Consider the following 72,089-nt stretch of genomic DNA (forward strand, 5'->3'; position numbering starts at 1 on the left):
TGTAAGCTTGAAGGTTGAGGGGGTTATAGGATTCTGCTCCTACACCTCTGTGAGTTCAGTCTCCTTTTTAACTACTAAACAAAAAAAAACACTCTATTTCCATGTACAGTGGTGGGTGCTTCTTTTGATTTTGTGGGTGCTTCCCTTCCCAAACTCCCCCCCCTCCCTTTCCTCTACTCTTCTCCTCCACCCTCCTCCCTTTCCACCATAAATCATAATTTGTCCCTCAGGCAGGACCGTACCTGGTTTAGCCACGTCCCTCCAGGGACGTGGCGGAGCTTGAGCTTCTTGGGACCGTCCTGTCCCTCCGTGGGATAATCTCTGGCGTTCTGTGTATCTTCTTCCCCAAGGTAGGGGTCGGTGGTTCTCTGGTCTTCCCCGCTGGCTTCTCTTTCAGCACTCTCCGCTGTTATTCCTTCGGCGTCCTCTTCCTTCTCTACGTGTCCCGTGCACAGTCCGTTTTCACTTTTTAGCTTTTCAGGAACCCGGATATCCGGGTTCCCGGCTGCGACGGCGTCTTCCTCCAGAGCACATCGCTCTCTCTGTCCGTCCTTTCTGTCTATTGTTTCGGGAACCCAGATATCCGAGTTTCCGTCTACGGCGTAGCATGTAGCCGGGAGATCCGATACCCGGCTACAGACCCCTTCGACCAGTCTCTCCAACTCAGCAGTGGGGAAGGCAGGAGCCCTTTCCCCAGTGACACAAGCCATGGTAGGTTCCAGACACAGGTCACAGCAGCACTTGCAGTGTAGGTCATCTCCTGTTGAAGGTCAGGTAGCAAGTGAGTGAACAGATAGAAAATGGCAGTCACGTCCACGGCGGTGCATACTGTCACTGCCGGCGTACATCACCATTGGCCACTATAACCCATAGGGCCCAATGGTATGCAATGAGGTGTTCGACAGCCAATCTCGACCGCCTCCCGCAGTGGCGCACAACGGCAGCAGAATTACCTCATTTCCACATGTCATCCATACAGGACAGGCGGATGCCATTTCAGGGGGGCAGGCCATGGCACCTAACTTCGTCACAGTACACATAGGCACCATTTGGGCCTATACAACAATATAATGTTACAGTCACAACATGCAATGCAGTGTAGTGTTTGGAAATATGGAATACTGACCAGTAGCTCACCGTTTGCCCCCTAGATTGCAACCACTGCAGATGAATAGGAGATGGAGACATCCCCTGTGTACAGGCCCCTGGTGGACATGGCAACAATGGAGGACAGGCACATTGGTGGTCATTACAACCCTGGCGGTCGGTGTTAAAGCGGCGGTAAAACCGCCAACAGGCCGGCGTAAAAATAAATTGAATTACGACTGTGGCGGAAACCGCCAACATAGCCAGCCACTTTAAAACTCCGACTGCCATGGCGGTACCAACAAACACCACGGCGGTAACCGCCAACAGACAGGCGGAGGACAATGTACCACCCACACTATTACAACCCACCAATCCGCCATCTTTTCCGGGGCGGATTCCCGGCGAACAAAAACACGGCGGAAACCCGATTCTGAAGGGAAAACGCTCACCTCTACACACCCCATGAGGAACCAGGACTCCATGGAACCGGAGTTCCAAATTCTGCCAGCCTTTATCTTCCTGCTCCTCTATCAGGAGCACGAATAGCGGCGGCGAAGACAACGGTGAGTACTGCACCTACGACACAGGGGAGAGGGAGGAAAAAAACAGTGACATACACATGCAACACACAAAACCCCCACCCTCACCCACTACAAAACACACACACACACACACAAGTACATGTTGATAAATCACAGTTACACCCCCCAAGCCCCCCTGGAAGAATGCAAGGACAAAAGGAAATTATTCGAATAATTATGATATATATGATATAAATATGTCCTTGGCAGCGGTTCTTGTGGCAGAAGTGTCCTGGGCAGTGGTTTAGCTGCTGGCGGTCTTGTTCTGCCCTGCGGGGCTGCTTGCGGCGGTGTCCTGGGCAGTGGTTCAGCTGCTGGTGGTCCTGTCTGTGGCAGCGGGGCTGCTGCTGGCGGTCGCTTCCTGGGCAGAGGGGCTGCTGCTGGCGGTTGCTTCCTGGGCAGTGTGGCTGCTGGCGGTCCTGTCTGTGGCAGCGGGGCAGCTGCTGGCGGTCGCTTCCTGGGCAGCAGGGCTGCTGCTGGTGGTCGCTTCCTGGGCAGCTGGGCTGCTGCTGGCAGTCGTTTCCTGGGCAGTGTGGCTACTGGTGGTCCTGTTTGTGGCAGCGGGGCTGCTGCTGGCGGTCGCTTCCTGGGCAGCTGGGCTGCTGCTGGTGGTCGCTTCCTGGGCAGTGTGGCTGCTGGCCGTCCTGTCTGTAGCAGCGGGGCTGCTGCTGGTGGTCGCTTCCTGGGTAGCGGGGCTGGTGGCGGTCTTGTCCGCCGTGCTGATCTTCTCAGACTTGCCGGTCTTACTGTGCCCCTTTCCCCCTTGGATGGTGTTGCAGCTGTCTACACACTCCCAACTGTACCCCTGCGAGCGGCTTTGGTGGCTGGTTTCTTTCCCCTCTCCCGCCGGGCACTGTCCAACTTTTTATCCTTGACAGGTGGGGGACTTTCCGTGCTCTGGCTCCTTGCCAAACTGCCTGCCATGCTGCTTGGTGCACTCCATAATCCGGTGACTACTGGCACCACTGGTCCCACCGATGTTGTGGCTGAGGTGCTAGGTTGGGACCTGGAGAGTCGGTTCCTAGGAGACTGACGGTGTGGGGGAGGTGATGGAAAGAGGTCAAGGCTGGCCAGGAAAAGTTTCTTAGGAACACTGGGACGGGTAGCTGGAGGGGGTTTGGGAGTGGAGGAAGAGGTAGTGGTTGTAGGCGGTGTACTTTTGGTGACTTTGGGTGAAGGTGCATGGGCTGGAGGCTGTCGTTAGATGGATGGCTGTTGGGTGGGTGTGTGGCTGCGTTTGTGTACCTTGGGAGGTGGCCTCACAGACACACTGGGAGAGGACACAGGGGATGGGATGTGTGAATGGTAGTGGGGTTGGTGAGTGCACGTGAGCGGGGTGTGGTGGTGGGTGTGCTGGTGATGGACGTAGTGTCTGAGGATGTAGTGCATGCAGGTGTGAGTGGAGATGAGACAGGAAGAGAGGAGGGAGACGAGGAGGAGGGGGACACAGTGGCGGCAGTGGATGTTGGTGTGTCTGCATGTGTGTGATGCTTGCGTGAGTGCCTGTGGGATGTGTGGTGCTTATGCTTGCCAGAGCTTCCCTTGTGTGTTGAGGTGTGTGCATGCTGGTTTGATGGTGTGCTTGGGATAGGCTGAGGTACAGGGGTGTGGGTCTGGGTGGAGGAAGTTGGAGGGGGGAGGCTAGAGACAGGGACAATGGCTGCCATCAGTGCTGAGGCCAGAGTCTGAAAAGCTCGCTGAAGGGCTGCCTGACCAGAGTGAATGTCCTCCAGGAATGCATTGGTTTGTTGCAACTGCCTCTCTATACCCTGGATGGCATTCAAAATGGTAGACTGCCCAACAGTGAGGGACCTGAGGAGGTCAATGGCCTCCTAACTGAGGGCAGCATGGGTGACAGGGGCAGGGTCTGAGGTGCCTGGGGCGAACGTAATGCCCACCCTCCTGGGTGAGTGGGCACTGGGCAAAGGCTGAGGGGCTGCTGGGAGGGCAGTGCTGGTAGGGGGGGTGGCGGCTGTTCCTGTAGATGCGGGGGCACAGATGGGGCCGCCACCACAAGGGAGCTCCCATCAGAGGAGGAGTCTGTCTCGCTGGTGTCAGCTCCTGTCCCCGTCATGGAGCTCCCCTCGCCCTCCGTCCCACTGGTGAATTCCGAGTCCGGAGTGTCACCCTCCATGGGCATGTGGGATGCAGCTCCCTCCTGCTCCAGTGCCACTGCTCTTCCGCCTGATGATACTAATGCACACAAGTACAGGGAGACCACAAAAAGTGGGGGGGGGAGACAGAAGAAAAACATGTTCAGTGCATGCAATACCGCTACCGTTGGCAGACATGACAGACACAGAAGCCCCCTGCACTACGCCGCGCACTTGGGCTCCACTATTCAATCCCTGGGACATGGCTTACAAGGCTATGGCCGATTTCTGCACACATGGATGTCACAGAAGCCTGACTAGGTGTAGTTGGCACTGTACACGGGTGGGGTGGGGTGCCACAGGGCCTGCCTGAAGAAGGGAACTTAACTAGCAAACTCGCCCTGGCCTAGGGGAACCCACAGCCAACCTCCTCCACCCAGACACGTAAAATGCGCGCTGAATCAGCAGAATGAGAATGTACTCACCCCCTTGTGTCTGTTGTGATGCCCTCAAGCCCCCATTCAAGTCCGGATAAGCCACCGCCAGGATCCTGAACATCAGAGGGGTCATGGTGCAACGGGCACCCCTCCCACATTGGGAGGCCATCCCCAGTTGGGCCTCCTCTGTCTTCTTGCTCCAGCGGCAAATGTCCTCCCATCGTTTCCGGCAGTGGGTGCTCCGTCTGTGGTAGACCCCAGGGTCTGGACTTCCTTGGCGATGGCACGCCAGATGTCCTTCTTCTGGTGGGCGCTGACCTACAGGAATTGTACAAGGGAAAAGAGAAGTAATTACCAGCTGCACCGTCATTGTCATTGGCCTGCATCCCTACCCATGCCATAACACACATGCACTCACCGTCGTTTCATGCATGCCTCATTCTCACCCCCCCATCTTTCATCCACCCCACTCTACACAGGCATTGCCCATACAGCTTGCTCACAGAGTACTTACCTGTTTGTCTGGAGGACCGTAGAGTAGCGTGTACTGGGGGAGGACCCCATCCACGAGTTTCTCCAACTCCTCCGTGCTGAAGGCAGGGGCCCTTTCCCCAGAGACACAAGCCATTGGGGGTTATTCTAACTTTGGAGGAGGTGTTAATCCGTCCCAAAAGTGACGGAAAAGTGACGGATTTACCACCAGCCGTATTACGGGTCCATTATATCCTATGGAACTCGTAATACGGCTGGTGGTATATCCGTCACTTTACTGTCACTTTTGGGACGGATTAACACTCCTCAAAAGTTAGAATAACCCCCATTGTCTCTTCCGGACTGAGGTCACAGCAGCACTTGCAGTGTAGGTCTTCTCCTGTCGAAGATCAGGTATCGAGTGATTGAACAGATAGAAAATGGCAGTCACGTCCGCGGCGGTGCGTACCGTCGCCGCCGACGTACATCGTCATTGGCTCCTGGGACCCATAGGGTCCAATGTTAACCAATGCAGAATTGCACTGCGGTCTTCGACCGCCTACCGCGACGGTGTAGACTGCCAGCGCAGTTACCTCATATCCCCCTGTACCCCTTTACAGGTCAGGCAGCTGCCATTTCAGGGGCCCACATGGCATTATTTTTGACTGCGTCACACATACCTAGGCCTTGCCTAACCACTCATACAGGCAAATTTCAATTAATGAATATTTTCAGAGTAAGCTGTGTTTACGTACCTCAGAGTTGGTTGACTCTCTGCTCGCTGTTCTCCTCCATAGGCACCGTCCGCTGGGGCATGTGAGGAGATGGCGGCATCCTCCGCTGTACAGACCACTGGTGGACCTATCGACAATGGAGGAAAGACATGTGATCATCACATCACCTTGTCACCCTGTCCATCCTTAAACTGCCCCAGCTCCACTTCCTATGCCCCTTTAGACAATGCACCTGTGAGACTAATAGACTGGACTGTGCCATGGACATTCCTCCACCATCACCACTCACCATTTTACAACCCCCTCCAATATTGAGCACGTAAATAAACACCCTTAAAGCACAAAACAATCAGGAGTCTGTCTGTGATTTCGAAATAGTGTATTAGCAATTACAGTGGCAAAATACTCTTTGAAATGTAATGTCAACATACCTATGTCACACAGCTCTAGTCCATGAGGAAACAAAGCAGATGTCACACTGTGGGACCCACATCTGTGAAATCGTAAGGGAAAGTGACAACTCAGTGACCATACACTGGGTGAAAATGACAGACAGATGAGAGGTAGTGGATTAAAATCAGATGTAGCAGGCAGTGTTGTCTTCTTACCTATGTCTCACTGGAAGTATTGCAGGATCATCGTGTTCCTGTTGTCGATGTCCTCTTCTTCTGCTTCCTCGTCTTCACTGTCCACAGGGTCCACAGCTGCCACAACACCTCCATCTGGACCATCCTCCTACAGAAAACGCACCTGCTGTCGCAAAGCCAAGTTGTGAAGCATACAGCAGGCCACGATGATCTGGCACACCTTCTTTGGTGAGTAGAATAGGGAACCACCTGTCATATGGAGGCACCGGAACCTGGCCTTCAGGAGGCCGAAGGTCTGCTCTATAATCCTCCTAGTTCGCCCATGGGCCTCATTGTAGCGTTCCTCTGCCCTTGTCCTGGGATTCCTCACTGGGGTCAGTAGCCATGACAGGTTGGGGGTAACCAGAGTCACCTGCAAATGGCGAGGGACAACTGTTAGACACACACTGACTCATAGGGACATCCACAGACCCAGACAACCATTCCCACTGATTTGGGTCCAGGTGCTCACCTAATAGCCACACCCGGTGCCTCTGGAGTTGCCCCATGCACTGAGCCAGGGAATTTGGCATTAACATGGGAGATGTACAGGTCTGCCAAACACACCATCTGCACATTCATCGAATGGTAACTCTTCCGGTTTCTGTACACCTGTTCACTCCTGCGGGGGGGTACCAAGGCCACATGTGCCCCATCAATGGCACCTATGATGTTGGGGATATGTCCCAGGGTATAGAAGTCACCTTTCACTGTAGGCAAATCCTCCACCTGAGGGAAAACGATGTAGCTGTGCATGTGTTTAAGCAGGGCAGACAACACTCTGGACAACATGTTTGAGAATATAGGCTGGGACATCCCTGATGCAATGGCCACTGTTGTTTGAAAAGACCGCTTGCCAGGAAATGGAGTACTGACAGGACCTGCACTAGAGGGAGGATTCCTGTGGGATGGCGGATTGCTGACATAAGGCCTGGCTCCAACTGGGCACCCAGTTCATGGCTTGTTGCACGATCAAGTCTGTAGGTGACTATTACGTGTCTCTCTTCCATTGTCGATAGTTCCACCAGCGGTCTGTACACAGGAGGATGCCACCATCTCACCACCTGCCCCAGCGGGTATGCCCTATGGAGGAGAACAGCGAGCAGAGAGTCAGCCAACACTGAGGTATTACTAAATGTCATTAGCAAACATTTGTAAATCCGCAGTGTGCCTGTTACTGTGTGTATGCAAGGCCTAGATAAATGTGACGCAGTTAATATTAATGCCATTTGGCCCCCTGAAATGGCGGCTGCCTGACCTGTAAGGTGGGACAAGGGGATATGAGGTAACTACGCTGGCGTTGTACACTGTCGCGGTAGGCGGTCGAAGACCGCAGCGCAATCCTGCATTGGTTAACCTTGGACCCTATGGGTCCTAGGAGCCAATGACCATGTACGCTGGCGGTGACGGTATGCACCGCCGTGGACGTGACTGCCATTTTCTGTCTGTTCACTCACTTGATACCTGACCTTCGACAGGAGAGTACCTACAGTGCAAGTGCTGCTGTGACCTCAGTCTGGAAGCGGCGATGGCTCATGTGTCTGGGGAAAGGGCCCCTGCCTTCACTTCGGAGGAGTTGGAGAAGTTAGTGGATGGGGTCCTCCCCCAGTACATGCTACTCTACGGTCCTCCAGACAAATAGGCGAGTACACTGTGAGCATGCTGCATGAGCAATGCCTGTTTGGAGTGGTGTGGATGGAAGATACATGGTGGGGGGACTGAGGCCTGCATGTGCGGACGGTGAGTGTATGTGCATCAGGGCAAGGTTGGGAATGTGGGCTAATGACTGTGACGGTCCGGACGGTTAACGTTTTTCCTTTTCCCCTGTACTATTCATCTAGGTCAGCGCCCACCAGAATAAGGATATTTGGCGTGCCATCGCCAAGGACGTCCGGACCCTGGGGGTCCACCACAGATGGAGCACCCACTGCCGGTAAAGATGGTAGGACATTCGCCGCTGGAGCAAGAAGACGGCGGAGGCCCAGCTGGGGATGGCCTCCCAATGTGGGAGGGGTGCCCGTCGCACCATGACCCCCCTGATGTTCCAGATCCTGGCGGTGGCGTATCCGGAGTTGGATGGGCGCTTGAGGGTATCACAACAGTCACAAGGGGGTGAGTACTGTCACATCCATCTGACTCTGCGCGCATTATGAGGTGTCTGGGTGGGGGAGGTGGGCAGTGGGTTACCCTAGGCCATGGCGAGCTTTGTAGGCAAGGACCCTTTGTGAGGCAGGCTATGTGGCACCCCAACCCCACCAGTGGTAAGAGCCATCTACACCTAGTCAGGCTCCTGTGACTTCCAAGTGTGCAGCAATCGGGCATAGGCCTTGTACTCCATGGGCATGTGATTAATCTAGGAACTCTAAGTGCATGGTGTAGTGCAGAGGGCTGCTGTGTCTGTAGTGTCCGCCAACGGTAGTGGTATTGCATGCACTGAACATGTATTTCTTCTGTCTTTCCCCCACCCTTTTTGTGGTCTCCCTGTTCTTGTGTGCAATAGCATCATCAGGCGGAGGAGCAGTGGCACCGGAGCAGGAGGGAGCTGCATACCACTTGGCCCTGGAGGGCGAGACGACGGAGTCTGAAGCCACCAGTGGGACGGAGGGCGAGGGGAGCTCCACGGCGGGGACAGGAGGTGACATTAGCGACAGCATCTTCTCCTCTGATGGAAGCTCCCTTGAGGTGTCGGGCCCCTCTGTGCCCCCCGCATCTACAGCTACAGCTGCCACCCCCCCTACCAGCACCGCCCTGCCAGCAGCCCCTCAGCGTGTGTCCCGTGGCCGCTCACCCAGGAGGGTGGGCATCTCCTTCGCCCCAGGCACCTCAGGCCCTGCCCCAGTCAGCCCTGTTGCCATGAGTGAGGAGGCTATTGACCTCCTGAGATCCCTCACTGTTGGGCAATCTACCATTTTGAATGCCATCCAGGGTTTTGAGAGGCATTTGCAACAAACAAATGCCTACCTGGAGGGCATTCATTCTGGGCAGGCGGCCCAACAGAGAGCATATCAAGCTCTGGTCTCAGCACTGATGGTGGCCATTGTCCCTGTCTCCAGCCTCCCCCCTCCAACTTTTTCCACCCAGACCCAATCCCCTGTACCTCAGCCTATCCCAAGCACACCATCAGACCACATGCACACACCTCATCACACAAGGGTGGCTCAGGCAAACATAAGCACCACACATCCCACAGGCACTCACACCAACATCATTCCCATGCAGACATACCAACATCCACTGCCTCCACTGTGTCCCCCTCTTCCACGTCTCCCTCCTCCCTCCCAGTCTCGTCTCCACTCACACCTGCATGCAGTACATCCTCAGCCACTACCTCCATCACCAGCATGCCCATACACACACCGCTCACGTGCAATCACCACCCCACTACCATTCACATATCCCCTGTGTCCTCTCCCAGTTTGTCTGTGAGCCCTCCTTCCAAAGTACACAAACGCAGGCACACACTCAACCAACAGCCGTCTACCTCACAACAGCCTCCAGCCCATGCACCTTCACCCAAATTCAGCAATCGTACACCTCCTACAACCACTACCTCTTCCTCCACTCCCAAGCCCACTCCATCTACCCGTCCGAGTGTGTCTAAAAAAAATTTCCTGGCTAACATTGACCTCTTCCCTACACCTCCCCCCCGTCCGTCCCCTAGGGCCAGGCTTTCCAGGTCCCAACCCAGCACCTCAGCCACCACATCACCGGGCACAGTGGTCCCAGCAACAGAGGGCTTTTGGAGTGCCAAGCATCAGGGCAGCCAGTGTGCCACGGAGCGAGGGCAAGGACATTCCGCCACCTGCAAAAGTAAAAAAGTTGCCCACATCCCAGAGGGAGAAGGCGAAAACACCTGCCACCAAGGGCTCAGGAAAAACAAAAGGGGATAGTGGCAAGATAGCAGTGCCACCATCCAAGGTGGGGAAGGGCCAGAAAATCAAAGGCAGGTCAGAAGAGGGCATGGTGGCACCGACTATGGGACCAGCGTCACACCTTCTGTCCACGTCGACGCCAACCAGTACCGCGGAGAAGACTGCCACCTGCAGGCCACCTGCACCGCCACATGCACCTCCACATGCACCGCCACCAGCACTGCAGTCACTGGGCCCGCCAGCAGCACTGCCGCCACAGTGTCCACCACAAGCACTGCCACCACAGAGCCCGCTGCCAGCACCAATGCCACAGAGGCCGCCGCAAGCACCGCTGCCACAGAGTCCACCGCCAGCACCGATGAGGCCGCCGCAAGCACCGATGCCACAGAGGCCACCGCAAGCACCACTGCCACAGAGGCCAGCACCAATGCCACAGAGGCCGCCGCAAGCACCGCCACTACTGACATCGCCGCAAGCACCGCCAGCGGCCCCGTGACATCCTGAGCCAGTGGCACCACCGCAGACATGGCTGCCATCCCCAGTGGTCAGTCGACCGAGCCTGGTGGTCAGTTCCAGGATCCTGGGCAGCTTCCATGATGCAACACCTTCAGTGGAGAAAGGCATCCACTACCTCAGTCCTTGGCAGGATGAAGCACTCTGGGCACAAAGCCCCCTCCAGAACCAGTGGAGAAAGGCATCCACTACCTCAGTCCTTGGCAGGATGAAGCGCTCTGGGCACAAAGCCCCCTCCAGAACCAGTGGAGAAAGGCATCCCTACCTCAGTCCTTGGCAGGATGAAGCACTCTGGGCACAAAGCCCCCTCCAGAACCAGTGGAGAAAGGCATCCACCCGAGTGACTGTGGCTTTGCACTCCCCAGGATAAAGCAGTGGGCAAACCACCCACTGGAGAGACTTGAGAGACTGTGGCTTTGCACTCCCCAGGATGCAGCAGTGGGCAACCCACCCACTGGAGAGACTTGAAAGACTGTGGCTTTGCACTCCCCAGGATTCAGCAGTGGGCATCCCACCCACTGGAGAGACTTGTGAGACTGTGGCTTTGCACTCCCCAGGATAAAGCAGTGGGCAAACCACCCACTGGAGAGACTTGAAAGACTGTGGCTTTGCACTCCCCAGGATGCAGCAGTGGGCAACCCACCCACTGGAGAGAATTGAGAGACTGTGGCTTTGCACTCCCCAGGATAAAGCAGTGGGCAAACCACCCACTGGAAAGACTTGAGAGACTGTGGCTTTGCACTCCCCAGAATGCAGCAGTGGGCAAACCACCCACTGGAGAGACATGAGAGACTGTGGCTTTGCACTCCCCAGGATAAAGCAGTGGGCAAACCACCCACTGGAGAGACTTGAGAGACTGTGGCTTTGCACTCCCCAGGATGTAGCATTGGGCAACCCACCCACTGGAGAGACTTGAGAGACTGTGGCTTTGCACTCCCCAGGATAAAGCAGTGGGCATGGAGCCCCCTTGTGGAGCAGTGGCGTCGTGCACTCATCCAGCTGAGGTGACCCACCTTCCCTTCCCCCTGAGGTGCCTGTTTCATTTCAATCTGATGCCCCTGCAGTGTTTTCTCCGTTTGAAGTCTGGTATCGAGTGTGGGCCTCGCCCATGCATTTTGGGCCCAGTGGTCCATGGACAATTATTGGTGCACTATCCGGACTTGTGTAGTTGGTGTACATAATTGTATATACTGTATTTTGAGTTTTGACTACTGTTTTTTTCATGATTACAATCGTTCAACTCATTTCCTTTTGTCCTTGAAAGGGGGGGTGGGGTGTGTAACTGTAATGTTGCAGCATGTATTTGTGTGTATGTGGTTGTGGGTGAGGGTGGGGGTGGGGGTGTTGCTTGTTGCGTGTGTGTGTGTGTCACTCTCTTTTCCCTCCCCCTCCCCTCTGTTGTAGGTGCAGTACTCACCGTGGTTGTCGCCGCCGTCTTTGTTGCTCCTAATAGAGGAGCAGGAATACCATCGCAGGGAGTATTTGGAGTTCTGGCTCCATGGCGTCCTGGTTCCTCGTGGGGTGTGGAGAGGTGAGTGTTTTCCCTTCCAAGTCCTGTTTCTGCCGTGCTTTTGTTTATGTTGGTTCCGCCCCAGAAAAGGTGGCGGATTGGCCTCTCATAATAGTGTGGGCGGTACATTGTCTTCCGCCTGTCTGTTGGCGGTGACCGCCACGCTGTTTGTATGTACCGCCGTGGCGGTCGGAGTGTTAAAGTGGCTGTCTATGTTGGCGGTTTCCGCCACGGTGGTGATTCCATTTTGTTTCCCGCCGGCCTGTTGGCGGTATTACCGTCGCTTTAACACCGACCACCAGGGTTGTAATGAGGGCCTATGTCTTCTGCACTTGATATCATTCAGAATTTCATGTCCTTCTCATAATATGGGCAAAGTCAGCTGTGTTCCGTCATGCAGCTTTGTTTGACGTTACAGATTTTGAAAAATGGCCGCGTCCTATGGAAATACATCAACAGTAGTGATTTGTTCGCAGCTTTTAATTTGTCCAGGGAGCAAAAGACAATTTCTAAAAAGGAAGCGAGTTACACCTTGCTCAGCATAGAAAAATTAGATGCCTTTCACAGTAGCAGAAAGTCCTTCAACAGCATGGCTCGTACATGGCATCATAATCTTGCCAATTTCCACCTTTTGTTTCACAACATGTTTGAAACATTTTGCTATGGGCAGATATGAGTGGCTAGGAGATAGCTACCTAAAAGAAGAGTGGGAGTTGCCTTTTGAGTTCAAATGTCTGAATGGCGAAAGAGTTCTTTCTGAGCGGAAGAAGCGAATGTGAGACTACTGTTAGTCATTCAATGATCTGCAAACAGGTGTCACTTCATGGCTTTTGCAAAGTGAGGGTAGCGATCTTGGTATGCTTTCTGAAGGATACTCCAGTCCCTTTGATTCGTCCAGCATTTCAGATTCTTTTAAATGGAAGTTATGTGGTCCTGAACAATCAGAGCTGCTGCAGAATGAGACCATGAATTGCCTACGCAATTTCGGTTTCTCAAATTGTGACTTGTTGTGGACATGTTTTATTCCCTTCACTCAAGAGATAAGAGTAGCAGAAATGTGGGCTCACATTGATACTACTAATGTAAATTATGACAAGTAGAGCAGACAAAAGGTGCTACTGTTTCAAAAACAAGTGGCGTTGACATCGGTCAGAGAGACTTATGCTCTCCAGATAGCGAGATCATCAGCAGAGATACAATCCCTATTAAACACCAACTTCCCCAAGCACTTTAGAGAGCTGGTCTTTGGAATTTTCAACGCTTTGAGCACTACGGGGACTGTTAATTTCTTCAAGACTCCTGGGTCTGGATTTGTTTCCATCTTCCAGACTGTCTTCAGAGTCATTCCATTGCTATCCATTCACTCTTTTCAATTGTGTTTAGAGGCTTTCCTGTGACTTTGGCACTAATTGGAGGGGAACTGCTGCTGCTATTACTAATGGGCAGTGATTGAGCCTTCTCAGCTAAGCGGAGTGATGGAGTTACTACCACTAACCCAACTGTGCCGTGATCGCATGGTACAGTTCTTTCATGCTCAATTGCTGGAGGAATAGGAACTTGATTGGTCACAGTCATTCTGACCAGCCCTAAGGTGAGTCCAACCTTTCTTTCATTGCAATTGGTGCCTCTTTCAGTATCTGCCATCTGCCAGTGCCAGAACTGGTGTTCCCTATGAGGGTTCTAGACTGAGTCTGATTGGTGAGGTTATCTATAAGCCACCTCTTGTGAACTATTTGGCTCCACCAGGAACTAGGGATGACGCTGCCTTCATGGGTGATCCTGCGCTTGAGGCTTCTATGTACTTCTGCTCCATGGATCCATCTTTCAGTCCTGTCATCGATTTGACATATGACAATGTGGAGTCATTCCTGGATGAGCTCCCATTCAATCACTTCGGAGACATTCTTCAAGATCACAACTATTGGTAATAATTTGACCATGGGCTTTATACTAAAGTTTAAAAGTTCATGCCAAATTGCCTTATTATTTCAATTCGCATTTGGCCTGCTGTGCATGAGATTTTATCTTTTTGGGTGTTTTTTGCTTAGTTTTAATTAAATTTTATTGTGATTTTAGACCAGAGCATTTTAGTTTGGACTCATGCACCCTCTAAAGCATATTTGCATCCTTGTTCCAGCAATGGGAAGGGTGTAGTGAATCCATATTAGCTTTTATTTTGACTCTGGAGGTTAGCTTAGCCCTGTGTCCTTGACACCTACTGACTTTTAACCTACTTAGCATGCTCTGCTTTAGTCCATCTATTTTGTTATTTTCTTTAAGATGGCTGCTATTGTTTATAGTTAGAGAAATGTTTTGATTTGCATTATCAGTGCCACCCTGTGAAGGCATCACTATCAGCGTCATAATCAAATAATGTACGTAGGTATTCACATGATATCCCTTTCTCACTCTGTGTCAGGAACATAATTTACGCTTGTTGGGTATTGTTTACATAATTGCAGCCACAAGTCTGCCTCCTTATAAATTGTTTGGGAACATGACTGCATAAGGGGTCCTACATGATGAGTATAAGTACATCCCACACAGAGAAGGTTATCAGAGAGATTCCTACCAGATGTCATCTACGCCATCTATGCTGCACATCACCTTGCTGCAGAAATCAGCCTTCGTTTCACTACGGAGTCTGACCTAGAGACCTCATTCCAAGGTAACAAGGGTTGGAGGGTGCTTCTCCTGGGGATGGTACTGAAAGGTTATGTTTATCACACCTAACTCTCATTAGATTAGAGATTAGGTTCTCTATGCAACTGATTTTACATTTCATGTTATTTGCAAGATGGTAGGGGTCTTTGTATTCACAACTCTCATCTTCACAATTATGCTTCTTTATTGTTCCTTATCCTAATCATTGCAGCTCATGCATTTTGCCGTAGATTGCAGTCTTTTCAATAAACCTATTGAAAACTCTTCTGTATCTCCTTCATTGCCTGTGTGTGACTGAAACTTATGGGTGAGGTACTGCTTGTGAGCCAGGAGGGTTGGGCGACAGTTGCGACTTGTTGTACAAGTGGCTTAGTCGACTACAACAACTGTGCTGTCATCCCTAAACCAGCAGTCTCCATTAGAAGCAATACTCCAACTATGACAATTTAATTAAAGAAATTGTGGATGCTGTGTGTGTGAGTCTGTGAGTGTCCGTAGCAGAGTTATGGATGTCTCCATGCTCATCTGCTTCCTCCTCCTCCATTGAGTATTTCTGCGGTTGATCGCCCTCCCAGGTGACATTCATGCACACACAGATGTTTTGCAGTATGGCACACACTACTATAATTTTGCAGACCAGGAGGAGGGCTGATAGAGCAATCTACCCCAAGAAACATCCAACCAGTGGAAGCTGCCCTTGAGCAGGCCAAGGGTCCACTCCATCACATTATGTGTCATTATATGTACCTGGTTATATGCCTTTTCTGGCAATGTCAGGTGTTTGGAATACAGGGTCGACACCCAGTGCTGTATCCCATTGCCTTGATCAGGTAAAACTGAAAAAAAGAGACAGTGTTAATGTTTAGGATAACTGCTTTGGGTTCATTCTTGCCCATGTGTGTTATGTGTAGTGGTATTGTCGTGCACTCCAATATGTGATCACATGATGTGTCACTCATATCGGTGTACTGTCATTTACAGGGACTCCTCAATCAAACTATGTGATGTCAAATGCAGTGCAGGAGCAGATACATCATACACAGTTACATCCTGACTCTCCTGTTAATGCAGCAGAATTTGGTGGTGGTTATATGCTGCTGTTCTAGTCCACTCAATGTTTTTAATTGTTTTATACAAACATTATTGCCCTTTCAGTAAAGTACATATTAGCATATTGTTTCAGTAAATGCAGATATATTGGACACAACACAAAGGGGGACATTATGACCCTGGCGGTAGGTGGTAAGGTGTCGGTAGTACCGCCATCAGGCTGGGGGTACATACCGCCACATTATGACATTGGCGGGTTGGCTGCAGCCAACCCGCCAATTTACCATTCATACTTGCATGGCAGTAGCAGCTGCCAGGCCGGAGATAACAATCTCTAGCCCAGCGGCCGCTATAGTACCACCGACGGCATTTTGAGCCAGCCTACTGCCATGGTTTTAGTGGCGTTAGCAACACAATGAAAAAAATGGTGGTAGACTCTACCAGTGACAAGGAATTCCTTCCCTATCACTGGAAGGAGGCTCACCCACCCCCCAAACACTCCCAAGATGCCCCCCACCCCTCCTCCATCCACGCTCCCCGCTTTTAATCCCCAACCCCCTCATACACGCAAACACTAGCAGACACACACCACGCATACACCCACTCACTCACACTGGCATACTCACATTCATTCCCACATACATCCATTCACACTGACATGCAGTCATGCATTCACATTTCCATTCTTACACGCATTCACACACACGCATACACCCTCGCAAACAACATTATACACAGAGATGCATTCACGCACACACTCACACATTCATGCACACAACCCACCCCACACACACACACAACACCCCCGACCCCACTCCCCTGTCGGAAGCCCAATTTACCTGTATCTAGGTGGTCTTCTGTCAGGGAACGGGACAGGGTGCTGCTACCACCAGCAGAACACTGCCAGGCCGTATCATATGTCATGATGTGGCTGGCGGCAGTCTACTGGCGTGGCTGTGCTGGTGGTAGCAGTGCCACCTTACCACCATCCGCCAGTATGACCATGGCCGGATTTCTGCCCTTCTTTTGGTAGAAGTCTGGCTGTGGTCATAATCTGGTGAGCGGATGGTAGGTGTCACATCAAAGCATCATTTAAATATTGTGTGCACAAAACCCATTCAGTCAAAACCTTCCCCCCATCAAATCGTATACATCTCCCGGTGTATGGTAGGTAGTGTTATTGTCAGAGGGAGCAGGTGTAGTATGTGTTTGTTGAGTGTGGGGTGTATATCAGGAGGTGGGGGCCTTCAGGGGGATCTCTACTATTCTCATACACTCGGGTGGTGTGCTGACTCTCCTTCTTCTGAGGCAGTTCCTAGCACCTTAAATCTTTCAAATCAAATCAAAATCAAATCATTAGCATTTATAAAGCGCGCTACTCACCCGTGCGGGTCTCAAGGCGCTAGGGACAAAGGGGGTGGTTATCGCTGCTCGAACAGCCAGGTCTTTAGGAGTCTCTGGAAAGCGGAGTGGTCCTGGGTGGTCCTGAGGCTGGTGGGGAGGGAGTTCCAGGTCTTGGCCGCCAGGAAGGAGAAAGATCTCCCACCCGCCGTGGAGCGTCGGATGCGAGGGACGGCGGCGAGTGCGAGGCCAGAGGAGCGGAGGGGGCGGGTGGGGACGTAGAAGTTGAGGCGTCTGTTGAGGTATTCCGGTCCCTTGTCGTGGAGGGCTTTGTGTGCGTGGGTGAGAAGTCGGAAGGTGATCCTTTTGCTGACTGGGAGCCAATGCAGGTGTCTCAGGTGTGCGGAGATGTGGCTGTTGCGGGGTACGTCGAGGATGAGGCGGGCTGAGGCGTTTTGAATGCGTTGCAGGCGATTTTGGAGTTTGGCGGTGGTCCCAGCGTAGAGGGTGTTGCCGTAGTCCAGGCGGCTCATGACGAGGGCGTGGGTCACGGTTTTTCTGGTGTCGGCGGGGATCCAGCGGAAGATCTTGCGGAGCATGCGGAGGGTGAGGAAGCAGGCGGAGGACACGGCGTTGACTTGCTTGGTCATGGTGAGAAGGGGGTCCAAGATGAAGCCGAGGTTGCGGGCGTGGTCTGCGGGGGTCGGTGCGGTGCCGAGGGCCGTGGGCCACCAGGAGTCGTCCCAGGCGGACGGGGTGTTGCCGAGGATGAGGACTTCAGTTTTTTCAGAGTTCAGCTTTAGGCGGCTGAGCCTCATGCAATCTGCGACGTCCTTCATACCCTCTTGTAGGTTGGTCTTGGCGCTGGCGGGGTCCTTGGTGAGGGAGAGTATAAGTTGGGTGTCGTCGGCGTAGGAGGTGATGATGATGTCGTGCTTGCGTACGATGTTAGCGAGGGGGCTCATGTAGACATTGAAGAGTGTCGGGCTGAGTGATGAGCCTTGAGGTACGCCGCAGATGATCTCAGTGGGTTCTGAGCGAAACGGAGGGAGGTAGACTCTTTGGGAGCGGTTTACGAGGAAGGAGGCGATCCAGTCCAGGGCCTGGTCTTGGATCCCGGTGGAGCGGAGGCGGGTGATTAGGGTGCGGTGACAGACGGTGTCAAAGGCAGCCGAGAGGTCGAGAAGAATGAGGGCGACTGTTTCACCGTTGTCCATCAGGGTTCTGATGTCATCTGTGACTGAGATGAGGGCGGTTTCAGTGCTGTGGTTGGTTCGGAATCCGGTCTGTGAGGGGTCGAGCAGGTTGTTGTCTTCCAGGAAGGTGGTCAGTTGTTTGTTGACGGTCTTCTCTATTACTTTGGCTGGGAAAGGCAGAAGGGAGATGGGGCGGAAGTTTTTCAGGTCGCTCGGGTCAGCCGTAGGTTTCTTTAGTAGGGCGTTGACTTCGGCGTGTTTCCAGCATTCGGGGAAGGTAGCAGAAGAAAAAGAAGAGTTGATGACGGTCTGGAGGTGCGGGGCGATGATGTTGTCGGCTTTGTTAAAGATGAAGTGCGGGCAGGGGTCCGAAGGGGTGCCGGAGTGGATAGAGTTCATGATGGATTTGGTTTCTTCCGTGCTGATGTGGGTCCAGTTGTTGAGGGTGATGGTCGGGGATGTGGGTTCGGTAGTGTTAGGTTGGGTCTGGTGTCCGAAGCTGTCGTGGAGGTCGCTGATCTTGCGATGGAAGAAAGTGGCGAGGGATTCGCATAGATCCTGTGAGGGCGTGACGGCGTTGGCGTTGGCGCTGGGGTTGGAGAACTCCTTGACGATGCTGAAGGGTTCTCTGCTGTTGTGGCTGTTTTTGTCCAGTCTGTCGGTGAAAAAATTCCTTTTGGCAGTGCGGATCAGGTGGTGGTGTTTGCGGGTAGCGTTCTTGAGGGCGGTCATGTTGTCAGCGGTGCGGTCCTTGCGCCAGGCTTTCTCAAGTGCGCGACAAGTTTTCTTTGATTCTTTGAGGGTGTCAGAGAACCAGAGGGGTTTCTTGGTGTTGTTCTGTCGCTGCGAGCGTTTGAGGGGAGCAAGGTTGTCTGCGCAGTTGGAGATCCAGTTTGTGAGGTTGAGGGCTGCGACGTTGGGGTCGGTGGTGAGGGTGGGTTGGTTGGCGGCGAGTGCGGCAAAGAGTTGCTCTTCAGGGATCTTGTTCCACTGTCGGCGAGGGATGGGTTGAGTGCGGAGGTGGCGGGTCTCACGTCGGAATGTGAAGTGGACGCAGCTGTGGTCGGTCCAATGAAGGGCGGAGGCGTGGCTGAAGAAGACGTGTTTGCTGGCGGAGAAGATAGGGTCGAGTGTGTGTCCGGAGATGTGGGTGGCAGTGTTCACCAGTTGTTTGAGGCCGAGGTTGGCGAGGTTGTCGAGAAGGGTGGTGGTGTTGGGGTCGTTGTTTTGTTCCAGATGGAAGTTGAGGTCGCCTAGGAGGATGTAGTCCGGTGAGGCGAGGGCGTGCGGGGAGATGAAGTCGGCGATGGTGTCGCTGAAAGGGGCGCGAGGTCCGGGAGGACGGTAGACGAGGGATCCTCTGAGGGTGGTCCTCGGGTCGGTGCGAATCTGAAAATGCAGGTGTTCAGCGGCAAGAGGGGAGTCTTCAGTGGAGGTGGTGACGCTGATGGAGTCTTTGAATAGGATGGCGATACCTCCTCCTACTTGGTTGGTGCGGTCTTTCCTGGAGATCTTGTAGCCTTCGGGGATGGCGGTGGCGATGTCTGGAGCAGAGGAGGCGTTCATCCAGGTCTCCGTGATGAAGGCGACGTCCGGTGCTGTGGAGTCTAGGAGGTCCCAGAGTTCAACGGCGTGTTTGTGAACGGAGCGAGCGTTGAGTAGGATGCACTTGAGGTGGTTGATGGCGCGTGGGTTTGTGGTCGTAGTTGTTGCGTGGTGGAAGATGCGTTTGCAGGAGTTGCAGGCGAAGGGTCCATGGGTGCGTTTGGGGTGAGCTTGGAAGCAGGTGTTGGAGCGTCCTGGGTTGAGGGCATGGAGGGTGGTGGGGTCATAGCGGATCATCGGGGCTTGGGAGCGCTGGGGACCAGGGGTCATGGCGCTGGGCGCGGGCCAGGCGCGGACGGGCGCAGACGGGCTTGCCTCTGGCGCGCCTCTGGCGCGCCCACTGCGCGGTCGCGCAGCGGCCGCCATATGAGGTAGGAGGGGGGGGAGGGGTCAGATGGGGGCGAATGGGAGCTTGGGGGCGGGGGCGTGCAGGAGGTCGCGGCGGGAAAGCGCAAGGGAGGGGGGGGACAGGTAGAGTGAGAAGAGCTGGGGGAGGGGGGCTTAAGGGTGGAGGGGGGAGAGTGTTAGGAGGTTTAGGAGATTAGGGAGAAAGATAGGTGTAGGGTTGTGAAGATAGGGGAGGGGGGGTTGTAGAGGTGGGTGAGGGTGAGAGGTAGAGTGAGGGGATAGGAAGATAGGTAATAGAGGGGGTGGTGGGAGGGGGGAGAGATAGAGAAATAGGTAGAGAGAAAAGGTAGATAGAGAAATCGATAGATAGGGAAAAAGATAGAGAGATAGGAAGATAGGAGGAGGTGGAGAGTGAGGGAGTTGGATAGTGGGATAGAGAGATGGAGAGATAGGTAGATAGGAGGAGTGAGGGAGGTAGAAAGTGAACGGGTTAGATAGGGGAGATAGAGGGGGGGATGCGAGTGGGGGAGGGGGATGAGGCAGGAGCAGGAGGGCAGGCGCGGGGAGAAGAGGACGGAGGAGGCAGAAGAGCCGAAGGCAGAAGACAAGAAGACAAGAAGAAAAGAAGAACAGAAGAAAAGAAGAACAGAAGAGCAGAAGACCGGAAGGACTGAAGACCGAAAGAGCAGAAGACCGGAAGAGCAGAAGACACACAGAAGAACACAGAAGAAGTGCAGAAGAACAGAGAAGAATACAGAAGAACACAGAGGAAGACAGAAGAAGACAGAGGAAGACAGAAGAACAGAGAAGAATACAGAAGAACACAGAGGGAGACAGAAGAACACAGAGGAAGACAGAAAAACACAGAGGAAGACAGAAGAAGACAGAGGAAGACAGAAGACAGAGGAACACAGAAGAACACAGAAGAACACGGAGGGAGATACAAAAAACGAAGAAACAGAGTGCAGAATACCACAGCAGAAGATGAGGAAGAAGAGAAGAGGAGAGAAGACGGAGAGAATAGGAGTACAGAAGAAGAATACAGACGAGGAGCGAGGAGGAAGAACAGAGAAGAAGGAAAGAGGAAAAGAAGCAGGAGCAGGAGAGAGGGTGAGTAGCGCGGGGCAGAACGAGGGGCTGGGAGGTGGGGGGTACTTACTGTGGGGTGGGTCTCAGGAACTCAGGAACCTGGAGGAGCTGCAGCGGCAGGGGGAGCGACCTACCCTTGAGTCAAGGGTCGCTACCACTGTCGCGCAGCGGCCGCCATATGAGGTAGGAGGTGGGGGAGGGGTCAGCTTGGGGCGAATGGGAGCTGGGGGGCGGGGGCGTGCAGGAGGTCGCGGCGGGAAAGCGCGGGGGAGGGGGGGGACAGGTAGAGTGAGAAGAGCTGGGGGAGGGGGGTTTAAGGGTGGAGGGGGGAGAGTGTTAGGAGGTTTAGGAGATTAGGGAGAAAGATAGGTGTAGGGTTGTGAAGATAGGGGAGGGGGGGTTGTAGAGGTGGGTGAGGGTGAGAGGCAGAGTGAGGGGATAGGAAAATAGGTAATAGAGGGGGTGGCGGGAGGGGGGGAGAGATAGAGAAATAGGTAGAGAGAAAAGGTAGATAGAGAAATCGATAGATAGGGAAAAAGATAGAGAGATAGGAAGATAGGAGGAGGTGGAGAGTGAGGGAGTTGGATAGTGGGATAGAGAGATGGAGAGATAGGTAGATAGGAGGAGTGAGGGAGGTAGAAAGTGAACGGGTTAGATAGGGGAGATAGGGGGGGGGATGCGAGTGGGGGAGGGGGATGAGGCAGGAGCAGGAGGGCAGGCGCGGGGAGAAGAGGACGGAGGAGGCAGAAGAGCCGAAGGCAGAAGACAAGAAGACAAGAAGAAAAGAAGAACAGAAGAAAAGAAGAACAGAAGAGCAGAAGACCGGAAGGACTGAAGACCGGAAGAGCAGAAGACCGGAAGAGCAGAAGACACACAGAAGAACACAGAAGAAGTGCAGAAGAACAGAGAAGAATACAGAAGAACACAGAGGAAGACAGAAGAAGACAGAGGAAGACAGAAGAACAGAGAAGAATACAGAAGAACACAGAGGGAGACAGAAGAATACAGAGGAAGACAGAAAAACACAGAGGAAGACAGAAGAAGACAGAGGAAGACAGAAGACAGAGGAACACAGAAGAACACAGAAGAACACGGAGGGAGATACAAAAAAAACCCTCATACACGCGGTAGGTGGTAAGGTGTCGGTAGTACCGTCATCAGGCTGGGGGTACATACCGCCACATTATGACATTGGCGGGTTGGCTGCAGCCAACCCGCCAATTTACCATTCATACTTGCATGGCAGTAGCAGCTGCCAGGCCGGAGATAACAATCTCTAGCCCAGCTGCCGCTATAGTACCACCGACAGCATTTTGAGCCAGCCTACTGCCATGGTTTTAGTGGCGTTAGCAACACAATGAAAAAAATGGTGGTAGACTCTACCAGTGACAGGGAATTCCTTCCCTATCACTGGAAGGAGGCTCACCCACCCCCCAAACACTCCCAAGATGCCCCCCACCCCTCCTCCATCCACGCTCCCCGCTTTTAATCCCCAACCCCCTCATACACGCAAACACTAGCAGTCACACACCACGCATACACCCACTCACTCACACTGGCATACTCACATTCATTCCCACATACATCCATTCACACTGACATGCAGTCATGCATTCACATTTCCATTCTTACACACATTCACACACACGCATACACCCTCGCAAACAACATTATACACAGAGATGCATTCACGCACACACTCACACATTCATGCACACAACCCCCCCCACACACACACACAACACCCCCGACCCCACTCCCCTGTCGGAAGCCCAATTTACCTGTATCTAGGTGGTCTTCTGTCAGGGAACGGGACAGGGCGCTGCTACCACCAGCAGAACACTGCCAGGCCATATCATATGTCATGATGTGGCTGGCGGCAGTCTACTGGCGTGGCTGTGCTGGTGGTAGCAGTGCCACCTTACCACCATCCACCAGTATGACCATGGCCGGATTTCTGCCCTTCTTTTGGTAGAAGTCTGGCTGTGGTCATAATCTGGTGAGCGGATGGTAGGTGTCACATCAAAGCATCATTTAAATATTGTGTGCACAAAACCCATTCAGTCAAATCCTTCCCCCCATCAAATCGTATACATCTCCTGGTGTATGGTAGGTAGTGTTATTGTCAGAGGGAGCAGGTGTAGTATGTGTTTGTTGAGTGTGGGGTGTATATCAGGAGGAGGGGGCCTTCAGGGGGATCTCTACTATTCTCATACACTCGGGTGCTGACTCTCCTTCTTCTGAGGCAGTTCCTAGCACCTTAAATCTTTCCAGTATGGCATCCCATTTGAGTGAGATTGCCTTTTTGGCTAATCCTTTGTATTCCTTCAATGGATAGCCGTGCTTCTGGCCTGTCCCTGGCGTTCTTCTTCCACTTTCCAATATTCGACCTTAGGGGCCCTCGGGGAGTTCCAGTGTTGTGTTGTGACTCATTTTGCCAACAAAAAGGCTAGATTAGCAGGTATTACTATGGTGCCCCGCGGTTCAGGATGCAGACCCGGCAGATATTGCACAGGTGTATTCCTCTGCCAAAGGCCAGGGATGGTTGTCATCATTGTTGCTATACCCAACTTGTATGAGCCTATTGCAAGCAGGACCATTGCATATGTATGAGATCTGGGATGTCTTGAGGAGGCGGTGGGAAAGGTGACACTAAGCCTGTGGGATACTAAATATGCCCTAAGTCACATTATGAATTGTGTGAGCTTAAACCTCGTGTTGCAAAATACTTTTCTGTGGTATTCTAGGATGTGGGCCCAGTCCTTCTCCAAGGATTCACAGATCAAATACATTTCCCATTTAAGTTTGAGGGGGACAAGGGAGATCCCAAGAAGCAGTAAAGCCAACATACAAGGTGTCAACCATGTTGCATGGTGTGTAAGGTTTGACATAATATGTGTGTGTGGGTGGGTTAAGCCCATCAGGGGACCAATGTTGATGGACATAACGAAGTAAACAAGCATGAGTAACAAATAAGGTCTCAGGAAGGCCATGGATATGAATAAAATCAGTGTGAGACATAAGCTTTCCTTCATGGAACAGTGAGCTGATCATCTGTTCCTCATTCTGTTCCCAGACGATCAACTACCATGCTGTCAGGGTACCTGGAGGAGTGGTAAGATTAAGAAGTGGGATGTTCAGTGTATACATCAGAACAGGAGCATTATATCCATCGTTAGTCTCCAGTAGCCAAGGATCACTTGCAAAAGAAGCAATGTGTCCGGTGGCTGTGTTACACCAGGGCAAATTTTGTAGTTGGCCCTGGCTCACATGTGCTGTAGCAAATCCAATCTCTATCAGATTGAGTCTGGCCAACCAACAGGCTAGCCACTGCAGTAGTCCCGCAAGACAATAAGCTTTGAAGTCAAGATCCCCCATTCCTCCAGCATCTGAGGGATGCTTCAATTTGACAACACCAATACTGCCACCAACTGGTCCCCATGTAAGACCCACCATCGTTTTCATTAGCTTGAACACTTACACAGGTACCTCCACTAGGAGATCAATGAAATAGTATAACCATTGTAACATTGCCATTTTTGCCAGGTAGAGATGGCAAGCTGCAAACAAGGGCAATGTATCCCAGAAGGCAATTAGCTCTTTAAGAACATGTATTGTTCGTAAAAGGTTCCCTTCAAGAATATCCTCAGTTTCACATTAAATATCAACACCTAGATAGGAAAAGGTATGTGGAGTGACCTCTGCAGCCATGTCTCCAAACTGAAGGGTAGGAGCTACTGTTACTGACATGAAAGGGTACGCACATGATTTGTCCACATTTATCAGGAGACTGGAAAGTTGTCCTAAGCTGGTTAGTGCCCTCACAATGCCTCCCAAAGCCCTTCAAAGCTCTTTTGAATACAGTACCTTGTCATCAGCGTATAATGAGATTGAATGAAGAGCACAATGCATGGCAATCAGTATGACAGGTTAGCTCATTTATTGAAGGTTGGAGGAATTCTAAACTGGGCTAATGCAGCCAACATGAATTCATACCCCAGAGTATGGACTTCCGAAGATATACAGCCAGCATATGGATAATAATTCCAAACTACCTTTGTTCTACTACAAAAGCCAACAGATATTTAGGAAGTTTCTGCATCAAAGGACAAAGCCATTATGATCAGGATGGATTAGTCAACAGGCTAGTATTTTACTCATTATGTTGTACCCTGTGTTTAGAATTGTCAACTGTCTATGAGGAGTAAGGTCAGTGGGTGCCTTTCCAGGATTTAAGAGAGAGCTCACTAATGCTTCTCTGCTGGTGGACTGGAGTCCACTTTCTTTCACAGAAAAGTAATATAACTTCTCTAGTTGGGGGACTAATTGGGTTAGTCTACTCAATGTTGTGTGTTCACACTACATGTGTGAAGGAATGGAATGTAGATGAGACTTTTTTCTTGGAGGTCCTCCATAGGTAGGTGGTAACATACCAGACATTAGCACAGGCCTTGAGTGTCAAATATTATCCATGGCAGTTGACATGAAACCATCCACACAGTATGCACTCGCACATACCAACTGAGTGACAGGGTGTCACAACTTCCATTCCTGGATGCATGACTAGCGTCAAAAATTATGATGCTAGTCCCTCAACTACCACCATAGTGTGCCATATTTTAAATACGGTGCACACATGGTGGGGTTAGGGGGCTGCTAAGGGGCACAAGAAAAGTGGCACTGCACTGTGTCGAGTGCCACTTTTCATAAGTATGCCCCAGAGTGGCTTAGAGCTTTCCTGAGTGATTTAGGTATGTTCTCCTTATGTACCAGTGCCAATTCATAATTTTTATGCTTGGTCTGATGAGGCATTAATTGTTTGGTGCTTTGGAGACTCGAGGTGACTTTTGCCAAGGGAGCGTCATTTTTTGATATCCTTGCAAATATGGCTGAATAAGTTCTGTGTGTTTTTTAAGAGGGAATGTCTACCTTGCATATCATTGTTGTTACCTGATGCAGCAGGACCTTGAGCTAAGACAAATTGATGCATGGGAGGAAAAAGTGCCGCTCGAGGCCTCAAGCATCACTTTGTGAATTTGGAGCTAAGAATCCACTGCCCCGCATTAAAAAAAAATGACGCATCTGCAGTGCAAACTCCTTGTAAATAAGCCCCTTGTTTTTTAAACATGAACTTAGAATCATTCATGTCACTGTCCTCAATCTGGCGACAGTGCCATTAGTGAACTAAGAGGCAAGACAATTGCACCCTGTGACATGTGAACCCTGTATGTGGTCTAAACTTTTATAAATAGAGCAACATTATAATATATTAGATCAAAACCAATAAGATTTATATCGCTGGTATTCGTCAACTCATATATTTGAAGGTGCTTCCATGTGCAATAATGAAGAAAAAGGAGATTCAGGAAAAAAATATTTTCCTAGGAACACAATTGGTTACAGGGTACTCACGATTAATTCAGGTTTTTTTGTTTCACTTATACAAATCAGCCACTATGGGGGTATCTAGTCGTCTTGTATTTTTTCTCAAATGTTAATGGTTTGTTTTTACCTCTATGTGCATGAAGATAGGCAAATACAAGCCACATGGAAGTCTAGCTCGTTATTGACTTGAGGTTCCAACGGATCCTCAAGCAAAGCCAGAGCAAGTCTTGGCCATGTGATAATATAAATAAATTCTTAGGTTTTTGAGAACTATGTTTATAGTAATGGTCCCATTCTTACTTTATTTATAATATGAATATGTTATACCAAACAATATTGCATGCATTATATGCTGCTTGCTGTTCTGGTTTCACTGTCTGGTATTATAGAAAGAAAGAAAGTATGTGTAATATGTACAGTCAGGAGCTTTTAGGTGAGCATGGCGGATTCAAGAAACACTGCGCTGCTGCATACCACACGTACTAGCGCCTATCCCAAACGAACACATACAAGTCTATGCTGTAAGACTGACGAATTTACCCATGCACATTCCAAAAGTCCTGAAAGCCTCAGAAGCTTGACTTACCACAAGCACAGCAATCATGAGCTGTATGTATGTGGGACATATCGGGAAGGTGTGAGGGGTACTTACAACCAGAATGCAATAATGGGCAATGCTTTTTTTTTTAGAATGTTCACGTATGATGACTGATGTCACGCTCTGATTAGTGTAATGAGGCACGTGATGGATATTAAGAACTTGCAGTGTGATAAATGTTTTGTGATAGTAATATGTTTTTTTATAAAATATATTATGAAACATCACAAATAATTTCTAGTTATTGTGAGGGCAAATGTGTCCAGTGATGCAATGTATCCGATTTGTAATAACTCGAAAAAGGGAACACCAAATATTTAGTTTTTTTATTCAAGTACATTTAGTGGGATCATAATGAAGTACTGTATATGCAGATCAATGAAAGCTTAGTAAGCAAAGATCACTTTCAATCCCAAAAGGTCTAAAATTAACGAGGTATGCAAGGTCTAATGGCAATCAAATATGCAAAGCTAGGCAATCAATTACAAAAGACCTTGTATCTGTATCGTGTTTTCAATCTCAAGATTATATCACAAATATATTGGGATTGCTGCACATATAGGAGGAGCTGGTGAAGGCAGAGAGCCAGTCCATCATTTCCAGATTTGCAAGTGTTTATCTGAGGAGACGAAATGGAATTAATAATGGAGCAAACAAAGTCCTGCACAGATAGTGCAAAAATAAAACTGCGCTTTTTCAAAAATTAGCATTTTTAATATCTCACCTGTCCTTCTCAAATCCCCAAATCATTTGCTTTTTTGGTGGTTTCTCTTTTTTCGTTGATAGAACGTGAATAATGCTGATCTACGATAACTCGCAGGAGGTCAGTTTTTCCAGGCCAGATAACAAGTGTATTGCTCCAGCAAGTTAAATCTGTTCAAAATATCATGTCGCCCCCTATAGCGGGAAGTCAGAGTAATTAAAATGATGAATTGGGTAGTATTGCTGAACACCTGCTTAAGATCCTGTGACTCGACAGGGATACTTCAATGCTCAACTCATCTGGTGCTGAACTGATGTCCTTTGAAAGCTCGTTGTTAGGTCTAGGTGGGCTTCATAAGAAGAAGAAGCAGTGGCCATATATGAGGGCTTTAGCTTAAAAGGATGCCTGAATGAGCCAATCTGATCATAAGTAAATGATCTTTTATGGGATTCTGATCAGCTTCAGGAAATGGCATCAATCTAGACAAATCGATGAGGGGAAGCAAGGCAGAGAGTGGACAAGCAGAACTGGACATTTCTTCTACATGACACCTAGAAATGGAGCCGTTTACAGGAATGTTAGTAACACCTTCTTCGGATTTTAAGAGGCAGATACAGTGTGTCATCGTGATACTATGGGCCATTAAGGACTCATAAGGTGGGGCATCCTTGACAACAAAAGTAGTGGTCAAAGAGTCATCAATAGTTATTTGCACTATTTGAAAAGGTGCTATATTAACCCGGTCAGAAAGGCCAGGTAGCTAGAGTTGTTAACTGGGACAGTGTGGCTCGTGGTGCAGAGCCTTTGAAGACGATGTAAGGCCAGTAGGAAATCTTTGTAGATGAGTGTGCTCCCAACAAGTGTTGGAGCATTTCAAAGTCTGGATTACTAGTGGAATCCTTGTTATCACACTGGCTGAAGAAGTTGAAAGCTGTTCTTTATTCATGCACTCCTTTGAGCTCTCAGGCTGTCTTGACAGGGTTGTTAATTCTTCAGCAGTTGGCTTGTCACGGTCGTTTAGAACGCTGTATGGTTTTGATTGTTTCTTTTTAAGGTTTTCTTAATATTTTATACAAATGTGGTCTATTAATTATTACCCTTCTTTGGGAGTTCTGCTGAAGAGCTGGAGAACTTAGATGAATTTCAGTTAGAACATGGATCGCTTACATTTTATTTGGTTGCACATTGAGGGGCAATTGTCTGGACTTGTTGGTTTAGAACAGGCATAATCATGCAGGAAGCATTATGTTCCAGGCTAGTTGTTCCTTTAGCAGTCTGTCGGAATCAAATTAATATCATCTGCAGCCTTAGCTAGCTTTGTGACAATCGCACATGATTTTTTTTATGCTATGTCACTTGAGAAGGTGTTGTGTTTAAATGATACTTTTACTGCGTCTTCAGTTTAATTCATTTGCGAATCAGTAATTGCGATAATTGAGGACATTTGAAATAGGACTTTGATTTGGTCCTCACGTTTGAATGCTGAAGTATTTGCCATGAGGTCCTGTGTGTTACACATAGTACGCATAATGGTAAGGATCTGTTGCACTGGAGGATATTCCAACAGAGAATGTCTAGCCTCATTGACTTCTATAGGCCAAGATGTTAATAATGATGAAGTTGCTGACTTCAGGACTATTAACCCCTTCGCTGTTAGGCCTCCCCTCCACCACCCAGTGCTAACCCTGTTTTTTTTGGCTATTTGGGGAGTTCAGGCTTTGAACCCCATAACTTTTTATTCGCTTAAGATATCCACACCAAATTTGTGTCCTTTTTTACAGCATCCTGGGGATTGTAAAAGTAGCCAGGGATTATGGATTTTCCTGGAGGAGGCCGGAAAATCAGCCAAAATACATCTAAATTGTGTTTTTTTGGGGAAACATTTTGAAATAGTGTTGAAAAAGAAAGCACTTGTTTTTTTTTCCCTGCAAATGGGACCAACAAAGGGTTTGCGGTGCTAAAATCACCATCTTCCCAGCTTTCAAGAACAGGCAGACGTGAATCAGAAAAACAAAAGCTATACATATCTGAAGATTAGGCAACATTTTTAATTCATCAAGGTGTCATTTGTGTAGCTAGCTCTGTCAAGCTTTTCATATAGAAAGCAACAATTGAAATTGAGTTGACAAAACAGCCATTTGTGTCTACATTTTCATGTGTAACTTTTTCTAACTATGGCAAATTTTAGAAAGCAATATACCAGTACATCTATTGGATCCTTCTGGGTGGAGGGATATAATGAGCTTGTAGGTTCACGAAGAACCTGAGGTACCCAGAGCCAATAACTGAGCTGCTTCTTGCAATGGTTTTTCATTGTGTACCACCTATACAACAATTCATATGGTAAAATATAAATGCCAAAAAGTAGGTATCAAGGAAACCACTGCATTTCCAAAATTTGCACAAGATTTAGATACAGGGGTTATTTGCACATCGCTGACTTTGTGGGTACCCATACTAGCACATGAATTAGAGGGTATTTCTTAAAGGTATTTCTTTCTTACATATTGTCTTAGATTTGGAAGGTGTAAATGCAGAGAAATACAATTGGTAATAACACTTGTTCTACTATTTTGTGTTCTGTTTAGTCTCCCAATACAAATGGTACCTCACTTGTGTGGGTAGGCCTGGTGCCCACAACATCAAATTTTTCTATGCAAAACGGACACATTTTTGGGAAAGTTGGTAGCTGTGGTTTTTGGGCCATACCTCAGCTGGCACATAGGAAAACCTAGCAAACCTGTATTTTTGTTTTTAAAAACTAGACATCTAGAGGAATCCAGGATGGGGAGACGTGTGGCGCTTACCAGGCTGTTTTACCCAGAATCACTTTCAAAACGCAAATTTTGACAAACAAAACACATTTTCCCCATATTTCTGTTATGGAAAGTTCTGGAAGCTGCACAGAGCCACAAACATCCTTTCGCCTAGCATTCTCCTACATTTTCTTATGAAAATGGTACCTCACTTGTGTGAGTAGGCCTAGTGCCTGCGAAAGGAAACAGCCCAAAACGGAACATGGATACATCAATTTTTTTACATGAAAACTGAAACGTTTGTAGCAAAGTGGGTAGCTGTGGATTTTAGCCACCAGCTTAGCCAGCACCTAGAGAAACGTAGGCACATAGGGAAATCCATGGCGGGGTGACTTGTGTGGCTCTCAACAAATATTTTTACTCAGAATCCCTTGCAAACCTTAACATTTTTCCAAAAAACACATTTTCCTCACATTTCTGTGATGGAAAGTTCTGGATTCTGAAGGAAGCGACACATTTCTTAACCCTCAGCAATCCCCTCAGTCTTCCAATAAAAATTATACCACACTTGTGTGGGTGGGCCAAGTGCCTGCCACAAGGAAGGGCCAAAAACATGTATAGTTTTAGGGGGAACCAAAGTAGTTTCAAAGGGGCAGTTTTTTTAAAATATGTGTTTTTGGCTGACTCTTCAGCACCCACACAAGTGAGGTGTCATTTTTATTGGAAGGGTGAGGGGAACGTTAGGTGATAGGAAATTTGTGGTTTATTTCTGTTTCTGGAAGAATATGGCACAGAAATGTGTGATTTTAGTTACATTTTGAGGTTTGCAAAGCATTGTGGGTTAGAAAGTGATGTTAAATGGATGCAAAGCACACTACCTTGGACTCCCCAAGATGTCTATATTTCAGAATTGGCTGATCAGGTATGTTTTCCCAGGTGGCAAACTACCCAAGACAAAAAAGTGCATCCGTTCACCATTGTAAGTGGGATGATACTGGGAATTTGCCAAACTCTCCTGGCCTAATTTGTATAAACAACACCCAACAAAATCAAATATTCTCTTGCTTGCAATTGAGATTAAATACTTTGGTCTACAGGACGGTGGGGTCATGGACATGCCCATGCTGGGCAGCCTCCATCACTACAAAAAAGAGTAATCCCTGATATCTAATGGGACAGATGGAGTAATTGCCCCCATCTGCCCCCTGTGGGGGGCAGAAAGATGGGTTCCTTCTTTGGGTGGGGGGCATGGATATGCCCATGTTAGGTAGCCCCCACCATTACAAATAAAAAAGTAATCTCTTGTCTCCAGTGGGCCTTCTAACCCCTCATGGGCAGATTTGGAACATTTGCTCTATCTGCCCTCCAGGGAGCAGGAAGACTGTTTCCCTATGTGGGGGGGGGGGGCATGGCCATGCCCACGCTGGGTAGCCCCTACCTATACAAATAAAAATGAAGGAATCCCTGGTGTCCAGTGTGTTTTCTAATCTCCCGCAAGGGGCAAATGGGGGTAATTGCCCCATCTTCCCTCTGGGGAGACAGAAAGACTGTTCCTATTTGTGTCTGGGGGTGGGAGCATTGGCATGCCTACTGTGGGTAGCTTCCCGTCCATATTTTATGAAAAAAATATCCTGGGTGTCTAATGGGCTTTCTGCCCCCCAGGGGGGAAGATCAAGGGTAATAATCACATCTACCCCCCTCAGGGCAGGCAGTAAGACTGTTCGTGTCTGGGGAATGGGGGCATTGTCATTCCCATTGTGGACATGCCCATTTTGGGAGGCTCCCACCCCTATAACTAAAAATAAATCTCTAGTTTCTAATTGGCTTTCTGTCCTCCAGGGGCCAAATTGGGGGTATTAACCTCCGTATACCCACAGGAAGAGGCACAAATGCTGTTCCTATTTCTGACTGGGGTGGGGGCATTATCATGCCCATTCTGGGCAGCTCCCACTCCTCCTTTATATAAAAAATCCCTGCTTCCTAGTGGGCTTTCTGCCTCCTAGCTGGGGGGGGGCAGATCCAGGGTAATAACCCCATCTGCCCCCTGGGTGGCAGAAACACTGTTTGTGTCTGGGGAGGGGTGGGGGCATTGGCATGCCCAGTTTCCTCAGGCTCTCCCCTATAAGTAAAAAAAAGAGGTCCCTGGGTCGAGAGGGCTTTCTGGCTTCCCCCTGGGTGGGGCAGATTGGGGGTTACTGCCCCAATCTGCTCCCAGAGGGGGACAGAAAGACTGATTATGGCACAAAATAAAGGGGGAGCAAAAACCCTTGCACAAGGAACCACTCCCCCTTCCTGTTGTCTATTGGGTGGATCCCTGCTTGGGAATCACCCTCCTGCGGCAATCCCCAAGCAGGTATCCACCAGGTAAGGATACCATTGAAAAGGGGAGATTCTCCCTTTTCAAATGATACCCCTCCCACTTGCCTAGTTGCTTGGGTCTAAAATAACCCCACAAGCACCTAAGTAGTGAAAGTGAAATAAGCAGATCATCTGATTTAACTTTAATTTTCAGTGAAATGACGTCAGCGTGCCATGTGGGCTGCTCGTCATTTTACTGAAAAATAAAAATAGCCTCAGGAGCTGGGGAAGCTCTTTCCCAGCTCCTGAGGCTCTTTTTAGAAAAAGCAAATCCCTCTGCTGAAGACATCAGAGGGATTTGCTGGTTGTTTGCAGAGGACGAAACGGTTACGTCCTGAGCACATGACCACCATGGTTTAGGACGTAACTGTTATGTCCTCAGCACGGAAGTGGTTAAGCAAGTGTTGTCAGATCTAAATGGAACATGACAAGTGTCCACTAGCCGAAGTACCTCCTCATCCAGTGCCAAAGACACGTTGCCCCCCGCCTACAGTGCTGCCAATAGATCTTTAATGGAATCAACTGTGATTAGGCAGACCTTTCCTCTCAGGCATGCCCGGGGGCTGGAAATTATTAGGGCAACTGGCAGAAAGCTACTCTCAAGCACATCCTTTTGGTCTTTGTGTACTCCTGCAGTAGTTATTATTATTATTTGATACTTGGCCATTAAAATGTGATCAGAGCAAGACGTCTGACTTTCTCCCGCAGTAGAGATATCATTGCAGATGGTATAATTTTAATGGCATTACACTGAAACACATGGAGGGATACAAAGCTTACGAAGGTCACTTGTAAGTTGTTTACCTGAGCCCACAGTGATATCCGTTGTTGAGCCTTGTTTATTTGAGAGGTAATTTCCAAGCTGTTTTGTACATGGGTGGAGGATAGTGGTGTCACAAGCTGTGAGTTAGAAACTGTGCTACTTGCAAAGCCATTTGTGATTCTGTGAGTCTGAGAAAGCAGTGTTTGAGTTATAGATCATTGCTGAGCATGTATTGATTGCCTAAAGCAACTGCCCTTGGGAGCATGTTGCAATTATTCTTCCTCATGGTCGCAAACTGGAGAAGGGAAATACCACTCTTACCACTAACAAAACAGAGTTACATTTAATGGGTCCCAGCAAACTCATTTTTGTTGGTGTTGCTTCTTCTCCTGCACACTCGAGTAGAGACCTGTTAGACAAAAGACCATAGGTATTTAGTCTTGCCAGGTCTCTCAAAGGTTGCCTTTGGGCACTTTCTATGACCGCCTTAATGTCACAATTACTCTCCATGTTGCTCTTGGCAGGCATTGATGACGCTAATACTCTTAGCTTGTTGTTTTTTTTTTAGTATGCCTTATTGTCCCACTTTGTTAAGTGTGTTTTTCCAGTTGTCGCAAAAAAGCCGTAGCAAAAGTGAGAGCAAGTGTGGCAGATTAATGTAACAGCTTGACAGCCTTTGTGCTGCAGACACTCAAATACATTGTCACAGTTGAATATCTTCGCATAGTACTCTGCACAAAAGCACAGTGCTCTTACCACAAACTGCACTGTTCTGAGCGAGCCACTCACCTGAATTCTAGGTGTTTCGATGGGGCGATGACAATTCCCCAATGTCAGTGAGGACTAACGTGACCACGATGAAAAGTGCATTGCCCTCTCGCAAGTCCTAAAGGGGAAGAGGATTTTGGGAAGAGAAAATATTATCTTCTGCTTCGTGGACTGCAGAATCGGATTGCTGGACCATGGACTGCGTGTCATGTTGGACGTCAGGACTTCTGATTTCTCAAAATACTGGGTTCTTGGCTTTAGGATTCTGGGGTTCAAAAGTATTCTTCATTAGCTTCATTAATATATTGAATTTTCATAAACTATTGAAAAGTGTCAATTACTGTTCACATATTGTGCATATATTTATATAAGGCTGAACAAGTCTTTTCCTCTTTTTAAAATACTTTCAGAGTCTCTGAAGCAATGTCCAAAACTCAAAAACAATCAACTTGACTAAAGGGCTTCTTTGTACTCTAGTGTAATCTCTTGCCAATAATAGTTTTGATAAACCTGCACTATTTCCAACCTCCTAATTCTCAGGGGAGAGCTTGTTACAGGAATTATGTCTTTCCTTAATGTCTGTTTGGCAGTATCTAAGATTCCCACCCAAACGATAAATCACGCTAGTTCTTACTGTCATACGTTATTTCAAAGAAAGATCTCTGTTTTGTTTCATTTAAGCGATTAATCTTTCTTTACCTTGAAGTCTAGTTACTTGCTTAAAAATTTCAGAAGAACCCCCAAACTGGGTATTTTCACCTTTGTTATTTTCTCTCTTTTACAGGAAATATGGATCATAGGCAGAAGACGGAAGAGGAGGGCTGCGACTCCGCAGGAAGCTAACTGGAGGGCAAGGATCACTGGAACTTGACTGAAGTCTGTCCGGAGGACGAGAAATGCCTGAACTTGACTGGGAGCTGGTCGGAGAAAGAAGTAAACTGGAACTCGACTGGAAGCAGGTTGGAAGACAAGGAACTTCACTTGGCAGGAAACAGGAGAACATAGCAATGGGTACAAAGCCAAACAAGGCCTCAAACTCACAAGCATCCTTAAATAAGCAAATGTGCACATGTGCCTTTTGGTAGTTGATTGCTTGCTAAGAAAATGAGCCAATATTCTCCTGATTGTGGCACATGTCCAATACAGATCACATTGTGAAGAGCACATGTTTTGGCAGTTACAGTGTAGCAGGTGGAATACAATGTGTATAATCAACAAGCATTGGTTATGATAAATGAGACATTTAACAAGCACTGGTTATTGCAAACTGATATTTAAGGATGTAATTAATATACAGAAGCAAGAGTGAATGCTGCAATCAACAACACCTCACTGTAATTGAGCTCTTGGATGTGCTGGTGTACCCACAACACGTATAAAAGCCACCTTCACATTTACGCCAGCTAAGTAGTACCTGCCACCTGGAACCATCCCTACACAGGACTCGTAATTTACTAACATTGTAAGGTAGGGTGCCCAAGAGCCACAGCCTGCTGAGAGCAGGGAATTGTGGTTTGCCTCATAGGGGCGCAGGCACACCTCGGTGCTTCAGTAGCAGCTGCTGTCCAATAGTTTGCTACATGATGATTACAAAATAACTAGATTAAGTCTGTGCTATGTTATACTGGGTTATAGGGCCTAAAATCAAATGTTTAAGCAGTGTAGAGGATGATAAGACAAATAAGACAATCTGCAGTTGACACTGCATAGACCACTCCCCTCCCATTTTCCCTTAGCACCAGTATTTGTTAATAATTAACAGCGGCAATCATATGCTGAAAAGTGTAGAAGTTGTGGGGGGCAGTGGGTGGCTTGCCTAGTAGGAATCCTGGTCAAACCTTTCAATTAAGTCTTAAGGATGCAGCACAAGAGGCCACTAACTCAGGGCCACCCCAAGACTTTTTGCCTTCCTCCTCCTTGCTTTCTGACCTGGTTTGTTTTGGCTTTATGACTCCTTAAATGTGGTAATATTGGCTTAACCACAATTGGGATATTTAATTTACTTTTAAGGCCCTAGCAAAGTGCACTATGGGGGTCATTCCAACCCTGGCGGTCGGTGTTAAAGCGGCGGCCAACCCGCCAACAGGCAGGCGGTCAAAAAAATGGAATTCTGACCCTGGCGGAAACCGCCAACACAGACCGCCACTTTAACACTCCGACCGCCACGGCGGGACAAACAAACAGCGCAGCGGTGACCGCCAACAGACAGGCGGGAGACAATGTACCACCCACCATATCACAACTCACCAATCCGCCACCTTTTCCGGGGCGGGACTATGAACAGGAAAACGCTCACCTCTACACACTCCACAAGGAATCTGGACAGCATGGAACCAGAACTACACATCCTACCAGCTATTGTCTACCTGCTCCTCTACCAGGAGCACGAACGCCGGCGCAGAAGACAACGTTGAGTACTGCACCTACGACACAGGGGAGGGGGGAGGAGAAAAGATTACGGGCACACACATACGCGACACACCCACCCTCACCCACAACTACCTACACATCAATGCACGGCAACAACTCAGAGTGACACCCCCCAAACCCCCCGGAAGAATGCCAAGACAAAATAAAATGATCATGAAATTCAAATATATTGTAAGGCTAAGTAAAAAATTATTTCCTACATCTATAACTATATACACATATGTAAATTGTCCTGTCCAAATTGGGTTTCAGTCATTGTACGTGGGCCAATGGGCCTCAACACATGGGCAAAGCCCACACAGGAGACCCGAATCCATTGGAGAGAACACTGCAGGGGCATCAGATAGAAAAACTACAGGCACCTCAGTGGGAAGGGAAGGGGAGGCACCTCAGCCACATGAGTCCACGACGCCAGATCCACGAGGGGCCTCCATGGCCACTGTCCCATCCTGAGGAGTGCAAAGCCACAGTCTCACAAGTCTCTACAGTGGGTGGCTTGCCCACTGTGCCATCCTAGGGAGTGCAAAGCCACAGTCTCACAAGTCTCTACAGTGGGTGGCTTGCCCACTGTGCAATCCTGGGGAGTGCAAAGCCACAGTCTCACAAGTCTCTACAGTGGGTGGCTTGCCCACTGTTACATCCTGGGGAGTGCAAAGCCACAGTCTCTCAAGTGGATTACAGACTCTACTGGTACTGGAGGAGGCATGGTGCCCAGAGTGCATCGTGCAGCCCTGCCCGACACAGATCCGGGCCTGCCCCTTCTGCCAATGGGCCAGCGGTGCTTGAGATGAAGGGCCCAGCGGAGCGGTGCTTGAGATGAAGGGCCCAGCGGAGTGGTGCTTGAGACGGCGGTGCCCAGCGGAGCGGTGCTTGAGATGAAGGGCCCAGCGGAGCGGTGCAGAGATGAAGGGCCCAGCGGAGCGGTGCTTGAGACGGCGGTGCCCGGCGGAGCGGTGCTTGAGATGAAGGGCCCAGCGGAGCGGTGCTTGAGATGAAGGGCCCAGCGGAGCGGTGCAGAGATGAAGGGCCCAGCGGAGCGTTGCTTGAGATGGCGGTGCCCAGCGGAGCGGTGCTTGAGATGAAGGGCCCAGCGAAGCGGTGCTTGAGATGAAGGGCCCAGCGGAGCGGTGCTTGAGACGGCGGTGCCCAGCGGAGCGGTGCTTGAGATGAAGGGCCCAGCGGAGCGGTGCTTGAGATGGCGGTGCCGAGCAGAGCGGTGCAGAGATGAAGGGCCCAGCGGAGCGGTGCTTGAGATGAAGGGCCCAGCGGAGCGGTGCTTGAGATGAAGGGCCCAGCGGAGCGGTGCAGAGATGAAGGGTCCAGCGGAGCGGTGCTTGAGACGGCGGTGCCCAGCGGAGCGGTGCTTGAGATGAAGGGCCCAGCGGAGCGGTGCTTGAGACGGTGGTGCCCAACAGAGCGGTGCTTGAGATGAAGGGCCCAGCGGAGCGGTGCTTGAGACGGCGGTGCCCAGCGGAGCGGTGCAGAGATGAAGGGCCCAGCGGAGCGGTGCTTGAGATGAAGGGCCCAGCGGAGCGGTGCTTGAGATGAAGGGCCCAGCGGAGCGGTGCAGAGATGAAGGGCCCAGCGGAGCGGTGCTTGAGACAGCGGTGCCCAGCGGTGCCCAGCGGAGCGGTGCTTGAGATGAAGGGCCCAGCGGAGCGGTGCTTGAGACGGCGGTGCCCAGCGGAGCGGTGCAGAGATGAAGGGCCCAGCGGAGCGGTGCTTGAGACGGCGGTGCCCAGCGGAGCGGTGCAGAGATGAAGGGCCCAGCAGAGCGGTGCTTGTCTTGAAGGGCCCTGTTCAGCGGTTCTTGAGACGGCGGTGCCCTGTTCAGCGGTGCTTGTCTTGAAGGGCCTTGTTCAGCGGTTCTTGAGACGGCGGTGCCCTGTTCAGCGGTGCTTGTCTTGAAGGGCCCTGTTCAGCGGTGCTTGTCTTGAAGGGCCCTGTTCAGCGGTGCTTGTCTTGAAGGGCCCAGCGGAGCAGTGATTGTCTTGAAGGGCCCTGTTCAGCGGTTCTTGAGACGGCGGTGCCCTGTTCAGCGGTGCTTGTCTTGAAGGGCCCTGTTCAGCGGTGCTTGTCTTGAAGGGCCCTGTTCAGCGGTGCTTGTCTTGAGGGGCCCTGTTCAGTGGTTCTTGAGACGGCGGTGCCCTGTTCAGCGGTGCTTGTCTTGAAGGGCCCTGTTCAGCGGTTCTTGACATGTGTCTCCAGGGCACCATATCCAGCCAATATATGGAGTTCACTCGCCATCCGACTTCTCGCTTGCGGGGCCCTCCTGTGCTGGAGTCCCGGGCCCGTGGGTGTCCTCCTTCACACCCGGAATGGGGCTGGTGGGGCCCTCCTGGGCAGCTCGCCTGCTGCCGGACTTGTCAGCCGTACTGCCCTTGCCATCCTTCCGTGATTCTCTGTGGTCCTTGCCTCCCTTTGTAGATGTGCCTTGTGGCACCCCACTTCCTGACGGTGCCAGGGTAGTGCCTTTGGAGGCTGCCGTCTCTGGCCTCTCGTGCCGGGCCTTGCCTTTCTTGGATTTTTTCCCAGGGGGTGGGCTGGCTGTCCCTTTACTGCTGGCCAATGTAGCTGCCCTTGAAGGTGGTGGACTCCAATATCCTTGTACTATGGTCCTTGTAGGTCCAGGGGTTGTGGTGGCTGAGGTGCTGATTGGACTCTTACGAGATGGAGGGGGTGGGTCAGGTGATGGAAAGAGGTTAATTTTGGACAGGAAAAACTTTTTAGGAGCAGTGGGAAGGGTAGGTGCAGTGGGTATGGGAGTGGAGGAAGAGGATGTGGTTGTAGGAGAGTCAAGTGTGGTGTCTTTGGGTGCTGGTGCTTGTGACGGAGGCTGTCGTGAGGTGGATGGCTGTTGGGTGGGTGGCTGCCTGCGTTTGTGTGGTTTGGAAGAGGGGGTGACAGACACACTGGGAGAGGACACAGGGGACGTGTAAATGGCAGTGGGGGTGGTGACTGCACGTGTGCGGAGTGTTCTGGTGGGTGTGCTGGTGATGGACGTAGTGGCTGATGATGTTGTGCATGCAAGTGTGAGTGGAGACGTCACAGGGAGGGAGGAGGGAGACGAGGAGGAGGGGGACACAGAGGAGGCAATGGCTGTTGGTATGTCTGCATGTGGCTGTTGCTTGTGTGAATGCTTGTGTGATGTGTGGTGCTTATGTCTGGATGAGCTGCCCTTGGGTGTTGAGGTGTGTGCAGGCTGGTCGGTAGGTGTGTCTGGGATAGGCAGAGGAACAGGGGAGTGGACTGGGTGGAGGAAGTTGGAGGAGGGAGGCAGGAGACAGGGACAATGGCTGCCGTCAGTGCTGAGGCCAGAGCGTTGAACGATCGCTGATGGGCAGCCTGACCCAAATGAATGCCCTCCAGGTATGCATTGCTCCGGTGCACCTCCCTTTCTACCCCCTGGATGGCATTCAAAAGGGTACACTGCCCAACAATGAGCGTCCTGAGGAGATCAATGACCTCCTCACTGAGGGCAGCAGGGGTAACTGGGGCAGGGCCTGAGGGGCCTGGGGCGAAGGAGATGCCTGCCTTTGTGTGCGAGCGGGCACGGGGTGAACGCTGAGGGGCTGCTTGGAGGGCGGAGCTGGTGCCCTGGGTGGCGGCTGTACCTGTTGTTGCGGTGGGCACGGATGTTGCCGCCACCACAAGGGAGCTCCCTTCTGAGGACGTGTCTGTGTCGCTGATGTCTCCACGTGTCCCCGTTGTGGAGCTCCCCTCACCCGCCGTCTCACTGGTGAACTCCGAGTCGGTTGCATGGCCCTCCAGGGCCATGTGAGATGCAGCTCCCTCGTGCTCCGATGCCACTTCTCCTCCGCCTGATGATGCTAATGCACACATGAACAGGAAGAGCATCAAAAAAGGGGAGGGGAAATAAAGACATGTTGAGTGCATGCATTGGCAACACAGTTGGCCGGAGAGGACAGACACAGAAGCCCCCTGCACTACGTCGCGCACTTGGGGTACACTACTCAATCATTGGGACTTGGCCTACAAGCCTATGGATGACAACTGCACACATAGGTGACAAAGGGCCATGGATAGCTGTACTTGGCACCCTACAGAGGTGGGGGGCGGGGGCACAGGGCCATGCCTTACGGAGGGGCCTAGCCTACAGAAATCGCCCTGGCCTAGGGATACCCACAGCCCTCCTCCCCCACACAGACACCTCCACTGCGCGCTAAGATAGCAGAATGTGCTGGTACTCACCCCTTGTCTCTGCTGTGATGTCCTCACGCGCCCATCCAAATCTGGGTAGGCCACCACCAGGATCCGAGACATCAGGGGGGTCAATTGACGAATGGCACCCCTCCTACGTTGGGAGGCCATCCCCAGCAGAGCCTCCGCGGTCTTCCTGCTCCCGCGGCAGATGTCCTCCCACCTCTTGCGGCAGGGGGTGCCCCGTCTGTTGTGGACCCCCAGGGTCCGGACATCCTTGGCGATGGCACGCCAAATGTCGATTTTCTAATGGGCGCTGACCTAGGTCACATGTACAGGGGGAGAAATAACATTGTCATAATTTTCTGCATGCTCGATGTGAGTGGCCCCCCATCCCCACCCTTGCCATGTGGCACATGCTCTCATCCGTCGTTTGATGCATGCCTCAATCGCTCCCCTCCCCACCATCTTTCATCCACCCGACTCAACACAGGCATTGCCCCCAAAGCATGCTCCCAGTGTACTTACCTGTTGGTCTGGAGGACCGTAGAGTAGCGCATACTGGGGGAGGACCCCATCCACGAGTTTCTCCAATTCTTCAGAAGTGAAGGCAGGGGCCCTTTCCCCAGTCGCAGCAGCCATTGTATCTTCCAGACCGAGGTCACATCAGCACTTGCAGTGTAGGTCCTTCCTGTGGATGATCAGGTCTTGAGTGATTAAGCAGATAGAAAATGGCGGTCACGTCCGCGGCGGTGCGTACCGCGACCGCCGGCGCACTTCGTCATTGGCTCCTGAAACCCATAGGGTTCAATGTTAACCAATGCGGCTTTGCACCGCGGTCTTCGACCGCCTACCGCCACAGTGTGCCACGCCAGCGCATTGACCTCACATCCCATTGTCGCACTTCACAGGTCAGGCAGCCGCCATTTCAAGAGCCCACATGGCTTAATTTCTACTGTGTCACACATGCCTAGGCCTTGCATCGACACTCATACAAGCCATTCAATGCATAGAGAATCGTGTACTGTGCAAGCTGTGGGAACGTACCTGTGGGTTGATTGACTCTGTGCTCGCTGTTGTCCTTCCTAGGCACCGTCCACTGGGACTTGCGAGGAGATGGAGGAATGTTCCCGTGTACAGACCGCTGGTGGACCTGTCGACATATCATTCTTTTTTTGTGTTGTATTTTTTTTTTATTGCTAATTGCATCATATTACATAGTATAGTGAACAGTCTGTTAACTTAAGCCATTTCTGTTTCCAATCAGGTTTTCTCATAGGGAAGATAACAAGTACAGTTTTACATTCTATGAGTCATTATCAATACACATGTCTGTTTTTTCTAGGCATCATACATGTACAATTGTTATTTTATATCTCTCTTGTCTATTGCTATGCCATTTGCCATAGTTGTGGCTTTTTTCTTATAATAATGCATATACATTAAGAGATATGGTAAACGATTCAATGAAACCAACTTATAAAAGAAGAGGGAGAGAACAAAAAAAAACAAGGATCCATTTGCTCCATGATGTCCTCATTATACAATTCTACTGTAATAACAATCGTGGTCAATACTAACCAGGTGTCCCATTTGCCATCTCCTTGAGTCTCCCTAGAATATGCTGCTAGTCCATTTAAAGAGTGTGAGTCGTAATGTTTTGTGATAAGGGTGGGATACGGTCAAGGGTAGTGGGGGACCATTAGGAGTGTATTGAGGGATATAAAGAAAAGTAGTGATTAGTGTGGGTTATGAGAACGGGGGGAGGAAGGGGGGGTGGCGGGCGAGGGGGAGAGGTGTCTGGGTAGGAATCTAAGTGTATAGAAAATGTAGAGTAGGGAGGGAGGGTATGGAAGGGGTAAGGGGACAGAGGGCGTATATATGGATTGTATTAGTGTCCATGGTGTCTAATAGGCAGAAGAAGAATAAGGAAGTGGCAACGATAGTAACAATAAAGATCACTGTAATAATAATGATGTTAACATTAGTAGTGATATTAGTAGTGATAGTGATAGCAATAGTGACCAAGGGGAGGGGGCCGTGTGAATTCAAAAGGCAAATCATTATAGTGGCTGCTTCCATATGAAGAGAAAAATAGAGCCAGACTATAAAGTGTTATAAGATGTTTTGGGGCAGGGGGGTGTGGTGGGGGGGAATGGATCGGGGAATGACACGGTGATATGAACATCAATTGTATGTATAAGGATTGGGATATGAATAACAGAATAGGTTATGCCAAAAAGGTCAATGAATAGTGGATGGTGAGCAGCGGTTTTTATCATAGGTTATACGGTAGCTTTCTACCTTTCTACCGGGGGGGTGGAGGGGGTCATCTGAGTCCAGCAGGGGAGGGATGGTGTGTTAGGTGTGGGTGGATGTACCTGCATGGGTATGATAGCAGGAATGGTATATTCCCACTACGTGGTATTTTGTGGAGTTCTCTAGGGGTAATCTGGTCCTAGTGTCCGGAGATGAAGGGTGACCAGGTCTGGAGAAACACCTCCGTTCTGTCCTGTAAACTGTAGATAAGTCGTTCGTGTGTGGCTGCTTGGTACATTGCTGTCAACCATTCATCATGGGAGGGGACGGTCGGTGCACGCCAGTGTCTAAGGATGCATAATTTGGCCGTTGCTAGCGTGGTGTGTAGGAGTCTACTTTGAGTTTGTGTGATCTTATGGAGTTCTCCCATGTCGTGTAGCAATAGAAGAGATGGGGTGAGGAGTGGTGGGAGGGGTAGGGATTCTCGGAGGGTGTTTCCCACTGTTCTCCAAAAAGGTTGTACGGCTGCGCAATCGTGTAGGATATGGAGTAAGTCGCAGTGTGTGTGTGTCGGCACCTCCAGCAGTTTGCATGGGGGAGAAGTCTTGCCATATGTAATTTTTGTGGGGTCCAATACCAATCATGTAGTGTCTTAAAGAGGCAGAATTTCAGACGAGCCTCGCGTGCTCCGCGGTCCCTGGCTTCGATCAGGTCAGTCCAGTCCTCCAGGTCATATTCAGTTTGTAGGTGCACCTGCCATTTGTTTTTGAGGGAAGTCAGGAGTGGGAGTGAGAAGAGGTGGCGATTCAGCAATGCCTGGAGTCCCTATATCGCACCCTTCATCTTCCCCCATGTCTTTAGATAGTGTGGTATAGGAGAGCGCGGGAGCTGTCGGGGAAGGGCACCTAGTCTCTGTTTAAGACAATGTCTGAGTTGGAGGTAACGCCATGAGTGGTATTCCGGGAGGTTGAATTCCACCTGTAGGTCCCTAAAAGTTTTCCAGGATTCCCCTGATATAAGTTGGTCCACTCGTCTGATGCCTCGTTGACCCCAATCCTTCCAGGTAATAGTTTTCCCTCCGATTTGGAACCCTTTGTTGCCCCATAACGGAGCCCTGTCATGTAAGTGGGGGTCTATCTTAAGGAGCCGATGTACCCGCTGCCAGGTTTTCTTCATGGCTCCTATCATAGGATTGGTGGGTCGGGGGCATTTTTGGCTCGTATCGTATAATAGCTGGAGGCCGTAGCGGGCCCCTGTAAGGGCTCGTTCTACGTCCACCCATAGCGGCGGGGTTATTACAGTCGGGAGTAGGAGGGCCATTTGTGAAAGATGTAACACGTACAAATAGTGTTCGATCAAGGGAAGGCTTAGTCCACCGCATTCCCGACGGGCTATCAAGGTGGTTTTGGGTAGTCGTGGGCGCATGGATCCCCAAGCAAAGGAGCGGATACAGCGGTCTATCTCTCTTAATACAGGTAAGGGGATCTGTAAGGGGAGCATGCCTAGGACATATTGGAACCTCAGCAAGGTTACCATCCACACCGCCTGTACTCTGCCCACATGGAGAGGTTCAGTTGGCCCCATTTCTCAAAGTCCCGTTTCATGGTATTGATCAGTGGGTCTATATTGTCTGACACCACATTGACCAACCCTGTATTTACGTCAATTCCTAGATATCTTAGTCAGGAGTGTTTCCATTTAATCGGTAAGCCTTGTATGGAGGCACTCACTGTGACTGGGGAAAGTGGTAGAGCTTCGCACTTGTCCCAATTGATTCGATATCCTGATATGCATTCAAATTCCGTTAGAATCTCCCTCAAGGCAGTGATGGAAGTGGGCAGGTCAGTGAGGTTAAGTAAGATATCGTCTGCGCATAAATATATGTCAGATTTTCCGCCTGGTAGCGGGATTCCTGATATGAGGTTGGAACTACGGATGGCTGCCGCCAGAGGCTCCACCGCGAGTAGAAATAGGATGCGTCTAAGCGGGCAGTGTCTTCCGATGTTTCTGAGGAATATAAAGTTTGGTAGTACCGGCCGAATTCTTCTGCAATCGCCTGGGGGTGTGTAATGAGTAAGTTATCCTGGGTGCGTAGTGCCGGTATAGCAAGTGCTGTTTCCCGTTGGCGTAGTTGGGCAGCCAGTAAGCGGCCCGCTTTCTCTCCGTGCTCATAGTGGCGTCCCTTCAGCCGTTGTAGGGCATATTCTGCCTGTGAGGTGTAGAGGGTGTTAAGCTCCATTTTAGCCTGTTCTAGGGAGCGGCGATTGGAGGGGGTGGGTTGTTGTGTGTATTTCCTCATGGCCTGTGTTGTTGTGTCTTCTAGCGTGTGTTGTCGGGCCCGTCTATGGGCATTGGAGATAGCTGCATCTCTCATTAATTGCCCTCTGATAGTTGCTTTCGCCGCAGCCCAGAGAAGTTGTGGTGAGGTCACTGAGCCTTTATTGTCCTTCAAGTATGTGGCCATATGGGTCTTAAGTTGTTCCTTCCCAGTCGGGGATCGGTATCTAGTGTTAGGGAGGCGCCAGGGTTTATGGCCGGGTGTAATCATTCCGAGTTCCAGGGTTATTACTACCGGAGAATGGTCTGATAGTGCGGCTACCAGTATTTCTATTGACTTAACCGCTTGTAGTATTCTATGATTAAGTAAGAAATAGTCTAGCCATGACTGGGTCCCGTGGACCGAAGAGACAAAAGTATATTCCCTATTGGAAGGGTGGGAGAGACGCCAACAATCTATTAGGCCATGATCTGAGAGGATGTCTTTGAAAACGGCTCCATCTGCATTGTTACCCGCGTCAAGACCAATTGATCAGTCTAGAATGGCATCTTGGACTATGTTCCAGTCCCCCCCAAGAATATATTGTGAGGCACCTATCTGTGTCAGAAGACGGTTGAGGGAGAGGAAAAAGGTGCGCTTCGAGCCGGTGGGGGCGTATATGGAGCCTATGCATATTGTGGAGGATCCCACCACTAGCTTAGCCAGTACGTAGCGTCCCTCTGGGTCATGCCATGTTTTAATTAGTCGGAATTGCAGGGAGCGACGCAGGAGTATTGCCATTCCACATTTTCTTCCCGTTCCTTGTGTACCTGCCAACATGGGTGGTGTTCCGCTGTATATTACTTTTCTCACCCAATCTCTACGTAATTTCTCTGATTCCGTCGAGGAGAGGTGTGTTTCCTGTAGTAGAGCAATGTCAGTATGTTTGGAGCGGAGATAGGACAGTATCTTCTGTCGTTTAATATAATGGGTCATGCCGTGTACATTCCAGGACAGTGCCGTGAGTGGGGTTGTCGATCCCGAGGGCGCCGGGTGTGTCATGGTTTATGGTGTATTGAATATGTTATGGTCCGTGTGGTGGGACCAGGAAGTAAGTAAGGACTGGGCTGAGAGGCAAGGAATATGGATTTCTTGTTCAGTTAGGCCTTGGGAGATTGGGAGAGTTCCCCTTGGTCACAATACGAAAAATATAGAAGAGAAGGGAAAAGAAAAGAAAAGAAAGGGAGGGAGGGGGATGGAGAGGAATAGCGTCGAATGTGCAGAGAGAGAGACGGACAAAGATTAAGAATAATTGATAAAAGTGATAAAGAATAAATAGGAAAAGTATAAAGGAATAGCAAATGGAAATTGGTCAGAGGATGAAAACACTCACTACTGTCTAAAACCTTCTAATCTGCGGGTCTAACCTGTAAGGCCCGCGCACCGGTAGGGTATTATATCAATGGGGCATGATAAGGGAATAGATGCTTCGTTCCTGGTATCATGGGACCTCCCAGGGGGTTAAGGAGGGGGGGGCCTCAGTCGTGTGGGTGCATAAATGGGTGCATGAAGTGCCGGGATGGGCTGGGCACGGGACCGGAGTAGATGTTATGGTCCAAGAACGAGGAGGGAGGGGGGAGGGGGAGAGGGACAGGCCCGGGGCCATGTGCCACAGGACCTCCCGCTACACGTTCTGTGCTTATCATCTGTTAAGACATCTTAGAATATGAGAATTCTTAGTATCTTATGATGGCCTGCGGTGTTGCATTTTGAGTGTTCGTCCGGGAGCATGCCCCTTGTGGTAGTCTTGGAGCCGCCATGACCCCGAGTTGTGTTAGTCTGATTACTCTCTTCAGTGCGATTGTTATATGCCTGAGAGTTAACTGTGCTGTTCTACAAGTATGCCTATGTGTTACATTGTGGCAATCAGTATTTGATAAATGTGTTTTTAGTAGGTCCCCACTCCCCTATTGGGCGAGCAGCAGATGTGGTGAATGGGTATGTCACTTATCTGTCCCAAGGTGAAGAGTAGATGTTCTAGAAGCGGGTCCGGATCTCCAGGGCAGCTGTCCTACTGTGGGTTTAGTGTTCAGCATACTGATCTTCTGATGTTGGTTTCAGGGGGGAGCGGGATTTGTCACTGCCTGTGTCTTGAGTGTGATCAATCACTGCTTGCAGGATGTGCTCCCGGGATTCCTGTGTCTTTGGTGACCGATCATATCCTCGGCCTCTTTTTTGCGAAGGGGGACGGTGAGTCTGGGGCCATGGAGTTGACGGACTAATAGCAGTTTCTGTATGCGCCGCTGGGGAGTCCGGACGGCCGGGGGCGGTGTCCATAGATTGCGGGGTCACACTATGTAGATAAGCGCTGAGGTCCTCGGGGTCAGTGAAGTCTCTGGATGTGCCGTGGTGTGTGATCCACATACGTGCTGGTTCAAAAAGACCATACTTGATGTCTAGAGATCTTAGTTGCGGACGTAGGGCAAGAAATGCTCTTCTTCTGTCATTCGTTAACCTCGAGAAGTCTGCTGCCACTCTGATTTCGTGTCCATCCAGTGATATCGGTTGTCATGCTTTAGCTGTTGAGATGACCTGGCGGGCTTGTTCATGGCGCAGGAAGCATGCGATGATAGGGCGCGGTTTATTTGCAGACGCTTTGTGTGAAGGACCAATTCTGTGCACCTTCTGAAATTCTGGAGGTGGTGAAAACTCTATGCCGAAGTGGTTGGTCAGCAGTGAGCTAAGAAAGGTTTTGATATCAGATACTTCTTTTTGTTCTGGTATACCGAAAAAGCGTATATTGTCTCTACGACTTCGATCCTCCAGTTCAGTAAGTTTAGCTCTGAGCGACTTTAGTTCTTCTTCCTGATCAGGGGTTGTCGCTATATGGTCTTCTACTGCCGACAGGCGCTGATCTAGATTATTTGCTGTTTCTCTGAAGCCTGCTATATCAGCGCGGATTGAGGAGGATGCTAAAGTTAAGTCTGTTATTTTTAAGTCCATTGCCTCCAAGCGTCGTCCAACTGAGGCAATCTCTTGCAGTATACGGTCTGTGGCGTCTAGTGCGGGTTGATCTACCGGGGGAGATGTATGCCCCTGTGATGCCGTTTGTGCCGTCATAGCTTTGGGTTGAGCAATGGCTTCCGAGAATAGCAGTTGACGAGAATGTTTACTTGCGGTCTTGTCGTTGGGCATTGTTCTCAAGGGGTGGAAATCAATTAGGAGATATTATTTTAAGAGCTAGCACTTGTAGGTCCACGGAAAGTTTCCTCAACTTCCAAAGATAGGTCAGACCTTGGAATTGAAGTACTGGGTTTTTCAGAACCCAGTGGTGCCAGGGAACACACCCTAAGACTTCGAGTCCTTCCTGTTTCAGACTACAGAAACACAGAGGGGGTGATTCTAACCCTGGCGGTCGGTGATAAAGCGGCGGCCAACCCGCCAACAGGCCGGCGGTCCAAAAAATGGAATTCTGACCCTGGCGGGAACCGCCAACACAGCCCGCCACATTAACACTCCGACCGCCACGGCGGTACAAACAAACAGCGCGGCGGTCACCGCCAACAGACAGGCGGCAGACAATGTACCGCCCACACTATCACAACTCACCAATCCGCCACCTTTTCCGGGGTGGGAGCACCGCCGATAAAAACACGGCGGAAACAGACTACGAACGGGAAAACGCTCACCGCTACGCACTCCACGAGGAAGGAGGACAGCATGGAACCTGAATTAAACATCCTACCTGCTCTCATCTACCTGCTCATCTACCACGAGTAAGAACGGCGGCGCAGACGACAACGGTGAGTACTGCACCTACGACACAGGGGAGGGGGGAGGAGGAAAGGTTACGGCACACACATATGCGACCCCCACCCCCCCCAAACTATGTACACACCAATGCAGAGCAACAAGTCACAGTGACACCACCCAAACCCCCGTGAAAAATGCAAAGACATAATTAAATTGTGAATCAAAATTTATGTAAAAAATAGCCTCTGATAAATCATAGACAAATAGCAATAAAAAATTTAAAAAATCAATTCAATATTTAGTGCAATCGATAAACCGAGGCAATTAGTCCTGCACATTTTACGAAATTCCAAGTGTCCGTGGGCCAAAGTGTATCAACACAAGGGCAAAGCCCACACAGGAGACCTGAGTCCTTTGGAGAGAATACTGCAGGGGCATCTGATGACAAAACTACAGGCACCTCAGGGGGAAGGGAGGGCGGGGCACCACAGCCACATGAGTCCACGACGCCAGATCCACGAAGGGGCCACCATGCCCACTGTGCCATCCTGGGGAGTGCAAAGCCACAGTCTCTCAAGTCTCTACAGTGGGTGGCTTGCCCACTGTGCCATCCTGGGGAGTGCAAAGCCACAGTCTCTCAAGTCTCTACAGTGGGTGGGTTGACCACTGTGCCATCCTGGGGAGTGCAAAGCCACAGTCTCTCAAGTCTCTACAGTGGGTGGCTTGCCCACTGGACCATCCTGGGGAGTGCAAAGCCACAGTCCATCAGGTGGATAAGAGTCTCCACTGGTCAAGGAGGAGGCATGGTGGGCACAGTGAACCGTGAACAGTAGCTCGACACAGATCCGGCACTGTCATTGTGCCAGTGGTGCTTGAGACGGCGGGGCCCAGCGGAGCGGTGCTTGACCGGAAGGGCCCAGCGGAGCGGTGCTTGACAGGAAGGGCCCAGCGGAGCGGTGGTTGAGATGGCGGGGCCCAGCGGAGCGGTGCTTGACAGGAAGGGCCCAGCGGAGCCGTGCTTGAGACTGCGGGGCCCAGCGGAGCGGTGCTTGAGACGGCGGGGCCCAGCGGAGTCGTGCTTGACAGGAAGGGCCCAGCGGAGCGGTGCTTGAGACGGCGGGGCCCAGCGGAGCGGTGCTTGACCGGAAGGGCCCAGCGGAGCGGTGCTTGAGACGGCGGGGCCCAGCGGAGCGGTGCTTGAGACGGTGGGGCCCAGCTAGCGGTGCTTGAGATGGCGGGGCCCAGCGGAGCGGTGCTTGACCGGAAGGGCCCAGCGGAGTGGTGCTTGAGACGGCGGGGCCCAGCGGAGCGGTGCTTGACAGGAAGGGCCCAGCGGAGCGGTGCTTGAGACGGCGGGGCCCAGCGGAGTGGTGCTTGACCGGAAGGGCCCAGCGGAGCGGTGCTTGACAGGAGGGGCCCAGCGGAGCGGTGCTTGAGACGGCGGGGCCCAGCGGAGCGGTGCTTGAGACGGCGGGGCCCAGCGGAGCGGTGCTTGACAGGAAGGGCCCAGCGGAGCGGTGCTTGAGACGGCGGGGCCCTGTTCAGCGGTGCTTGACAGGAAGGGCCCAGCGGAGCGGTGCTTGAGACGGCGGGGCCCTGTTCAGCGGTGCTTGACAGGAAGGGCCCAGCGGAGCGGTGCTTGAGACGGCGGGGCCCAGCGGAGCGGTGCTTGACCGGAAGGGCCCAGCGGAGCGGTGCTTGAGACGGCGGGGCCCAGCGGAGCGGTGCTTGAGACGGCGGGGCCCTGTTCAGCGGTGCTCTTCTGCACGGCGGGGCCCTGTTCAGCGGTGCTCTTCTGCACGGCGGGGCCCTGTGCAGCGGTGCTCTTCTGCACGGCGGGGCCCTGTTCAGCGGTGCTCTTCTGCACGGCGGGGCCCTGTTCAGCGGTGCTCTTCTGCACGGCGGGGCCCTGTTCAGCGGTGCTCTTCTGCACGGCGGGGCCCTGTTCAGCTGTGCTCTTCTGCACGGCGGGGCCCTGTTCAGCGGTGCTCTTCTGTACGGTGGGGCCCTGTTCAGCGGTGCTCTTCTGCACGGCGGGGCCCTGTTCAGCGGTGCTTGTCCAGTAATTCAAGGGAGCCAGACCTGGCCTGGACTCCCTGCTCAGTCGCCCTCCGACCGTGCAGTTGCAGGACCCTTCGGTGACGGAGTCCTGGGCCCTTTGGTGTCCTTCCTTACAGCCGGGATGGGGCTTGTGGGGCCCTCCTGCTCCGCGCTCCTGCTGGCTGACTTCTCCGCCCTGCTGCCCTTTCGCTCCTTAGAAGAGGCTCTCTGGCCCTTGCCTCCCCTGGATGTTGTGGCAGGTGAAGTGGCCGAACTTTGGTCCTTGGGGGCAGCCGTGTCAGTCCTCTCACGGCGGCCCTTGAGTTTCCGGGTCCTCTTGCCTGGGGGGGGGCTGGCTGTCCCCTTGCTGCTGATAGAAGTGTCACTGCTGCCAAAGGGTGGACTCCAGAACCCATGCACCACAGTGACACTCGAAGCTGGGCTGGTGGTTGCTGAGGTGCTCTTGGGACTCTTAGCAGATGGAGGGGGAGGGTCAGGGGAGGGAAAGAGGTCAAGATTGGAGAGGTAAACTTTTTTAGGACCAAGGTAAAGGGTGGGAGTAGTGGTGATGGGAGTGGAGGAAGAGGATGTGGTTGTAGGAGAGTCAGGTGTGCTGTCTTTGGGTGCAGGTGATTGTGACGTAGGCTGTCGTGTGGTGGATGGCTGTCGGGTGGGTGGCTGCCTGCGTTTGTGTGTCTTGGAAGAGGGGGTGACAGACACAGTGGGAGAAGACACAGGGGACGTGTAAATGGCAGTGGGGGTGGTGACTGCACGTGTGCGGACTGTACTGGAGGGTGTGCTGGTGATGGAAGTACTGGCTGATGGTGGTGTGCATGCAGGTGTGAGTGTAGACGTCAAGGGAGGGAGGAGGGAGACGAGGAGGAGGGGACACAGAGGTGGTAGTGACTGTTGGCATGTCTGCATCTGGGTGTTGCTTGGGTGAGTGTTTGTGGGATCTGTGGTGCTTGTGTCTGGATGAGCTGACCTTGGGTGTTGAGGTGTGTGCAGGCTGGTCTGATGGAGTGGATGGGATAGGCAGAGGAACAGGAGACAGAGACAGGGTGGAGGCAGTTGGAAGAGGGAGGCTGGAAACAGGGACAATGGCTGCCGTCAGTGCTGAGGCCAGAGCATTGAACGATCGTTGATGGGCAGCCTGACCCGAATGAATGCCCTCCAGGTAGGCATTGCTCCGATGCACCTCCCTTTCTACCCCTTGGATGGCATTCAAAAGGGTAGTCTGCCCAACAATGATGGTCTGAAGGAGGTCAATGACCTCCTCACTGAGGGCAGCAGGGGTGACAGGGGCAGGGCCTGAGGTGCCTGGGGCGAAGGAGATGCCCGCCTTCTTGAGCGAGCGGGCACAGAGCGTAGGCTGAGGGGCTGCTGGGAGGGCGGGGCTGGTGCGCTGGGTGGCGGCTGTACCTGTAGAGGCGGGGGGCCTGGATGTTGCCGCCACCGCTAGGGAGCTCCCATCCGAGGACGTGTCGGTGTCGCTGGTGTCACCACCGGTCCCCGTTGTGGTGCTCCCCTCGCCCTCCGGATCACTGGTGCCCTCGGTGTCTGTACCACGGCCCACCGGGGCCTTGTGACTTGCAGCTCCCTCGTGCTCCGATGCCAAATCTCCTCCGCCTGATGATGCTAATGCACACATGCACAAGAAGATTATGAAAAATGGTGGGGGGAGAAATAATAAAACAGGTTGAGTGCATGCAATGTCAACACCGTTGGCGGAGAGGACAGACACAGGAGCCTCAGCACTACGCTGCGCAATCGGGGTATACTACTCAGTACTTGTGACCAGACCTACAGGTCTATGCACAACAAATACACACATGGATGATGCAGGACTATGGATAGCTGTACTTGGCACCCTACAGAGGTGGGGGGCAGGGGCACAGGGCCATGCCTAAAGGAGAGGACTACACTACAGAAAACGCCCTGCCCTAATGTCACCCACAACCCTCCTCCCCCACCCAGGCGCCTCCACTGCGCATAAAGATAGCAGAATGTGCTGATACTCACCCCCTTGTGTCTGCTGTGATGTCCTCAAGCGCCCATCCAAATCAGGGTAGGCCACCGCCAGGATCCGAGACATCAGGGGGGTCAGGGTATGACTGGCACCCCTCCTAGGTTGGGAGGCCATCCCCAGCAGTGACTCGGCGGTCTTCCTGGTCCCGCGGTGGATGTCCTCCCACCTCTTGCGGCAGTGGGTGCCCCGTCTGTTGTGGACCCCCAGGGCCCGGACTTCCTTGGCGATGGCACGCCAAATGTCGACTTTCTGATGGGCGCTGACCTATTTGACATGTACAGGGTGGGAAAGGAAAAATCATCATTTATCTGCATGTTAGATGTGATTGCCCCCCCCTCCCCAACTTTGCCATGTGGCACATGCTCTCATCTGTCGTGCGTTGCACTCCTCATTCGCTCCCCACCCCACCATCTTACATCCACCCCACTCAACACAGGCATAGCCCATTCAATGTGCACCCAGTGTACTTACCTGTTGGTCTGGAGGACCGTATAGAGTAACGCATACTGGGGGAGGACCCCATCCACAAGTTTCTCCAACTCTTCAGACGTGAAGGCAGGGGCCCTTTCCCCAGTCGCAGCAGCCATTGTCTCTTCCAGACCGAGGTCACAGCAGCACTTGCAGTATAGGTCCTCTCCTGTGGATGATCAGGTCTCAAGTGATTAAGCAGATAGAAAATGGCGGTCACGCCCGCGGCGGTGCGTACCGCGACCGCCGGCGCACCTCGTCATTGGCTCCTGAAACCCATAGGCTTCAATGTTAACCAATGCGGCTTCGTATAGCGGTCTTCGACCGCCTACCGCCACGGTGTGCCACGCCAGCGCATTGACCTCACATCCCATTGTCCCACTTCACAGGTCAGGCAGCCGCCATTTCAAGGGCCCACATGGCATAATTTGTACTGCGTCACACAGGCCTAGGCCTTGCATTGCCACACCTACACACCTTTCAATACATAGATAATCGTGTGCTATGCAAGCTGTGGTGAACGTACCTGTGATTTGCTTGACTCTGTGCTCCATGTTGTCCTTCCTAGGCACCGTCCGCTGGGACTTGCGAGGAGAAGGATGAATCCTCGCAAGTACCGACCGCTGGTGGACCTGTCGACAATGGAAGAACGCCATATCATACTACGATACCGACTTGACCGAGCCACTATACATGAACTGTGTGCCCAGCTGGAGCCAGCCCTGATGTCCCCCATCCACCAAACCACAGGAATTCCCCATCTAGTGCAGGTTGTGTCAGTCCTCCATTTTTTGGCAAGTGGCTCATTCCAGACAACAGTGGCCATGTCATCTGGAATGTCTCAGCCTATGTTTTCAAAGATTTTGTCCAGAGTGTTGTCTGCCCTGATGAAACACATGCAGAGCTACATTGTTTTCCCTGAGGAGGTTGATTTGGCCACTGTGAAGGGTGATTTCTATGCCCTTGGACATATCCCCAACATCATTGGTGCCATTGATGGGACCCATGTGGCTTTAGTCCCCCCAAAAGACGATGAGCAGGTGTACAGAAACAGGAAAAGTTACCATTCTATGAATGTCCAGGTGGTCTGTTTGGCTGACCAGTACATCTCCCATGTAAATGCCAAGTTCCCTGGGTCAGTGCATGACGCGTATGTTATGCGTAATAGCAGCATCCCTTATGTGATGGAACAGCTACAGAGACAACGTGTGTGGCTAATAAGTGACTCTGGTTACCCCAACCTGCCTAGGCTATTGACCCCAGTGAGGAATCCCCGGACCAGGGCAGAGGAACGGTACAATGAGGCCCATGGGCGAACTAGGAGGATCATAGAAAGAACCTTTGGGCTCCTGAAGGCCAGGTTTAGGTGCCTGCATATGACAGATGGATCCCTGATGTACTCACCAAAGAAGGTGTGCCAGATCATCATGGCCTGCTGTATGCTTCACAATCTGGCATTGCGACGTCAGGTGCCTTTCCTGCAGGAGGATGGTCCAGATGGTGGTGTTGTAGCAGCTGTGGAGCCTGTGGAGAGTGAAGAGGAGGAAGACGACGGGGACGACACAGACAACAGGGACACAGTTATCCAACATTATTTTCAGTAGCACACAGGTAAGAATCACCCACGCCATTTAACATTTGCTGAAAGCCTCCTGCATCTTTACTTTGTGTATTTCCCCCCAGTTCTTTTAAACTGATGTTTGATTTTCCCTTCCCTTTTCAGTGCTGTATGACCCACTGCGTGACTTCAGCTTGGTTAGCCCATGGACTAATGCTTATTGACATCGGTATGTTGTCATCACAAAATTAACTGAACATTATTGATCAGTAATGTGTTATACATTTGTAAATAATACAGGCTGACTCCTGAATGATTTCAGTGCAATGAGTGATTTATTTTTAGTGCTAGATATTGGTACATGATATTAAAACGGTGATGGGTGAGGGTGGAGTTATGTCCATGGCAGAGTCCAGTTCTCAGTTTCACAGGTGCATTGTCCATATGCCTGTGGAAGGATGGAGCAGGGGCAGTTCAAGGTTGGACAGGGTGACAATGTGGGACAGTGGGATGACATCAGGGGGTATCTTATGCTGGCGGGGGTCTTGGCATCCTACTCTGTCTTCCTGTGAGATCTCAGTTTCCTCTTGCGGGGTGGTTGTTCTTCAGCAGGAGGTGGGGTTCTGGTGGCCTGTCGTTGTGGTGGGGCCTCCTGTCCACTAGCGCCGGCGGAGGTGGTAGGCTGTTCCTGGTCCTGGCTAGTGACAGGGGCCCTTTGTGGTGCCACATGGTCCCGCAATGTGGTTTCTATCCGGTTGAGGGCCTGGACTATGGTCCCCATAGCGGTACTGATGTTCCTGAGTTCATTGCTGAACCCCATGTACCGTTCCTCCTGCTGTGCCTGGATCTCGGTGAACCTGGCCAGTACCGTCGCCATCGTCTCCTGGGAGTGATGGTATGCTCCCATGATGGTGGTGAGGGCCTCTTGGAGAGTCGGTTCCATGGGCCTGTCCTCCCCCCCCTGTCGCACAGCAGCCCTCCCAGTTGCCCTGTTTCCCCGGGCCTCTGTCCCCTGGACGGTGTGCCCACTACCACTGCCCCCAGGTCCCTGTTGTTGTTGGGGTGTTGGGTCAGCCTGGGTGCCCTTTAGTGGTGGACACACCGCTGATTGACGCGTCCTGGAGACAGAGGCATGGGCCCGCTGGGTGGGAGCTGTGCTGGTGTTCCCAGAGGGGGTTGGGTCTGCTGTGGCCTGTGTCTGTGTGTGGGGAACCGACTGTCCAGAGGTCCCCGATGGTCCGGGCTGGTCATCAGGTTCTAGGTCGACAGAGCTGCTGTCCTCACTGGGGGCCTGTTCTGGGGGTGGGATGGACAAATCTGGACCCTCCGTGGCGGTGTGTTGGCGTTCGGGCCCTGCAGGGATAAAAGAGTATGGTTATTGTTTTTGTGTGTGCCATGGCGTGCATTTTGAGTGCCCTTGTCCCCCAGTGCTGACATTCCCTTGTGGGAGGTGTTGTGAGGGTGGTGGGGGGGGTGTATGGGTATGTGCAATGGTCATGCTTTGGTGATGGCTGTCTATGGTTTGTGTTGGCATTCAGGGGTTGGTGTTGTTTAGGGTGGGTTGTGCTGGTGAGACATTGGCAGGGAGGATGTGTGCTGGGGGGTTGAGATTGGGGGTGAGGGTGGGGGTGGGGGTTGGCATGCTGGTGGTTGGGGGGGGTGAAGTAGTTGAGATTCGACTTACCAGAGTCCATTTCTCCGGGTACTCCAGCGAGGCCATCAGGATGCAGGATGTTTACTACCTCTTGCTCCCATGCTGTGAATTGGGGTGGAGTGGGTGGGGGTCCGCCGCCAGTCTTCTGCACAGCGATGTTGTGTCGCGACACCATCGAGCGCACCTTCCCCCGTAGGTCGTTCCATCGCTTTCGGATATCTTCCCGATTTCTGGGATGCTGTCCCACAGCGTTGACCCTGTCTACGATCCTTTGCCATAGCTCAGCCTTCCTTGCTATAGTGGTGTGCTGCACCTGTGTGCCGAAGAGCTGGGGCTCTACCCTTATAATTTCCTCCACCATGACCCTGAGTTCTTGGTCCGAGAACCTGGGGTGTCTTTGGGGTGCCATGGGGTGGTGTGGATGAGGTGTGGGGTGGTGTTTGTGGTGATGTGCGTGGTGATGTGTGGTGATGTGTGCGTAGATGTGGTGTGGGTGATGATGTTGGGTTCCTGTGTGTGTTGGGGTTTTCGATTGCTGTGCTCGCTCGCTCTCTCTCTATCGCCTTCTCTCCGATTTCCAACTAGTGGGGGTTTGTGGGTGTTGTGGGTGTGTGTTTTATAGTTGCTTGGATGTGTGGGGGTGGTGTCTGTATGTGTATCAGGTGTGTGTATTTCAAATTGTCCAATGTGGCTGTGTTTTGGAGCTGTGTGTGTATTTTGAGCGCGGCGGTGTGTACCGCCAATGGAATACCGCGGTTGAAAGACCGCCGCTTGGATTCGTGGGTCAGAATGGCATGGGCGTGTTTGTGTTGGCGTGGCGGTGGAGGTTTGGTCATCTCCAGTTTATCGCTGCCCGCTGATGAGGCGGCCTTCCGTGGATGTCGGGTTTTTGGCGGTTTCACAGTTGGTGGTCAGAATGACCGTGGCGGTTTACCACGGCCGCGGCGGTAGAATGGCGGACTTCTGACCGGCGGTAAGGGCCTTTTACCTCCGAGGTCAGAATGACCCCCAGAGTCTTCTTGGTGAAGTCAAAGATCTTGTTTATTGGCTACAGCCAGTAACAGGTATCCTAGTACAACACGGTGTATATTCTCAGGAGACTGCTCCCCTTGCAAAGCTAACCTTCTCTTTTATACAAAATATTATGCTTTAGGCAAACATTCCTTATTTTACAGTTGACCATTCACATATTTTCACTACAAAGAAATAGCAGGGTTATGATGACAAGCCCATATTTCAGTTTGTCCAGCCCTCAATCAATTACCCGGCAAGGCTCAGTACTTTCATCAGATATCGACGGACCCCAATATAAACAGGCACCTTCTCCTTGTAAAGCAAGTCATAAAGAAAGAAACAGGGACAGGTGCGTGTAAGATTAGGCATGGTTTGTGTGTGATGAAAGGTTTTATGATGTGTTGTGCCTTGATACTAATCTCATTCTGCCACTGGGAAAGAAACTGGCCGAACAGGTTTGGCTTCAGGCAGTGGAGTCAGCTTGCCCAGGTCACAGAGGAGTCAGCAAAGATGTACGTGTCCTTCAGACTCGTTTTCAGCATTAGACATTGGCCTATGTGAGGGCAATCACAAAATGGCTGTCGTTTAAATGGAACCCGAGGGTTCAGGACGGAAACTCTGATATTCGGGTGATTTCGTCACCCGAATATGAATACAATGCTTGTGCATACTATTCTAATCATTCTCGGTCTACTGATACCAAAATCGTAGTGATACGACGATGTTTATAACACGGGTCCAGAATTTTCAGTACCACAGACCCTCCTTTTGCCCTTACATAGGCAATAACCTATACTCACGCTAATCTGAGTCCAGGTCTATATTCATAAAGTCGTTGAGATGTTGCTGTAGCATCATCCTATTACTTAGCTCGTCCCTTGATACAGGTTTCCTTACACACGATCTAGCACAGAGGTCACATATTGCAGGAGCACACTGTACACACAGACAGGACAGGAAAAGAATGGCTAAGATCATCCCAATGACTACCAGAGTCTTCCATCCCCAGGCGGATATCAGCTCCCAGAACCACCCCATCAATGACCAATCTCCTTTATCCACGTGAATAGACTCGGAGATCTTATGCAGTTTGGAAATGGCCTGGTAGACTGTTGGAGCGTTATCTGGGATGAAAACACAGCAACTTGATTGGATCACTTTACATACCCCACCTCGGTCTGCAAGTATGACGTCTAATGCGACCCTGTTCTGAAGAGTCATAAGGCGATCCGACTGGAGCTCAGCAGTCAAATTACCAAGGGCACCGGCGGTTTCAACTACCGTGGATTCAACCACCTTTGTCAATTGCCTTATGTTCCTGCTGTTAACCATAGGACCCCAAAACGGCAGAATACCTTTTACGAAATCTCCAAATTCTTTTCCTGTAGTGTCTTCTTTACTTATGATACCTCTAACTATCCTTGTCTTATGGTAATCTGCCACGGCCGTGTAGGTGGGAGGTAACAGGAACGAAACAAAACATGTGCCTGAGAAGTCAGGGGGCAACCACGTATAGGCTCTATTATGGCAGATGAAATAGGTACCCTTAGCTGCTAAGAACGAAGAAGTCTGAGACGTAAAAACATATGTTTCAGTGCAGATACTTTTCCCTAACTGAGCTCTGGGATTCTTGCCATTACCTTGCAGACATAGGTGACCCTGATGGGGTACAATCCAAATCGGGGAGGATCTCTTTGCTCGCTGGTTCCCACTCAGAGTAACTCCATATCCTGTTATGTTCCATCCAATATATGCTAGTGTCTCATCTCTCGGGATAGTCTCATAGAAAATATCTTCCCTAATCATATCTACTATACCCTTAGCTAGAGCACTATTATTAGGATTATCTTTCACAGAACGTAGGGGGTTGGCTTCATACGCGTATATGAACACCGTTCTATATGCCCATACAGAACCATTATGGCTGAAAGGCAGGACCAGATAAGGGATACCTTTATCAGTAGTATGAGGCATAAGACCACACACCCAACAGTTAGTTGTGTTCACTACTAATTGGTGTTGGTGTAGAAGCTGAATGAATGAATTGTTGACAAATTCTAATCTTCTGGCAGACTCGTGTTCAGGCAGGGGGTGAAAAGAATGCGAGGAAACAGTAGAAGGAGGTATGGGCTGTGTAATGGGTGCAAATGTCACTTGAAAAGAGAATAAAACATATCCTATTAAAAACGTCATTACACTAAGCAACATGAAAATACATAATATCAAAAATCGTTTCTTTGTCATTATTATACACATTCTGGCTTTAAAGTCCATCTGTCTGGCAGGTCTCTCATTCTTGAAAAACTCCATCCTCTCTAATTGCTGCTCGTGGTGGTAGGGTGTTCTATGCTAGGGAATGCTTCTGTCAGTCCAGGGCAACTCCCTTAGACCGACCAGAACTGTCGACCTAACGTCTTCAGCTGCACTCCAAAAACATGGGCAACCACGACCCTACAGCTGAACCCGGATGGCGGTTCGAAAAGAAAAAAACAAAAATAAGAAAGTTTCTCAGATGAGAGAGCCGCACTTTTAAAAAAAAATAGCAAAGGAACGGGAAAAAATTATTTGTCCTTAGTTCTTGGTCTCAAATTATAGCGGCTTTTTCCAGGTACTGTCTGGTTCTGGAACAAGAGTTCAGGCTCTGTAGTGTTCAATCGAATTGACGGTGGCACAGCTTCTTGCAAATTATTGTCACTTTCTCGTTCAGAAATTGTTCCTTTTACACGTGCATCGCTAAATGGCAAAAAACGAGGCACAGTCTCAGTCTCAGAGTCAGCGATCCCCTCCTGGACCCACCGGTCATACGGTAGAGGAAAAGGGACCCTCTTGCAGTGTACGCCGTGGATCCAGTTCTTTTTCTCTTCCACTCGAACAGCTGATCTTGTTGAGAGAAGGATGAGGTGGGGGCCGGTCCAACCCGGCTGGTCATTCTTTGTCCGCTGGAAGTTCTTGACCAGCACCCATGATCCAGGATCGATAAGATGTCCTGGAGCTTCAGAGACCTGAGGCAGAGTATTGTGAACCTGTTGGTGTAGAACACGCAATTTAGCCGTCAATTCATACAAATAATCAAGCAGTACAGGGTGTTCGATCTCACTGAATTTTGTTGGTCTTGGCACTCCCCATATGTTGGCCGGGCGGCCAAACACAATTTCATAGGGACTAAGTCCCACTCGCGAATGCACAGTCATTCTTGTTGATAGGAGTGCTAAAGGCAGAGCGTCAGGCCATTTAAGACCAGAGCTCGCTTGTATCTTTGCCAACTTCAGTTTTAGCGTGCCATTATAGCACTCTACTAGTCCAGCTGATTGGGGGTGATTTGCAGCGTGGAATTTTTGCTGGATACCTAGCCCCTCACATACTTTTTTCATCACTCGACCCACAAATTCACTCCCATTATCACTCCAGACCATTCTCAGCATTCCAAACCTAGGGAAGAATTCTTTGGCAAGGGCTTTAGCTGTGGATAAGGCAGTGTTGTCTTTTAAGGGATATGCTTCTATCCATCTTGAAAAAGCACAAACAACAACGAGTACGTATTTCAGATTGTTGCACCTTTCCATGTGGATGAAATCTAGCTGCAAAACCTCGAACGGATACGTTGGAGGCGCAAAATCACCAGCTGGAGTTGGGGTTCCCTTACCAGGATTGTATTTCAGACACACCATGCAATTCTTGACCACATTCTCTGCACATTTAGGAATTCCAGCATTTTGCAATACTGGAGCCAACAACTTACAAATCCCTTTCACACTGCTATGGGCCATTCCATGAGCCATTGTCACCACTGCAAGCACATACGCATCGGGTAACAACCATCTCTGATGTTCTGACAAGTCAACCCAACAACCATTTTCATCCAATTTACCCGTACTTTCTTTCCACACACTCAACTCTTTCTCTGAAACTTCAGCTTGAAGAGACTTCACACCCTCTATCGTATCTTCACATATTCCAACGTCACCAACCCATCATGAGGGGCCTGCAACATACATTCGATTCATCACATCTTTTGCTGTTTATTTTGCGATTTCGTCAGCAAATGCATTGCCACGACCGACATCATCAGTAACATTCTTGTGTGCACTGCATTTCACAATCGCAACTTGTAATGGCAAGGTCAGTGACTCAAGAAGCTCATTCACCAACTGACCATGCTGAATTTTAGCTCCATGCGAAGTCAGGAACCCACGTTCTTTCCACAATCGTCCAAAACTATGGGCCACACCAAACGCATACTGGCTGTCGGTATATATGGTCACTTTCATTCCTTTCGATAACACACACGCTCTCGTAAGTGCAATCAGCTCTGCTGCTTGAGCTGAATTATGTGGTATACGTGCAGCTTCAACAATCGTATGCAAAGTTGTGACAGCATATGCTGCAGTCGTATCACCATTCGGAAGCTTGAAGCATGAACCATCCACCCATAAGGTACCATCACATTTTACAAGAGGAGTATCTTTAAGATCTACTCTCCCTTTCGTTTCTTCTTCTGTCCTAAGAAAACAATCATGTTGTTCAACATCATCTGTCTCTACTGAAATCGGCAATAATGTGGCTGGATTCAACGTATTGCACCTCTTTATGTGCACATGACTCGCTAACAGTGTCAACTCGTAACCTGACAATCGAGCACTAGTTAAATGCTGTGTCTTGGTCCTGTTTAAAAACGTGTCCACTGCATGTGGAACCATCACAACCAACATATTATTAATCACTAACCCAGCAGACTGTCGAATAGAAACCGCTGCTGACGCTGTGGCTCTCAAGCAACTCGGCAATGCTTTAGCTACAGGATCCAAAGTTGACGAAAAACATGCGCATGGGCGCTGCTTGTCTCCAAAAGACTGTGTCAGCACTGACAATGCACAACCCTCTTTCTCATGGACATACAGTGTAAAGGGCTTACTGTAGTCGGGGGTACCCAACACAGGAGCCGAACACAATGCATTACGCAATTCGGAAAAACTTTTCTGACAATCTTCAGACCACGGAACGGGGTTCAGTGTATCTTTATAGGTCAATGCTACCAAAGGTTTGGCCAGCAAAGAAAGATTCGGTATCCATTGTCTGCAGTATGATGTAATGCCCAAGAAAGCACGTACTTCTCTCTGTGTCCTTGGCACACTCAATTTTGCAATTGCCTGAATTCTTTCTGAGGTCAGTTTCCTTCACTCCTTCGATAAGAGACGACCTATGTAGGTCACTTCTTGTCGACAATATTGCAGTTTTGAAAGGAACACTTTGTGATGTAAATCAGATAAATGACGCAACAACGACAAGGTGGCTTCTTTACAAATCTCTTCAGTATCTGTAGCGACTAGCAAATCATCGACGTACTGAATAAGGGTAGCGCCGTCAGGTAAAACAATTGCATCAAGCTGTGTTTTTAAAGCCTGACTATATATTGATGGACTTTCAAGGTAGCCTTGTGGAGCACGTTTGAAGCGGAAACTTCGGCCTCCTAAACTGAAGCCAAAAATATCCCTGCTCTCCTCGGCAATCGGGATGCTGAAGAAAGCATTCTTTAAGTCAATCACCAAGAACCAGGTGGCGGAAGCTGGAATCATAGTCAATAGGGCAGTGATATTAGGAACAACTGGAAACTGTGGCACAACTATTTTATTTACCTCTCTAAGATCAATCACGAGCCTGTAAACAGGTGGCTTAGAGGGGTCATTACGTTCTAAAACAGGCAGAACAGGACTATTACAAATGTTGCCTCTTGTCTCTTCAATTACATCTTTTTCAATTAAATCATAAATGATCGCTAGCAACGCCTTTTCACCTTCACTAGAGATCTTGTATTGTTGAATGCGTGGTAATTTAACATTGGCTTTCAATGTCACAACATAAGGCGGTATTTCCAAAAGACCCACATCATTAGGACCAGTAGCCCAAATGATATCAGGAAGAAACGACAATTCGGTCGGAAGTTTATCCTTCGACAAATACATTGGAGAGACCATTTTCCTACCCAGTGTAAGTTGTACTCCCGAAGGAGAACAATATAATGTCGCATACAATCTTTTCAACAAATCCAATCCAAACAAGTTTTCACCACAACCTGTCGTCAGAATAAGGGGTGCTTCCAATTCACAAGGTCCAACAGAAAGGGACATAGGACTAGAAATCGGGTTCCTAAACGGGGCGCCAGAAAAACCTACTGGAACATTCATCTCGCCAGACAAAGGTGCGCCAGGGAGTTTTGAGTGCATAATAGAACTCTTTGTAGCACCAGTATCCAACAGAAAAGGCTCCGACACACCTGATGTAATCACCTTAACATAAGGTCCATTCTGATCTACTGGAACTAAAAAAACTCCCTCTCTTCGTCTATGGCTGTCCTAGCAATTATTACCTTCCAAGTTCTCATCTTCTGCATAGTAGTCGTCAGCATAGTACTGAGCCGTCCTACCAGACGCGTTATGTTGCTGGTCAAAACTATTCATTGAGTTTTGAGACGGAAAGGAACGCGTGTTCTTGGGGAAACTTCCACGTCCTCTACCTCTAGGAGCTTGTTGAACACCTTGACCTCTTGCGCCAGAAGCACCATTCGTACGCTGTAACAAAATAGGACAACTATACTTGAAATTACCCTCTTCTTTACAATATGAACACTGATTGGGACCTACAGGAACATGTGGTTGAGAAAACTCGAATCTTTGCGAGTTTCTCTGGAACTGTTGAGGTTGCTGATAGTTACTCTGACCACCTTGTGGCGGATACGCCTGTTGTAAAAGAACCTTCGTCTTTAATTCTTTAGTTTTCTTGTCTGCTCTATCCTTCTCATCTTTATCCCTATTTTCGTAGTACTGTGCAGTAGCCAATATTTGTGCTGAAGAGGAAACGGCCCAAGAACTCTCTGAATCCTTCAATTTCTTACACAGCTCGGCAAGTAAATTGTGCACAAACTTGTCGACAAACAACCGTTGACCACCTTCTGTACTCATATCTTGACCACTGTGGTCGATAAACGTTTCCTCAAACCTGGTGAAGAAATCAGACACTGTTTCATCTTTCTTCTGCTTACACGCAGACAATTTATCCCAATTCACACGCATCGCAGGCATTAAAGTCTTCATGTAAGTAATGATCCTAGCAGGCAGTTCTGCTACCAAAAGCTCAGGCTTGGCACCACCAACTTGTCTATCATTTGCAGCACTAATATTAGCCCATGAGTCACCTAACTCTTGCGCATGATCTGTATGGCGAATCAATCCCCACAAAGGCGGTGGAACAACATTCCCAAATAACATGTCTATGTCGGCTAAATTCATAATGCATGAGTCTGCAGTCTGTGATAATTCCTTATAATACCCTGCAGGGTTTTTACGGGGATCAGGCAAAGTCTGCTTAAGGGCTAAAACTTCAGCTCGCTTCCACGGAACATGTACCCAAACGCGCTGAAAATGAGCTGGGACAGCATCAATTTGATTAGCAACATCAGCCGCAACGGCGTCCTTCCATACCGGAGGGACTTCTCTCATTGGGTACTGTTGCACCTTTTTTTTAACAGAGGAGTCATGTTGGAACAATGACTGAGAAGGATCCTTATTCCTAAAGGACAACAACGTCGCAACTGCTTTCTCAACATCAGGACCCACAATCGTGCCTTTTTCAAACTCAAACCGTACACGGCACAAATCAGGCGGATTTGTTTCCAAATCATTATCCTCCAATTCCTCACAAAGGAAAGCACACATTTTCTCAAAAACGTATCTTTGTTTCGGTGCTCCCCATTGACGGAAGACATCCATAACAGACTCTACATCGTATCTTAAAGGGTAAACAACCCATTTACGCGCCATACGGTCAAACATTTCTCTCTCTTGAGAATTAGGCAGTTGACTACGCGACTGCTTACGCTCCGAATCTGGGGTCACACCAGACGACCCAAAGAGAGGAAATATAAGGCTGGCAACAGTATCTGTCATTCTCTGTCAGACAGAAGGAGAAGTTGATGAAAGAACAGGAGGAAAAACAGAGGGAGGCAAGGCAGACGCAGAAGCAGAGGCAGTATCAGGAAGAACACCAGAAGAGGCAGTCGATGTAGTACATAAAGTCGCAGGAGGTACAGATGGAGCAGGTAGCGAAGTCGGCGGCCCTTGAAGGGGCTGCGCCATAATAGTAGGAGCCAACTGAAGAGGAGCTGGCGGCTGTGGAAGAACCTGAGGCACAATAACCGGAGGTTGCACAGCTAAAGGTTGCAGGGGTGCTGTAGCATTCTGCGCATAAGGGGGTGGCGAACTCAACAAGTGTGACATTAAAGGATCTTTCTCAAGTTCTTTTGCTGCATCTTGCTGAAGAAGCGGAAAAACTGGATAACATTTATCGGTCACCATTTTACGTTGCCTGTGCAACTGCTCATTCATCTGTTCTTCTTCATCATCTTTAAACTGCATGGCAGCTTGCATTATCGAGATACCCTCTTCCCTCTTATTTCTATTTGCTAATTTAATTTCCTTCTGTTTGGCTTCCTTACGCCGTAGGCGGAAAGAGTCAAACATCGCCGGCAGGGCTTTCTTCTTAAAAAGTTTAACCTCCAGATTATCCAGAATCTCTGTGTCAAAACTACCATATTGGGGCCATTTTAAAACACCATTTTTCCTGGTGTATCGGATCCATACTTCATTATATGTGAGGGGGCCTATGCCATGTTTCACATATAGTTCATAGGTTGGAGTTCCAATCGGAGGAACCGGACACGAGTCCTCCAATCGGGAATCCCTATTATAACCAAGACAAAACAAATTTCCATGTCTGCTAAGACCAGGCATCTTCGCTCTCCAGTCTAGCTTCAAACTTCAAAGGATTATCGAATACGATAGTCTCGTGAATACACGAATCCCTCTGCTTTGGTACTTGCAAGTTCCAAATCAAAGATCCCTAGGGGATACCAAACTAAGAACCAAACTAAGGACTGGGAGACGCTCCACTTATACTTAACTGAGGTATCGATGACGTCACCAGAAGACTCGTTTATCGTTTCGCTCTACCAAATCATCAAGGGTCCAAAACAGGGCGATAGTCAGGGCAGCAGTCCTTCGTAGCCGTCGGGAAGCAGGGAACTTCGCAGCAAAGACTTTCGGACCACGTTGACATACAGGGGTCAATGAAGTGGCGGCCTCCCTCCAGAATTTTCACACAAAGCTCCTCACGAACCTCTGGCTTGGACTGGTACCGCTGAAATCGCCCCACGTTGGGCGCTAACTGAAGTACTGGGTTTTTCAGAACCCAGTGGTGCCAGGGAACACACCCTAAGACTTCGACTCCTTCCTGTTTCAGACTACAGAAACACAGAGTCTTCTTGGTGAAGTCAAAGATCTTGTTTATTGGCTGCAGCCAGTAACAGGTATCCTAGAAGTACAACACAGTGTATATTCTCAGGAGACTGCTCCCCTTGCAAAGCTAACCTTCTCTTTTATACAAAATATTATGATTTAGGCAAACATTCCTTATTTTACAGTTGACCATTCACATATTTTCACTACAAAGAAATAGCAGGGTTATGATGACAAGCCCATATTTCAGTTTGTCCAGCCCTCAATCAATTATCCGGCAAGGCTCAGTACTTTCATCAGATATCGACGGACCCCCAATATAAACAGGCACCTCCTCCTTGTAAAGCAAGTCATAAAGAAAGAAACAGGGACAGGTGCGTGTAAGATTAGGCATGGTTTGTGTGTGATGAAAGGTTTTATGATGTGTTGTGCCTTGATACTAATCTCATTCGGCCACTGGGAAAGAAACTGGCCGAACAGGTTTGGCTTCAGGCAGTGGAGTCAGCTTGCCCAGGTCACAGAGGAGTCAGCAAAGATGTACGTGTCCTTCAGACTCGTTTTCAGCATTAGACATTGGCCTGTGTGAGGGCAATCACAAAATGGCTGTCGTTTAAATGGAACCCGAGGGTTCAGGACGGAAACTCTGATATTCGGGTGATTTCGTCACCCAAATATGAATACAATGCTTGTGCATACTATTCTAATCATTCTCGGTCTGCTGATACCAAAATCGTTGTGATACGACGATGTTTATAACACGGGTCCAGAATTTTCAGTACCACAGAATATAGGATCTGCTGTGGTCTGCTAAGTTTTAGAGCGTGATCTATACAGTAGAGGATTAGAATATGCTCAATTTCTGATAGAGGTCCATTGATATAAAGCTGAAGAGAGATCAATGAATTTTGAGTGTGATGCAGCGTGCAATAGGGGGGGGGTATCTTGTCTATCTTTTATTTTAGATCAGTCTCTTATTGTTTAGTTGGAGGGTCAGGTTGCGTAGTGCGACACGTGTTGTTCTACTCTTCTTTCTTCTTCCTATTCCGGTTTTCCTCCCCCTTCTTTGCTTCTTTATCGGTCCTTATGTGAGAAATCTTTGTCCCTCTGTTGCTCTTTGAGATCCTTTCTCTGTCTCCCTTTTGTCTTCCTTCCCCCTTTTCCTCTGCCTCCCCTCTGGGTGTCGTGGAGATTCTTATTCTTTGCGCGCTAGGTCATAAACGAGGGGGGGGGAGTATGTCCTTTATTTGCTGCTGGTGGTGTCGCTAGATAATGTTGTTTGAGGGGTCTCACCGTCTCAGCGTGCAGTCTCCTTCAGGCACTATTTAGTCCTCGTGTGATATTGCTTCTTTTCCTTTCCGCCGTGATCGTCGTGGTCGTCCTCAGGCCTAGGTTCCTCAGTGATCCATCCTCCTCGGGGTCCCCTCTCCCTCCATCCGCATGAGGGGGCAGTGCGGCGCTCCAGCGCCCGGGGAGCCGAGGAGGAAGAGGGCCGATCCGGGCACCTCCCTCGCGACGCGTCCCGGACCCGTGTGGCACCGCACCTTAGTCCGCGGCTCCGCGGAAGCTCGGAGGCCGCATTTGCTCTCGCGTCTCCGGGAGTGTCTGCCGTCACTCTGGTCCCACAACTTTGCCCCTCCGGAGGCCCCCTTCCTCCGCCAGCCGGGAGGCCACACTAGGTGTCAGGATTGCCAGCTTGACCTGACCGGCGCGCGGAGATCTTTTCTCAGGCGGCCATTTTCTTCGACGGCCAGACCATGCCACCGACATGTCATTCTGACATACAGGCTTGACCGAGCCACTATACAGGAACTGTGTGCCCAGCTGTAGGCAGACCTGATGTCACCCATCCGCCAACCCACAGGGATCCCCCCTCTAGTGCAGGTGCTGTCAGTACTCCATTTTTTGGCAAGTGGGTCATTTCAAACAACAGTGGCCATTTCATCAGGGATGTCTCAGCCTATGTTTTCAAAGGTGTTGTCCAGAGTGTTGTCTGCCCTGCTCAAACACATGCGGAGATACATCGTTTTCCCTGAGGTGGGGGTTTGCCTACAGTGAAGGGTGATTTCTATGCCCTTGGACATATTCCCAACATCATTGGTGCCATTGATGGGACACATGTGGCTTTGGTACCCCCCAGAGAAAGTGAACAGCTGTACAGGAACAGAAAAAGTTATCATTCCATGAATGTCCAGGTGGTCTGTTTGGCTGACCAGTACATCTCCCATGTAAATGCCAAGTTCCCTGGGTCAGTGCATGACGCGTACATCATGCGAAATAGCAGCATCCCTTATGTGATGGAACAACTACAGAGACACCGTGTGTGGCTAATTGGTGACTCAGGTTACCCCAACCTGTCGTGGTTACTGACCCCAGTGAGGAATCCCAGGACAAGGGCAGAGGAACGGTACAATGAGGCACATGGGCGTACTAGGAGGGTGATCGAGCGGACCTTCGGCCTCCTGAAGGCCAGGTTTAGGTGCCTGCATATGACAGGTGGATCCCTAATGTACTCACCAAAGAAGGTGTGCCAGATCATCGTGGCCTGCTGTATGCTTCACAACCTGGCTTTGCGACGCCAGGTGCCTTTTCTGCAGGAGGATGGTCCAGATGGTGGTGTTGTAGCAGCTGTGGAGCCTGCGGAGAGTGAAGAGGAGGAAGACGAAGAGGACGACACAGACAACAGGGACACAGTGATACAGCAGTATTTTCAATAACACACAGGTAAGAATCAACACCGGCATTTTACATTTACTTACAGTCTCCTGTCTCTCTACTGTCTGTCCTTTTCACCCAGTGTATGCTAACAGAGTTGTGACTTTCCCTTCCAATTTCAGAGATGTGGGCCCCACTGCGTGACCTCTGCTTTGTTTGCCCATGGACTACAGCTGTGTGACAGTGGTATGTTGTCATCACAATGTAACTGGTCATTTTGGCACGTTTATGTCTAATACATATTTTCAAAAATACAGGCAGACTCCAGATTATTTGTGTGCAATCTGTGTGTTTATTAAAGTGCTCAATTTTGGGACATGGTTGAAAAACGGTGATGGGTGATGGTGAAGGAATGTCCATGACAGAGTCCAGATTCTCAGTCTCACAGGTGCATTGTCCATATGCCTGTGGAAGGTGGAGCAGGGGCAGTTTAAGGTTGGACAGGGTGACACTGTGGGACAGTGGGATGACATCAGGGGGTATCCTTTCCTGGCGGGGGTCTTGGCATCCTACTCTGTCTTCTTCCTAGATCTCAGGCCCGCTTGCGGGGTGGCTCTTCTTCTGCAGGAGGTGGGGTTCTGGTGGCCGGTTGTTCTTGTGTCGGGGCCTCCTGTCCACTAGCGCCGGCGAAGGTGGTAGCCTGTTCCTGGTCCATGCTAGTGACAGGGGCCCTTTGTGGTGCCACATGGTCCCGCAATGTGGTGACAATCTGGTTGAGAGCCACAACGATGGTGCCCATTGCGGAACTAATGTTTCTCAGTTCTTCCCTGAACCCCATAAACTGTTCCTCCTGCAGTACCTGGATCTCCTGGAACCTGGCCAGGACCGTCGCCATCGTCTCCTGGGAGTGGTGGTATGCTCCCATGATGGAGGTGAGGGCCTCGTGGAGAGTGGGTTCCCTGGGCCTGTCCCCCCCATGTCGCATAGCAGCCCTCCCAGTTCCCCTGTTTCCCTGGGCTTCTGTCCCCTGGACCGTGTGCCCACTACCACTGCCCCCAGGTCCCTGTTGTTGTTGGGGTGTTGGGTTAACCAGGGTGCCCTGTAGTGGTGGACACACCGCTGATTGACGTGTCCTGGAGACAGAGGCATGGGCCCGCTGGGTGGGTGCTGTGCTGGTCTTCCCAGAGGGGGGTAGGTCTACTGTGGCCTGTGGCTGTCTGAGGGGAACCGATTGTCCCGAGGTCCCCGATGGGCCGGGCTGGTCATCTGGGTCCAGGGAGACAGAGCTGCTGTCATCACTGGGGGCCTCTTCTGGGGGTGGGATGGACATTTCTGGACTCTCCTGGGCGGTGTGGTGGCGTTCGGGTCCTGCAGGGGTCTAAGAGTATGGTTATTGCTTCTGTGTGTTCCATAGCGTGCAATGGGTGGGTGCCCGTGTACCCCAGTGCTGGCATTCCTTTGTGCGGGCTGTTGTGACGGCGGTTTGTGGGGGAGATGGGTATGTGCAGTGGGCATGCTTAGGTGATTGGTGTCGATGGTTTGTGGTGGCATGCAGGGTTTGGTTTTGGGATGGGTGGGTTGTGATGGTGAGACATTAGCAGGGAGGATGTGTGATGGGGGTGGGTGGGAGGGTGGGGGTATGAGTTGGCATGCTGGTGGGTGGGGGGGATGAAGTAGTTGAGATTAGACTTACCAGAGTCCATTCCTCCGCCTACTCCTGCGAGGCCCTCAGGATGCAGGATGTTCAAGACTTGCTCCTCCCATGTTGTAAATTCTGGGGGAGGAGGTGGGGGTCCGCCGCCAGTCTTCTGCACTGCGATGTTGTGCCTGGATACCATGGAACGCACCTTCCCCCGTAGGTCGTTCCACCGCTTCCTGATGCCGTCCCGATTTCGTGGATGCTGTCCCACAGCGTTGACCCTGTCCACTATTCTTTGCTATAGCTCCGTCTTCTTGGCAATGGTGGTGTGCTGCACC

This window comes from Pleurodeles waltl, chromosome 11 (assembly GCF_031143425.1).
Source record: "Pleurodeles waltl isolate 20211129_DDA chromosome 11, aPleWal1.hap1.20221129, whole genome shotgun sequence".
Lineage (NCBI taxonomy): Eukaryota > Metazoa > Chordata > Amphibia > Caudata > Salamandridae > Pleurodeles > Pleurodeles waltl.